Consider the following 71,925-nt stretch of genomic DNA (forward strand, 5'->3'; position numbering starts at 1 on the left):
TTGTGCAAGAACTGAAGCCGCTTGACATTCCCAAACCACATCGCTTCGCTCTATTGGTTCTTGAAAAGCTCAAAGATGATCCGATGTTTTTGAGCCAAATTTTTTTCAGCGGTGTGGCCTATTTCTTGCTCAATGGGTGTGTAAAAAAGCAAAATTGCCGTTTTTGGAACGAAGAGCAACCTGAAGAGATTTAAGAACTGCCATTTCTTATAGACAAAACAACGGTTTGGGGTGGTGGCTGAATCATCGGTCCATGATAACCATTTGATACCTGAAATTAAAGCTTGTTATCTCAGCGACAATTCCACACATCATATCAATCAACGGCTTTATTGAGAGAACACTTCGGTGAGCATATAATTTCACGTTTTGGGACGGTCGATTGACCATCAAGATCGTGTTAGACTTTTTCCTGGGGGGATATGTTAAGTCTTAAGTCTATGCTGACAATCCCGCTTCGGTTCAGGTCTTGGAGCATTACATCACGCGTATCATTCGCCAGTTATCAGTCGAACTGACTCAACGAAAATTGGACTCAACATATGGGCCATCTGAGTTGTAGCTGCGGCCAACATTTGAAAGAGATAATCCTAAAAAAATAAATGTCAAAGAATGTTCTTTCGAATGATAGTAAACCTTCCCCATTAGATTTGTAGGTTCTGTAGGGAAACTCGAAATGGATCCCCACTTATTATCGACGCATTCGCTGCCGCCAAAGCTCAAACAGCTCACTTCTAAGTTACAAATAATTGATGATTAGAGCATTTCAAACGGCATATTCAAAAACTTAATCCTTGGATTTTTCTCTTCAACCAACCACATTATTCACCAATGATATTCACCATGTGACTATTTGCTTTTTTCAACATATAATACCAACGTGGAAGGAGTATTTTATGTTGATATCTCAGCCAATTAGGTAAATGTAACCGTGGTGCTCAATAAATGTATTGTGTTTTGAGGTTAAAGAAACTTATTTTGAGTAAGTTATAACATTTGAAGATAATGTCACAAAATTCGTTTACTTTCAGTACACAACTTGTATAGTAGGGAGGAGGAGGATTAAACTGATTTACGACGACATTTCTTACAATTTGTGTACTATAAGTAATCTAAAAAAATTTTCACAACGATTGTTCCAGAAAGAAGTAAAATTTTGCCTTAATAAACTAAAAATTTACGTAAACGTCTTAATCATTTAACTTTAGTAACTGAACGTCATTTGGTAACGCAAAGGCCCAGTTTTGGGTTCATTGGCCTACCAGACTACCTAACCTAACATATTAAATGTTAAACATCGCTTTTTGACGCCATACAACATAGCCTGTTTTTTTGAAACGCCATTTTAGCTTACTCTTTGCTGTTGTACAGTGCATTTAAAAAGTAGTTGGACTCACTAAAAAGGTATTTTAAAAAAATATTTGCAACTTTTCTATAAGTTTTCTGTTATTTTTCTTTAAATTTTGTATATAAGTGTGTTTGAACGTGTTTTATGCATAAATGTAAATAAGAAAAGTGTTTTTATTTAGTAAATTTGTATACATAAAATGTTTTTCTCCTTGTAAATAATACTGTTTTGCTAATACTAAACATCAATTTATACACAGGTGATGTTTTTGTTGCGTGTTTACAATTAAAAAAGTAAGATAACGTCAACTGAAATGTAAAATAACGGAACATCACTTTACATCATCTCATAAGTTTACAAGCGAAGAAAAAACGATATAATAAAAACCACTCATATTAGAAAAAAATAGAGTTTTGGTTATAAAATGGTTATATATTGGTTATATATGAGAGAGAAAATGATTATATAGGTTATAACTGAGAGCGTAACCTTGAAATTTTACGTTATTACATATATAATATGATGTAGTAAATCGAAGCAATAAAAAACACAATTTCGACTTTTTTGATGCTACGTTATTTTGCATTTCAGGTGACGTTATGTAATATTTGTGTGTAATTCCAATAGTAATTTCTATAAACTAATACTTTTTCAACACACTTTATTTTTTTATTATTTCTTGCTGCACAGCAATTCCTAGCGTTTAATAAATTAAGGCTTTGAAGAAAATTTGCTATATGTCAACTTAACAACAACAAACAAATACTTTTTTATGTCAAAATTCACTTTAACGCTTGTACAGTTAGTTATATTCGTTTTTAACAGTTTTCTACTTATAACAAATATTATTAGTTGCATTTCTTTTAATTGCATTATAAATCATAGTAAATATATGTGACACTTGCCGATTTCTTCATTTGTATACATACACATACATACATCTATAGTTATAAGGACCACAAAGTTTGTGTGTGTATATAAAAAATCCTTATCAAATATGCCTACCAAATATTTTTTTTGCTACAAACATACATACATACATATGTGTTGGAAACTACACGTACACATACATATTTATGTTAATTATTTTATGTAAATTTGCATAATAATTTACTTGTACATCAAAAATCTATTTAACACTTTTTATCTAATTAATTTTACGTTTGTTTATTGTAATTTTATTCGCGCAACATTTTTTTGTTATTTATTTAATAATATTATCTTTCATTTCGTGTGTTTCATTTTTAACATATTACGCTTCATAATTAAAATATATCTATATAACTGTTTCTAGACGTAAATTTGTCATCGCTAATTTATGCAATTTTCCGCTTATTTTATTGATCTTAGCTATTTTGGGTACTTGGGTACTAAAAAATTAAGTTTTTGAATTTACTTAAGTCTTTTTAAATTTTTGCTAATCTCATTTTATTTATCTACATTATATATATACCTATATATATATATTATATAAGCTTAATTTTGTATATAAGTATACATATAATTAAATTCAATAACACTGCATTCATGCTTTCGATCTTTTTTTGTAAGATTTTTCCTAAATTTTGGTATCACTATAAAAATCAAAACTTTCAGTGGTAGTCAGTTTTATTTAAATTTACGGAAACTGGCGCAGAGTAATTTTTTTAATTTAGGTAAGAAAATATCAAAAATAAATTAAGTTCTCTTTTTAAGGGCCCCAGAATATAAATAATAAATATGTATTTACCGAATAAATGAAGCTGTTATGCTACAAACACATTCCTAAAACCCTTAAAGGGATCAAATAACCGAATTTCCAATCTTAAGACTTTCGAAGTTCAAATTTTGAAATTAAAATACACTGAGGAATACTTCATATTTCAGTTATGCTCTATCACATACGTTCTCCCCAACCATCACGCTGAGACCATAGTTTTAGAGGTTATATCCACTTCTGAATCTTAGAAAATCGATGTTTTTCTTTGCATACTGCTATGAGAAAAAAAATAGTAAGACCTTGTTTATAATTGTAAAATTTATAATTTATTCTTCAAAATCTATGACGTTTCCTCGAAGTAATGCTCTTTAGTCCCAATAACGTCTCGATAATATGAGAAAACTGTCATCAAAACCTTGATTTTTGTACTACTTTGATGTGTTTTTTTCGGCTTCGGCTCACCTTTACCACGATATTCGTCTATTTCCGTGTCATAAGCATGAATACCGGACTCAACGCCAGTAATAATACGACAACCTGGTAGTCGGCAAGCATTGTTTCACAGACATTAACGCGACGCTGTTTTTCGAAAAAATTTCATGATTTTGTAACCAATGCTGTTTTCACATTTCTTAGTGCCAAATGATCTTCCAAAGTGGTTTTCACTAATCCTAACGATATTCCGACGATGCCAGTAAGATCTCTGACGGTTAATCCTCGATCCTCAAGCACCAATTCCTTTATTTTATTGACGTGTTGATCATCAGTTGATGTTGATGGCCGTTCTGGGCGTGGTTCATCATCAACACGTTCTTGAACCTCTTTGAATATTTATACTAAACAAAAACACTTGTTCGCAACAAACAATTATCATCGAAGGCCCTTTTCCACAAGCTGAACGTTTCGGGACCTGAAATTTGATTCCGCACACAAAATTTGATGGAACTTCTTTGTTGAATAATTTCACTCATCGTAAAAATCACCGAATGAACTTTCTGTACTTTGGAAAGACAACCGTATACTAAGCCCTAATGAATATTTTGATGTGGCATTTGCCACAGATATCATTGATAGTCATACCAACCTAAAGAAAAAAATATTTCGACTAATTGGCTTTTTTTACACCTTGTATTTAATTCCAATCTTACGTTAATTTTGGGACACACTTTATACCCATATATCATCCTATATCACGATAAACCTGAAACGGGTTCCAGGACATAGTGTTATCCGTAATAACTGCGAAACAGACTAGCCATAGCAGACACCACCGTAAAACTAGAATCTGAATAAGAGGGAATTTATTAGACTCTGGCCGCTTGTAGATATTTAATCGGCGAACACGGTACAAATATAGTCATGACAAATGAGTCTCGTTGGAGTCAATCCCACCAAAAATAATATAATCGTAACCATTGGACGAGTGTTACATGACGATGTCTTGAAGGTAGCGCAAATAAAACTTTTTTTTACTATTGAACTTCATCAGGACCACAGAATGGTTCAGGGAACACTTTACGGAGTGAGAGTTAAGCAGACAAATCTTCCTCACAGACATATTTTTTCAGAGGCCCTTATAAAGGTTGACTACACATCCAGAGAATTTAAAATTTTTCAAAATGCATCACGGACTATTAAAGTAAATTAAATTTTGTAAATGGACATTATTTTAATTTATTTTTTAAATAAAATGCTTGTAAAAAAAATTAGAAAAAATCCAAATCCAATAACGCTCAATAACCGTCTAAAACCGAAAAGGTTAATGGACTTGTAATTGGCAACAACTCCAAGGCATGCGCCATGCCAAGTTGCTTATGGGTGGTTACAGCCTCTACAGGTTTAAATACATATGTAATCAACCTCTCAAAGGACAAATTCAGGCATTCTACACTGACCTGTTATCACATGGGCCTAGCAAGTTGCCGGTTCTGCCACAGCGAGCCTGAAACTCCAGAACACCTGCTGATAGACTACGTATCAGTCTGCAGATGCTGGATAAAGGCCCACATGGATCCATGTCTCCAAATAGGGATCACATCGCCTCATTAGCACCTGACAGTATATTGGAACTTATCAATATGCTGGAGCTAAGTGGGTTGCTAGATCGCGGTGCAATCCCTATCATTTATCTTATCTTATCTTATTGGACTTCTATGATCTTAAAAACGTACTGGCAATAGCCTTGACAGACGGCAGCGTTAATACGGATTAACTACGCACTTAAGCAGATTTAAATTTGTAGGTGACAGACGGCAGATATGCGAATTTGAAACTCGCGTAAACAGCTGATTGTCATTTTTATAATATTTTCAATGAAAATGGATAGAAGATAAACATTGCGGTTAGCCGACCAATTTTTACAAAACAATTTTTTACTACAAAAACTACATCATAACTTGTTTTATTATTGAAAATTTGAAAAACAGCTGTCAGTTTGTTTCATTCACAATAGATTAAAATTGACCATGTTTAACAATGTTGCCAAAGGCAATGCAGCTAAGTCTCTAAAAGTTTGAGGATTAAATGGGAGTTAGCAACGCAGTTATCTTCACTAACTCCTGAATTTATCCGGATTAACTAAATTAAATAATTAATGCATTAATGCCGTCTGTCAATGCTATAAGGTCTGCAGAGATCAGATGATCGATTCAGAACAATACATGCTAAACGAAATTTTAAGCAAGCAGTGCGTTCGACTGTAGCTAGTTTATCAAATAATATTGTTGATATAATTAAAGTTGCACCGAAGCTAACTACCCTTCACAGGTGCATTTCTGTTAGTAACTATGTGTTCAGTTTGTATGGAAGCTATATGCTATAATTAACCGATCTGAACAATTTCTTCGGAGATTACATTGTTGCCTTAGAAAAAAATATATATAAAAAAATTTCATGAATATATCTTGTCAAATGTGAAAGTTTTCCATACAAGCATTTAATTCCGATCGTTCAGTTTGTATGACAGCTATATGCTATAGTTAACTGAACTGATCAATTTCTTCGGAGATTACATTGTCGCCTCAGAAAATAATATATGCCAAATTTCGTTAATATATCTTGTCAAATGTGAAAGTTTTCCATACAAGCATTTGATTCCGATCGTTCAGTTTGTATGGCAGCTATATGCTATAGTTAACTGATCTGATCAATTTCTTCGGAGATTACATTGTTGCCTTAGAAAATAATATATACCAAATATCGTGAATATATGTATCTTGTCAAATGTGAAAGTTTTCCATACAAGCATTTGATCCCGATCGTTCAGTTTGTATGGCAGCTATATGTTATAGTAGTCCGATATCGGCCGTTCCGACAAATGAGCAGCTTCTTGAAGAGAAAATGACGTTTGCAAAATTTCAAAACGATATCTTAAAAACAGAGGGACTAGTTCGTATATATACAGACAGACAGACGGACAGACAGACGGACATGGCTAAATCGACTCAGCTCGACATACTGATCGTTTATATATATACTTTATAGGGTCTCCGACGATTCCTTCTGGGTGTTACAAACTTCGTGACAAACTTAATATACCCTGCTCAGGGTATAAAAAGGAGCATCGCTTCAAATCTGAAAATTTATGTTATAAACATGTTCTGCGCCAGTTCCACATTATTTCTGTCTATTGCTTAGTTTAAATGTATTACAAATATTTTCATTGTATCTACGCGTTCATACGAAAACTGAGAGTTCAAGTGAAACCACATTTGTGGGTGCTGGAGGCAGATCAAGGACAACCATAGTTAAAGCGTTGTAATACTACCAAGAAATAAAAAAAAAATTACAATAAAAACTTTTAGGCATTTACGAGTTTTTAGTACGGTCTATTACAGTGATAACAAGAACTTTTAAGTACAGTTAGTTTAAATTAAAACCGTTAAATATTTACATTTACGAGTGTGTTAGTAATAAATTCAATATAGGGAACAATTACGAAAACGCTTTAATGCCTATTGTTATGTTATACAAACATTAAACCGTTACAATTAAGTCGCATTTAATTACAGTTAACGCTAAACTAGCCTAACCTACAACAACGGCTGCATAAAAAATTAGCTTATTAACTATGTCTAAGTATTTAAGCAAAACGCACTTCATGTAGCTAATTTCATTTCGCATTTTCTTTTAAATTAGAAATTATAACTCATCACAAATATAAAGTTTGCGCCACTGATCGTTCAAGTTTTGCGCACGCGCCTGTAAACACACGTGTAGTATGTGTCGTACAAAACCGTTATATATGCTATATTGTTACTTCATACTTAAATAGATGTACATATGTATATTTTTTTACGATTTGAAGCCTCTAAATTTTCATTGCTGGCAAATTCGTTAATTTCTACTGCCTGTCTAAGATCCTTTGTTTTTTTTTTTATTTTGCTAAACTATTATTTGTGTGTGTAACGCCTTTATTGTAACGCTTAAGTGTACCTCTTTTAGAGTGCTTCAGTCGATGAACTACAGGGTCCAATATAGGCAGCAGCGCCAACCACATCCGATGGTGTACCCGGCGTCACCAAGCTGCCACCACCGCTGGCAGCCGAGCTCGTAGCCATTGTTGTTGCGCCCATGTTTGTCGTTAAGGCGATGCTGGTGCCGATTGCTGCTTGCTTTATCGCGGTAAGAGTAGAAGCAGCCACGCTTTCAGCGGCCATTTTGTGTATGGTTGTTGCTAGATCGTCACTTTTCGGTGGATACTGTGTGAAAAAATAAATTATTTTTCGGAAATAAGTTTGCTTTCACGAATTTGAACAGTTAAAAAGTAAATGTACAGCCTAAACCTGCCTTTCGAAGTTCGTAACCGAGGTGCTGTTCGAGGTAATGATTTTTATATGGCTTAAGCAATATTAACCTTAGGATTTAAACTTTTATAGTAACTAAACAAGGCCGGTACGATTGCTTTTCACCAACATAAGATGGAGTAAGCATTCAGTGCAACTAAGCCACTTGCCAACGAACTTTATAGAGTCCTGACTAGCTTAGAATCCATTGGATTTGCTAGGAATAAGAAGTCAGTGAAACGAATTGTTTACATCCGAACCTAACAAGAGTGCTGACTAGGTCAAATCTGACTGATCGTACAGCTGAACTTGGAATACGGAGTCATTGACTTAAATCACTTACATTCGAACCTAACTTTGCTTGGATTAAGGATCCTTTGAAACACTAAATCACTTACATTCGAACTTTACAGAGCCTTGACTGTCTCAGATCTGCCGGATATTTACAACTGAGCTTGGATCAAGGATCTATGAAAACTGCAACACACATTCATCCGAACTTTATAGAGCCTTGACTGTTTCAGATCTGCGAGATATTTACAAAATAACTGTAGCATGGATTAAGGATCCTTTGAAACTAAATCACTTACATTCGAACTTTACGGAACATTGATATGCCCAGATCTGCCGGATATTTACAACTGAGCTTGTATTAAGGATCCATTAAAACTGAAGCACTTTTATCTGAACATTACAGAGCCTTGACTGTCTCAGATCTGCCGGATGTTTACAAAATAACTGTAGCTTGGATTACTGAAGCACTTTCATATAAATTTTACAGAACCTTGACAGGCTCAGATTCTGATAGATGCATGCAGCGAGTTTGGAATATGGATCAATTGAAACTAAGCCACTTGAAATTGAACGTCACAAGGCCCTCACAATCTCAAATCTTGTGGAGCTTTGTATCTGAACTTTACTTTTGGAATATGGATCAATTGAAACTAAGCCACTTGAAATTGAACTTCACAAGGCCCTCACAATCTCAAATCTTGTGGAGCTTTGCATCTGAATTTGGAACAAAGCTCCATTGAAACTGAACCACTTGCATCGGAACCTAACAGAGCTCTCACTATGCCAGGTGTGCCTGAGTTCCCAGCTGAGCTTGGAATAAGTTGCTTTTGAAACTGAATCACTTGATCCGAATAGAGGGCTAACTAGCTCAGATCTGCCGGATCTTGTAAAAGTGCTTGGTGGAACACTTATATCCCAATCTAACTGAGCGCTGACTAGTACAGGCCTGCCGGATCTTTGCAGCTGAATTTGCAATAAGAATCCAATGAAACTAACTGAGCACTCATTATCTCACATCTTGCCGGGCATTTGCATCTGAACCTAACAAAGCGCTAAAAAGGTCAAATCTCCCTTATCCTCCAGCTGAGCTTGGAATAAGTTGCTTTTGAAACTGAACCACTTACATCAGAATCTAACATTAATTTGGGTAGATTATTAAAGTCCCGTTTGGTCGGTACTAGATGCATCCGTAAACTACTGCAGACCAAAATGCACTTAACACCATCAATTACCTCTTGCAACTCATCCACCGATGGTAGTAGTTCATCTGTAGAATTTGGAGTTAATGGACTCGGTGTTGGCATACCGCTCAAGCGACTTAGCGCCGACGCGGCGCTCATGTGATGTTGTAGCGTATCGCCAATTACAATTTGCGGTTTATTTTGATTTAGATGTTGTTGTTGTTGCAGACGTGCCAAACGTAATTTCATCTCCTGACGTATCTCCTTCTGTTGGACCTCCTTCTCGAAACGCATCATACTATAACTACGCACAGACGAACTAGTACTATGAACCGACGCTAGACTTGGTCTTCGAGAACCTGTATTTCAGCGTGTTAGTGTGTGTTTATGTGTATTTGTTGAAGAGAGGAATATTTACAGTGAGATTATTAACTTGTGAATAATTAAATTTATTAAATTGTGAATTCATTCATATAAGTTAATATATAATTATATAGATCGTTAGCAGCAGTTTTGTATCATTAGTTGGTATAACTTGTAAGAATTTTTTGGCCAATAAAAAAACAAACTATAAAAATATAAATTTTTAATTTATTCTAATACTCTTTCTCTGCGCGCTAATGATGCAAAACTAGTGCTGTGGTAAAAAATATATCAGGCTTGTAAGCTTGCTTTATTTTCGGGACGCTGCAGCTATATTTAGAAAGAGGGTGGAGAGTTTTAATACAAATTTAGGCATAGTTTTAGGCGTACAAGCGTAGCGTGCATATGTTGCTCATTAGCCCATTTTACACTTAAGATTCGCTAAAAAAGGTACAGGTACGAAGTAAGCCGAATAGTTGGTACGAATACTTTACAAGGGTATAGGGATAGAAGAAATTTTTACATTTCGTTCATATGGATAGAAAGCTTAATTTTATAATTTTTTTATGGGAAGTTATACAAGTTACATAGAACAAAGCGCAAAAGATAGAAATTTATATGAAAATTTAATTACAAATATTTTTGATATATGCACTAATTTTTCTAAAATTAAGTTAAAAAAAAATTTAGTTATTAAATGTTAGTTATTAAATTTAGTTATTAAATTTTTTTTCATAGGAATATTATTTTTATTTTTTTCCTCTACAAAAAAGAAACTTTTTTTAGGATAAATTTTCTTTTCCTTCAAATAATAAAAAAAAATAAATTTTTTTTCGATCGAAAATTGTTACGATTGTTTTCATAAAAAGTATTTTTTTATAACACAAGAAACAATTATTCTTTTATTCATGTGAAAGTTGGTAGAAAAATTAATTAATTTTAATAATTATTTGGAATAAAATATAATTAATAAAATTCTAGAGAGAAAAGTTTATTTTATTTAAATTTAAATTAAGTATTCAATTGAAAAAAAAAATATTCAAATTATATTTTTAGCTACGACATTGAAAAAAATAATTTTATTAAAAATATATTTTCTATTGTAAATAGTTTTTTGATGTTTCTAAGATGTTTCAAGAAAAAAAATTATTTTATTTTATTTTAATAAAAAAAATATTAAATTATTCAACTTATTTTTTTAGCTACGAAATTAAATAAATTAAAAAAATTTAAAATAAAATCTATTTTAGATTTATTAAGAAAAATTAAGTAAATTAAGTATTCAATTGAAAAAAAAATATTCAACTAATTTTTTTAGCTACGAAATTAACAAACAATTTATTTAATTAAAAAAAAATAGATTTTATTTAAATTTTTTTTTAATGCTCAATTCAAGAGACATTTTATTGTAATGAAAACATATTATCAATTATAAAAATTATTGAGTTAAAGAAATGTATTCATTAATTTTATTAAAAAAATATATTTTGTTATGAATATTTTTTATGTTTCGAAATTCAAAAGAAAATTTTATTTTAGTTTAGTCTAATTGAAAAAATTAATTCAATTAAAAAAATATTATTCAACTTATAAATTTTTTTGAGCTACGAAGATTTTCAAGAAAAAAAATAATTATATTAAAAAAAAATATTTTATTCAACTTATTTTTTTAACGAAATTAAATAAATTTAAAAAAATTAAATTAAAATAATCAATTCATTATTTTTATTAGAAAAAATAAGTAAATTAAGTATTCAATTGAAAAAAAAAATATAAATTTTTTTTTAGCTACGAAATTAACAAACAATTTATTTTAATATTTATAAAAAATAATATATTTTATTTAAATGTTTTTAAATGCTTCTCAATTCAAGAGACATTTTATTTTAATGAAAACAAATTATCAATTATAAAAATTATTGAATTAAAAAAATGTATTCATTAATTTTATTAAAAAAATATATTTTGTTTTGAATATTTTTTTATGTTTCGAAATTCAAAAGAAAATTTTATTTTAGTTTAGTCTAATTAATGAAATTATTCAATTAAAAAAATTTATTCAACTTATTTTTTTTTGAGCTACGAAATTAACAAAATATTAAATATATTAAAAAAATATATTTTGTTGTATTTTAATAAAAAAAAAATAAACAATTAAAAAAATATTCAACTTATTTTTATAGCTACGAAATTAAAAAAAAATAATAATTTTATTAAAAAATATATTTTATTCTAAATAATTTTATACATATATTTCATTTTATATATTTATAAAAAAATATAGTTTTTTAATGTTTTTAAATTCAAGAGAAAAATTGATTTTATTTTATTTTAAGTAAAAAAAAATTAATCAACTCATTTTTGAAGGTACGAAATTAACAAAAATTTAATTTTATTAGAAAAATATATTTTATTCTAAATAATTTTTTAATGCTTCTAAGTTGAAGAGAAACATTTAATTTATTTTATTTTAATTTAAAAAAAAGTATTCACTTAAAAAACTTTTTTTCAACTTATATTTTAAGCTACCAATTAACAAAATATTTATTTTATTTCAAATTTTTTTTAAGTTACGAAAATTAATTTTTATTTTTAATTTAATTTACATTTTTTTTAACTTTACTATTTTTTAGCAAAAATATTCTTTCATATAAATTTCTATTATTTGTAAGCGCTTTCGAGCATTAGCAACAGAGCACAGCGATAGTTTTTTACTTAGTTTCAGTTTGAAGAGTACACATAAATTTACAAAAACAAGTAAGTAGTAATAAAATTATTTTTTCGTATAAACAAATGCGTAGTATCGATAAAAGCAAGAAAAAATACACGCTTGATAATTTATAGGCAATATAAGCAAAAATTGCAAATAAATTGTGCCAGAGCGAAAAACTTAATTCACCGCCTGAAAGTACACAACAAATATAAAATAAATTAGTAAACACCTAAAAGTAGGCCACAAATATAAAATAAATTGATAAGCGGCTAAAAGTAGACCGCTAATATAAAATAAATTAATAGTTGCCTGAAAGTAGACTTCAAAGACAAAATTTATTATACATGAAGTAAGAGTTTCAAAAAACGTTTTTTTCAACCACAAACTTTAATATAAATGAAAAAAGAGTTTAAAAAAACTATTTTTTAAAGTATTAGATACTATTACAAAAATGTTGTTTAAATTTATTCAGAGTTTTCAAAATTTATTTATCTGTAATTTGCATAGATTTGATCTTTTTGAGAGTTATAAAACGGATTTCGTGCTATATTAACTCTCTCTTTCACTTTTATTCGTTACCTAGATCATTATACTACTAGTTTACTTTAGTAACTTAACCTCACTTTTTCAATGAAAATTTTAAATTAATATTAATATTGGGTTTTAAAATTTGAGAAAGCATACCCTACATTGTACGGTAAAGCATTTCATATGTAAAGTGTAAGCCAATGTTTTATGAAAACCTAGTCTATATTTCGGCACTTTTTACTACAAAATATAAAGTTTTGAAATTGTTTTGGAAAGAATTCTCTTTTTATTATTCCGTGAGTAACAAAAATATGAAATTATTTTACCACTAAATGACAAGAAAAAAAAATATTTTTATGAAAGATGGTCTACTTTTAGGCGATTTTTGTTCACAAAAATATTTGAAAAGAATTCTCCTTTAATTAGCCTGTGAGTGTCTAATATATGAAGTGATTTTACCACTAAATGACAGTAAAAAAATTATAGTCTACTTTTAGGCATTTTTTACTATAAAAATCTTTTAAAGTTTTTGGAAAAACTTCACCTTTTATTAGCCTGTGAGTATCATAAATATGTAACTATTTTACCACTAAATGGCAATAAAAAATTATTTTTGTGAAGATTAGTCTACTTTTAGGCCCTTTTTACTACAATATATTGAGTTTTGAAATTTTTCGGAAAGAATTCTGTTTTTATGATTCTGTAAGTATCAAAAATATGAAATTACTTTACCAACAAATGACAGTAAAAAAATATTTTTGTGAAAGGTAGTCTACTTTTAGGCAATTTTACTACAAAATATACAGTTTTGAAGTTTTTTGGAAAGAATTCTTTTATTAGCCTGTGAGCATCAAAGTTATGAACTTATTTATTATCATTAAATAACAGTAAAAAAATATTTTTGTAAAATATAGTCTACTTTTAGGCGATTTTTGTTCAAAAAAAATTAATTTTAATACATTTTCGAAATCATACGTCCTGGCACACTTAACGATATAAAAATGCAAAATTATTTTTACTACTTAGCGGCAAATTGAAAAGTTTTTGTGCTAATTTGTGAAAAAAGTGTTTTTGTAATTTCAAAAAATAAATATATTTCTTATAAATGCCAATTTGGGATAGAGAGCTTTGCCAATTATAGCATGTGCTTTAATTTTACACAACTTGCATATAAACTAGCGTTTATTTTTGTTAGAATTTCGCTCAATTTCGTCAGTTTGCGCAGAAATAATTAATTAACTGCCATTAAAACGAAAATATGCAAATTTAAAAAAGGTGTAAATATTTAAGAAAACAGTATGCTTTCATTCATTCATTGTTGCAGTGAAGAAATATAAATAAAATAATTAAAAAACGTAATTTGTTTCAAATACTTTGCTTGCTAGGAACATAGTCACCGCCATATTGCTTTTCTGTTTTAACACTTGCGCGATATATTTTTGCAACGTTGGTTGTACTTTGCTTAACATTTGAGTTTTCTATATAGAAAAAATATGCATAACGTCTGGTCACTTTATTATTGTTATTAACATTATTTAAATTTTTCTTTTACATCAGAAATGGAATATGACAAAGTATAAAACCTGAAGCGATGAACTTACGAGTAACGAGTACTTTGAAGTAACGAAAGGCATTTTTACACACAATTTGGCAGTCGAAATTAAGTACATACATACACATACATACATACATACACTAAAAGACATATGCACTAAAGAACTAGAAACGACAAAAAATTAAGAAAAAATATAAACAAATTTTCATATTTTTTTTTGTAATAATTATGAATTTTCAATACATCCCGGTATATTTTGTTAGTTTAGAGAAGTGATATTTTTATTTTTTGTTATGGCATATTTGTGTTTTTAAATTTTGTAAAATTTTACTATTCTTTTTTGAAATGATACTGAAAATAAAAAAAATTACAACACAACACATGTAACACCAATAAATTATCATACACCAGTAATTAACAATAAATGCATACTAACAATTAATATTATAAGATAATTAATTATTAAAATTTTTGTAAACATTTTTAATTGTTCGGCACGCAACCTGCAACCAATTGTTGTTGCAATTTGTATGGTGTTTTCAAATTGCTTTTGCTGTGTGATACAATATGCATGAATAATTTTGTTCTTGTTGTTTTTGTTGTCGAAAAGTGAATGTTAGTTCTCTCCTAAAATGTGTTTGTGTAATTTTTCTCAAATTTAATTTTTGGTACAAATTTCTACTTCTACAATAATTTCGTAATTTAACTAATTTAGAGGTTTTCCAATTTTACATGGGATCGCAGCTGCTAGGCAACTTGTCTAATTAAAACGCAAATTTTATACAATTTTATTTACAATATTTTACAGCAACAATGTAATTTTTTTTCAATTTGATATTTGAATTTTGAAATGTGTGCTATTTTTGTGCACATTAGTGTAGACTTTTGGGCAAATTGTTATTTTTTTAATGTCAGGAAATTTAGGGTTTGTTTTTAAAGGGATTTGTGTTTAAACTAGGAAAACTAGGGAATGCTAAACATAAAATATGTGCTAAATTTGTAATATACTTGCTGACAGATAATCAGTATGTCAAACTAAGCAGTAAAGTCGTTTGCCGTAAAAACATTTCCTATATAAAAAACATCCAGAGAACGAGAGTGAGAGAATCACCTAACAGCAACTATGGTTCAACAATACCATAGCTCAAACCTTGAGACATGAGGAAACATCAAAATAGGTTCTATTAGTATTAGGTGATCTAAAGGCGATTGTCTAGCAATACTTGTACAATCGCTGACATGCTGAAAACCGAAACAAAGAAAACAATTAACTGCTAAATAATGTTCGTGGACCGATACAAAGAAAGCTATTAACACATAAATAATATTTGTGGACTTTCAACGTTTTTCGTGTTTGGGTACTGAGGATTTGGAAAGAACACCATCAAGTACCACTTTTGAATTCAGGTTCATATTAAATGAGGATTTTTTATATCCTGAACAAGGAAACAGTGGAAATCCTATAAAGTATATATATACATGATCAGCTTTTCCGTGGCCGTATGTCAGATTTTCTGTATATACTAGAGTAGGTCTATTTTTATACACTTGGAACATGTTGCTACTAAGTATAATAGCTTTATTCACCTAACGGTTATACGTATCACCTTAAACTAAGCAAGATAGATAAAGGGTTGTATATATATAAATGATGGGATTGGATAGATACCGAGAGTTGAAGAGGAAAGCGTGACGCATTTGCAGAAAAAAGAGAGAGAGGCTGAAATCGGTGAGTACGAAGAGCTTGACAAGCTGACCGACAGGGAAACGAAAATTCTACGAAACGATGCGGCGACTAACAGAAGGTTTCACGACCGCAGCGTTGCCTTGTAAAACCCCTAAAGGTGATCAAGTGAGTGATGCCCAGAGCATTCTGTAATTATGGAGGAAACACTTCTCCAGCCTGCAGGATGGCAGTGAAAGCATAACACCAGGAGATGGTGAACCCGATTACCCATATATAGGGTTTTATCGAAAGTACTATGTGCAAGATTAAAGTCTACTGTCAACAAACTGATTGAACCTTATTAGTTCGGCTTCAGGCCTATAACATCAACAACTGAACACATATACACCATGTGCCAAATCTTGGAAAAGATCCATGAAAAGAGGATCGACACCCACCATCTCTTCGTCAATTTCAAAGTTGCTTTTGACAGCACGAAAAGGAGCTACCTTTATGCCGCTATGTCTGAATTTGGTATGCCCGCAAGAATAATACGGCTGTGTAAAGTAACTTTGAGCAATACCAAAGCTCCGTCAGAATCGGGACCTCTCCGAGCCGTTCGATACCAAACGAGGTTGCAGACAAGGCGACTACCTATCGTGCGACTTCTTCAGCTGCAGCACTGAATCGAGCAGGCACAATCTTTTTTAAGAGTGTACAGTTGCTGACGTATGCTGATGATATTAATATCATTGATCTCAACACACGCGCCGTTAGTTCTGCTCTTCCCCAGACTGGACAAGTAAGCAAAGCAAATGGGTCTGGCAGTGAACGAGGCCAAGACGAAATATCTCCTGTCATCAAACAAACAGTCGTCGACTTACGCCTTGGTCCCTCGTCACTGTTAACGGTCACAATTTCAAAGTCGTAGATAATTTCGTCTTTCTTGCAACCAGCATTACCAATATTTAACGTCACCATCAAAATCCAACGCAGAATAACTCTTTTCAACAGTTGCTACTTCGGACTGATTAGGCAATTGAGAAGTAAAGTACTCTCTCGACGAACAAAGACCAAATTTTACATGTCACACATCGTGCCGGCCTACAACAGGGTACTGAGTCATGAACGATGACAACATGTAAGCAGTCGTAACGTTATTAGTTTTAGACCCATAATCTCTTCAGCAAAGTTGTTCAGTATGATTCTTAGAACATTTTCCGCATAAGCGACTTTTTCGATTTTTTTGGCTTCCTTTAATTCCACCCGCCTTAATTTGCATATACTCCAACTAACTCCTTGCTTTTTGAGATAACTTTATGAAATTTTGCTTCCATACAAACTGATCGATCAAACTCAAGATATTTTATGGAAAACTCTTTTGACAAGATAACCTCACGGAAATCGGTTGCTTCGCTATATTTACCTAATTGGGTTTCTTTAGAATATTCCTGACGTTTGTCGAGTTATTTTGGACTTAGATGTTCTATAACTAAAATAATCAAATTTATTGAGAATGCCGATTTCGATGATCTCAGAAAACTTTAGATTTCATATAAAGTTATACAGGGGTTGAACCGTAGAAGTAATCTACTCAAAATCGCATTTATTAGGAATTAGTATATTCAGAACTTGCAATTTATTTAAAACCAATAAAAAGTTTATTTTTGCAAGTGGGTTTCGTCACAGACGTTGAGTACCTAGAGCCGGTGGGTCTGTGCGACGGAGCGAACATGGATTTGTATTCGGCTAGTACAGCATCCCTTACAAAGAACAATAATGGTTTTCGAATACGAACAATTTTGCAGTTTCTGTGTTTCAACCCAGAGTTAGTAGCTCTACCTTTTCTCAAATTCTACTGGATCTCTTAAAAAGTTTCCAGCTAAGGTTTTATGCGATATTAAATTATGCTATCCCCCCTACCGTGAACTAAGAGACTTAACAACACAGAACTAAAGAAACTAAAGGAACAACGACATGAAAAAAGCAGGGATTCTATGGGATTTGGGCACGTTAGGAACCTCTTAATATCACGTTTGAAAACGAGTGCGTAATTTGTGCGTTAAAATATAAAGACACGTGTATAAATTGTAGTAGAGTGCGAGAACTGCCATATATTGATCAGTAATGATCACCAATTCATAATAGACTCTCTTACATGACACCAATTGTATTGTATTAACGACGATTTGTGTTCAGGTGTATGCGGTGTGTGCCTGTATGTGTAGGTGTATGTTTGTATTTCATTTTGGAGAGAGAGAGAGAGAGTAAGAGTTTAATAGATATTGTGTGACCAATAGACAGAGAGAGAGAGAGTTAGACAGAGGTAGATAGAGAGAGTGACAGTGAATGTTTTGAGAGAGAGAGTTAGCGTATGTTTACCGCAAATCTAGGCGTTTCACTGGCCGGTGTCGGCAATGCACCAATTTGCAGGTGATTATGATCTAAACTATTTAACTCATCATCGTCATCGGTTCTATAATTATCAATTCCATTAATGCCCAACAATGTTCTAATTCTATCGTTATTTTTCGTTTTTGCCGGCGACAGCTCAAGACTTAATAAATGACGCTGATGGTTCAACTGCTTCTGCAGATGACGCGTCATTGACAATGTACTGTCGCAGCTGCGGCTACCACTGCCGCCAACTGTGCCGGCAGTTGTGACACCACCTGACCCATTCTCATCCAGATTGTCACGCGAATTCGCACTGCAGCCGGCGCCCGAAGTTTGACGGGACGTTGTGGTGCGTAAGGCCGCCTCTTTGGCGAGCTCCGTCAAATGACACGATATAAGCAATATGGCGGCCGATCTAGCCGCACCTGTACGTGATGTAGAGACGAGTATGCCTTTCGTACCGCTACTGCCGCCACCGCCACCACCACCCATACCATGCACACCAGCTGTAGCGCCACCGGATGAGGCGCGTCGATTGCCATAGGAACCGATTGAGCCACTCGAACGTAAACTGGAACGTGATGATGGTCGACCCGATTGTACTGTCAATGGTATACCTGGAATCGGTGAAGGCATATCAGATTCAATGATGGACATAAATGTGTTGTATAAACTAGTAAGGCGTAATATGCAATGGAAATAGGAGAGTCGAAGAAAATCGAGGAAGATTTGTGAAGGAAAGGGAAATTTGTAAATATGTCAAGTAATGTATTAAGAAAGTGGCTTGAATTTCGTTTGGTACTCGGATAATATATATTTGTACTTGTATATATATTTTTTTTTTTGAGTTGATTTCGCACTTACCTGTCTCGCTAGAATACATTATCGGTGGCGGTAGATTCGCATCGCCAAAGTTTCGGGGACGTGGATACTTCGTTTTGGTAAATAGATGTAATACCATACAGATAAGACCGGTAAGTACTGCTATGCCCGTTGCGACACCCAGTAGAGTAGGCAGATCAGAATTTAATTCCTTTAAGTCTATATTTAAAGAAGAGAATGAAAGATTGAACTTTTTATTAAGCTTATGAAAAATAATATGGAAGATGGCTAAAAATTGTAGCTTAAGTTATATAAAAACGAAACCTAAGCTGAAAATCGTCGTATTTTGGTGAAACCATATGGTCAACAATTTCTACTTTGCCCAATTCAAAAACAGTAATCTTGGAGGATGGAGCCATGATGTAGAAGTTCACGCAAGGAAAGTTCTATGAACGCCATTCACTCGGAAGTGGCGAGAAACGATTCTTTTACCTATGGCTCAAGCAGCTCACGGCTTCCGGTCTTAAACCAAGTATCCTTTGCGTACCCAAAAATCGTCCGTTTGAAGACGAGCTAAAGTGAGATAGCCAAGCATCCCTCTCAAAGGCTATGCGCTGGGTTTGGGACCCGCCAAACATCTCCAATCAAAAGAAGAAAACAGCTTCGGATGAGAGACCCCACTTTCTCGGCTATAACATAAGAATAAGCGGTATCTACGCCAATAAAGAATCTTGGCATCGAAGAGGAACGTGCTGATCGACAAATATTTGAAGATGAGCATCTGGAAGATGATGATTGCGGTCAAACAGAAGTAGAGATCGCAAAAGCCTTGAAACTCGCTGAAGCAGCCCGTTTAAAACCTTTAAAAGCAGTCGGCTACATTCAAAAGCAAGTAATTTGGGTGCTATATAAATTGAAGCCACGAGTCATTGAAGACGATTTCAAATACCAGGCTACAAAAAGAAGACTTTTTGTATCGGCTTGTGGATCCATTACTTGTTACTTGCTTGTGAAACTGGATCCATTACAATAACCCTAAACGCAAAACATCATATACGAACCCTGCCCAATAAGCCGAAGCCGAATATCCATAACGCTAAGGTAATGAGGCCTCTGTATTTGTTGGGATGAGTAGGCGTGCTGTATTATGAAGCGAGCGATTATCAAAAATACGCGCGGAATCTGCAACTGGGCACGAGGTACAAATTTTCCATCATGACAACGCCTAGCTTGTAGCCCAGATCTTGCCTCTTTTTACTACCATATGTGCCGATCGCTGCTGAACGCCTTCACTGAAATACGTTTTGCAACAGAACAGATTATCAAAAATTGTCTTGATTCATTCTTGGCCACCCAGCCGGCGCTGGACTCCGATCTTTCAATTTGTATGGCTATGCTATGTGGTGAAGTGAACCGATCTGCACAATTTTTTTTTGGATGTTGTCCTCTCTCGACGAACAAAGACCAAATTCTACAAGTCACTCATCATCCTCGTCCTGCTATATGGTGCAGAGACAGTAGACGCTACGAGTTTTCAAGAGAAAGGTTCTGCGGAAATTTTTTGGTCGTTTGCGCATTGGCAACGTCGAATAACGCATTCGATGGAACTATGGGCTGTGCGAGATATACGACGTTCAGCGAATTAAGAGACAGCGCCTACGCTGGCTAGGTCATGTCGTTCGAATGGACGAAAACACTCCAGCTATGAAAGTATTCGACGCAGTACCCGCCGGTGGAAGCAGAGGAAGAGGAAGACCTCCACTCCGTTGGAAAGACCAAGTGGAGAAGGACCTGGCTACACTTGGAATTTGCAATTGACGCAAAACAGCAAAAATTAAAAACGACTGGCGCGTTGTTGTAAACTCGGCTATAACCGCGTAAGCGGTGTCTACACTAATAAAGAAGAAGAATAAGCTTTGCGAAATTTCTTAAATATGTTTCGTCTACTGAAAAAGTTTGCATGGAAACACTTGATTCCAATCATTCAGTTTGTATGACAGCTATACGCTATAATGGTCCTTAAGCTGCGGTTCCGGCGAATGATTTTCGGAAATTCAGATCGATATCTCAAAAACTTAGAGAGTAGTTTCAGTATATGCAGACAGACAGACGTGGCTAAATCCGCTCAGCTCTTTTCTTCTGGAATATAGACCCAATATTAAAATAGTACTGAGTAGCGTTTCATAAGTTCAGAAACTGAACTTCAAAATAATTATGAACAACCTATATGCTGGTTTTTGAGATTTGAGTACTGTTTAACAACGAAATCATAATAGTTTGAAACTGGAAAGTAATAGTTACATACGTTTTGTAGGAACGGGGTTTCTTTTGACTTTTTTTATATAACATTCTCTCAATAAAAAACTATTACAAAAAATAATAGTTTCTCTTTTCTTACAATATATTAATAAAAAAAACAAAATTTTCGTATACAATCTCACCTTTCGTGCAAAAAACACGTCGTGTTGGCTTCGTGTGACTAACCGAGTGAAAACCATTCGCACATTGACACATGGCATTGTGTCGCACTTGAACACAAAGGGAATTTTCGTCGCTAAACATACAGGTTTCATCGTAGAAACACTGTTCGCCCAGTTTTTTCGCTGCAAACGTTTCAAAAAAAAGTTAGAAAATACCATAAATTAGGTGATGAGTGTGCACTTACGTTTATCGCAACCTTTTGTCAGTCCAAGCTGCACTGGGTAATTTCTTTCACAGCCGCAAATCTTTGTCTCCCTATCACAGGTGACATGAATTAATGAAGTTTCGCATGTCATGTTACTGAAGCAGGGAGCACCAATATATTTGCCCTTAGCTGTTATTGATAAATAATCAAATAATAAATATATATAGATATTTTGATATTAGTAGCGTCACAACAAACAACTACAGGGATGGATTATTTTAGTGGTCAACCATAAAATGTTAATCATTATGATTCCTTGTGAACATTTTTTGGATTCCTTTGATACCGTAGCCGATCCTAAAGAGGACCTCCGTAAAAAGGGTACTGGCAGTGAGAGAAACTTTCTTCAGTAAAATTAATAGGTTGTCAAAAAAGTCTTGCGGTATTTTCGCTAGTTGGCGATGAAAGCGCGTAGTTCTAGTTTGATTGATTGTCGTTTCTTTTAAGTCGTTCGTGAGTCGCAAACATGGAGCAATATAAAGAGAAAATCCGGCATATTTTACAGTACTACTACGATAAAGGCAAAAATGCATCTCAAGCCGCCAATAAAATTTGTGCAGTTTATGGACCCGATAAGTTTCCATTTCCACCGCACAACGATGGTTTCAACGCTTTCGTTCTGGTGTAGAGGTGGTCGAAGATGCGCCTCGCTCCGGAAGGCCTGTCGTCGAAAATTGCGATAAAATCGGTGAATTGGTCGAAAGAGACCGGCATAGTAGCAGCCGTAGTATCGGTCAAGAGCTGGGCATGAGTCATCAAAAATTCATTTCAATTTCAATGAAAAAAATCAATAAAAATACCGCAAGACTTTTTTGACAACCCATTATATCAAAGTAAAAATCAAAAAAATTATTGTTAGATGAATACAAGTAATGATCGAAAAATTAGTAAAAATTTCGATTTTTGACAAAATGCCAGCTTCTAAAAAAAATTCGTTTTTTCGGAAATTTTTACATATTAGAGTGGCTTAAAAAATCTAAATTCTTGTCGAAAAACGTATTGCTACGATCATTATTTGATAAATGAAATGCAGACGCGATTCGTATGAAAATATCAAGTCAATCGGTCCAATCCAATCGGATAATATTCGACCGAATATATAGCAACTGTTGCTTAGAGTATACACGAAGACCGTTAAGCATCGACGTTCGAGGCAACTCGGACTGAGGAATGGAACGACTTGGCGCTTTTTACGTCGAGATCGTAAATTGAAAGCAGACAAAATACAGCTTGTGCAAGAACTGAAGGCGCTCCTCCTTCCTATGCGATGAGGCCCATTTCTGGCTCAATTGGCATATAAATAAACGAAATTGCCGCATTTGAGATGAAGAGAAACCTGAAGAGATTCAAGAGCTGCAATTTCATACAGAAAAAACAACGGTTTGATGTGGTTTGTGGGCCGGTGGAATCATCGGTCCATATTTCTTTAAATATGATGTCGTTGAAAACAAAACCGTTAATGACCGCCGTTATCGCGCCAATATAACCGACTATTTAATGCCTGAAATGGAAGCTCAATTGAGCTCGTGATCTCGGCGACATTTGGTTTCAAAAAGACGGCGCCACATCCGACAGGTCGCATCAAGGAAGGGATTTATTGAGAGAACACTTCGGTGAGCAGATAATTTCACGTCTTGGGCTGGTCTATTGCCCACCGAAATCTTGTGATAACACACCCTTAGACTTTTCCTTGTGGGGATATGTAAAGTCTAAAGTCTACGCGGACAATCCCGCTTCGATTCAGGCCTTAGAGCAAAACATCACACATGACATTCGCCAGTTACCAGTTGAAATACTCGAAAGAGTAATTGGACTCAACGGATGGACCTTCTGAGACGTACTTGCGGACAACATTTGAAAGATATAATCTTAAAAAAATAAATGCCAAAGAACGTTCTTTCGAATAAAAAATAAACTTTCCTCATTAAATTTGTAGTTTATGTATTTTTTCTTTAAAAAAGTAGGGAAATTCGAAATGGATCCCCTTTAGTATACAAAATTTGGTTAAACAATAAAACAAAAACCAATCGGAATGGACATTTGGTCTACCAGCAAAAGGAAATAATTTCATGAATTAACTTTTTGCTTACTCACCAGATCTATTGTTAATTAAAGCCTCGTATTCATCAAATTCGTCATCATGATAGGCGGAATCATCCTCATCATCAGGCACATGAGCGGTATCGCGCTTTGTAACGCGCTGCACTTTCGCTAGGCTGGTGTCGTTCGCGTACACCACAAAGTCGACTGACGCCTTAGCTGTTGCTAACAATGAAGCATTCACAGTAGCAGTTGTCAAGTTAACGGCGACAGGTGATGGCTTTGTTATAGTATTGTGCATAGTTTTAGGCGATAGGACTGACGTTGTGTCTTGGGCACTGTTGTCAATCACTATTACATTGCTTTTCGTCACATTTTGCGCAGTAGGATCACCAGCAAACGGCGACAAAGCGACTGCCCCCGCAGAGAGCGCATCATTGGCAACGCTATTACTATTATTGTTATGCATTGTCGCATTGGCAATGGCTGTCGCCGCAGCGGAGGCGCGCATCATTACGGTACAATAGATGAAAAATACGAGCGTTAAATAGAAAATGCTACGCGTATCGAGGCCACTACCAGCATACGTGGTTCCGCTTCCGGTGGCAGTACCAAACGCACTGTAGAGACCACAACCGCTGACATCACCTGCGTCGGCATCATGTCGTACAACGCCACCGCTACCACTCCGGAGGCATGTGGTGCGCAAAAATTTGCTGAAGTGTGTTTGTGTAAGGCTTTTATGGCAACGTCTCGCATGCAGAATGCTGGCGTCGTGCACACAACGCTGTCGTGTATTATGGTTGTGTGGCATATAGTCATTAATATCAGCTACGACATCGGCATCTTCAGCGTACGCAGTCACGCACGCGTATGTTTCACGCATGTTGCACGCGGCTGCTGTAGCGGAAGTCGCTACAAGTGCATACAGAGCAGAGAAGCGAAAATAGTCGACAGTGGGCGTTAGCTGTGGTTGTTGTTTGTGTTGTTGTTGCATTTGTGTTGTTGCCACTGTCTCGCTCGCATGTCGTGCATAATACAATTGCTCTCGCCGAATTGGTCCTAGTCGTTGATTTGATTGTTGCTTTTGTTGTTGTCCAATATATTCGTTGTGTGTAGTGGTTGTGGTTCTGCTACAGTTGCTTTTGTGTATATTATTTTTGTTCTTGTTACACTGTAAGTTTTCTCTCGTACTCGTCGCTAGCGTTGCAAACTCTTTCTGAATCCTAGCATGGAAAAGTTGTCGTTTGTTGTTGTAACTGCTGTGAATTTCCACAATATTTTCCATCGCTGGTTTTGTGGACATGTGAGCAGAAATTGGTTTTTGTTGGTTTTGTGTTAGTTTCTTGGAAGACTATAACGATATTTGGGTTGTTGTTACATTTTTACTGTTCGCTTTTGTATAATTAAAGTACGGGTTTCCGTTGTCACTTGTGTGTATTTTTTATTAAATTCCTTATTTATCCTTTTGTTTATGTTTGGAACATTCTACATACATACATATATCTGCATACATAATATTAGCTACTCCAGCGTTTATTAGAAACCAGTTTGGCTTATTATACCTGTATTTTATATATATTTCGAAACTCTGATAAGGATATTTCTGCTGTAAATACACATAATAATAAGAAAGCAAATATTATATTTAATAAATCAGTTACTTGATATTCGTTACATTTTACAATTTAGGTACAAAGTGGCAACACAGTTATTAATTTATATTCAAAGCACTGTGTAAATTGTGGATGCAAGGTTTTGGAAAACTTATTTCGATAATAAATTTGAGGAAATATAAATGATAAATAAATCTATTTTTTATTAAATTTTTAACTACTCATTCATAAATAAGCAATAAATATTTCTTTACATAAATGAAATATAATTTAGTGTGACGTTCTGCTATCGATAAAACTGCACTATCTATCGATATTATGTCAACACTTTGTTGGCAGCTGTTTACATTTAAATATACTGGCAGCATACAGCAACAAAATGCATTTGTACTATTTTCAACCAATTTTAAACGAACATTTTTATTTTAAATAAAAAGTATTTGCATGTGTTGTTTGCTAAAGAAATGGTTAGAATAAGAGGCGTGAAGTGTGCCATATCAACGGATGGACATTTACTGAAAGGCGATGGCGTTCTTATCACCAATCCAAAGCATGTTGAATTCGCGCGCAAACGTAGGAAGGACTTTCGTCCAGAAAATCGTGTCTGTGCAGATTGTGCAAAAGTCTTTACACATATGTATAATATGAAACTAAAGAGCGCTATAGAGAAAAAACAACGTCACTCACTAACTGTGTCCTCTTCGTCGTCAGTGGACGACTTTGATCGTATTGTATATAAAACGCCGCGTACAAAGCATTTGCGAGATTTTGTAAAACAAAGTGCACCGTACAATTTGGGAGGACGCTCTCAGGAGTTAAGGGAAAGTGTTGAAAAAGAAAATCAAGCTGATAACGAAAATGTTGGTAACACCAGCTACGAATCATCAACGCATTCGCTAATGGTTAGTGATGATAGCAGTATAAATTCCACAACTAATATTGGTTTCGAAAGGGTGCCATCTCCCGCTGCTCATGAGGTTGTATCAGACATTAGCGTTAATTCACAGCATTTGTCACAAAAAGTAATACCATTAGCCAATGCTTCAACAACTGCGACAATTGATATCAGGAGTTTAGAAAATAATGTAGGACCAGATGCTCATGAAGTTGCTGAGGAAGTTCCGTCAATCGATAGTGACAACTCACAAAATTCATCACAAACTGTAAGACCATTAGCCAACGCTTCAACAACTGCCACAAACAACGCCAGCAGAACAGAAAGTAATATAGGACGAGATGAGAATATCACGAAGGATTCCACATTATGGCGTAAACCGTTGCAGCCAGCAAAACGTAAAAGAGTGCACATTGTGACAGAACCGCCAAGAAATCATATATCTGTAAATTCACCAGCGCCAACTGTAAACAATCGGGCTGCACCAGTTTCAGCAAATTCATCTACAAGCAGCGATGACGACTTCGATTTCCTACCAAGTTTGAATGCAGTTAATGGCACGCGTTTACCGCATATACAACCAATACCGAAACGCCGGCAGTTCCAGCACGCCATACCAACGGTGCAGGATATCTATATGCAAGGAATCACCGGCGGTTAGATTCGATAAGGGAGATCTGTTGCAAAATTTATATATAATATTTTAGGCCAATTGCTTGTATTTATACTGATGCTCGAAATTAAAAATTTTATAGATATTTAAGTTAAAAAGTTGTTAATGTGAATCATATAGTATATTATAATTAGACTTCTATTTATATAGCATAAGATATATTTTGTGTACTAGTAAAACTATTATTGATTGTATATGTATTTTTAAAGCATGTTCGCTTATTTCAATAAAAATTGTAACAATAAAAATGAAAATATAGTGAAAAGCGCTTTTTTATGCTTCACAATAGTTTTCGCCAGTCCATTGTTCAACGTTTAAGTTGGCAGCAACACATACAAAGAACGACAATCTATATTTTTTATGTTTCTTGTTGTTTGGTATTCACTCGATAAGCTCTATTTTTTGTCATTTAAGTTAATTTATTGCAACAAGTCAACAAGTTTAGTAAGAACAGAATAGTCAACTGACACTGAACTTTGCTGAAGGATGTTGACATGTATATAAGTCTAGTTGGCTAGGATGCAGTAACTTTTCTTAAGTTTTAATGGAAAAAAAACAGTTTTTCAACAAACTTAAAAATTTGTTATAGTCTAACTTTTCTTCGAATTTCTATATAATTGTTTAAATTGCAAAATAAATGTTTACTATTGCTAAAATTTTAAAGAGAATTTAGAAGAGTAACCCGCTTATTATGCTAAATATTGTTTCTCTTAATTTGTTATAAAAACAAAACTTTGAATGCCAACAGATGTCCGATCTGACCGATGTGTTCTGCGATTGTTGCACTGTGAAATAAAAAAGTTTTCCATGCAAGGATGTGATTTTGAGCGATCAGTTTATATGACAGATATATGCTATAGTGGTTCTTTCTCAACCTTTTGTTCGGAGTTTACGTTGGACTAATTCATTACAAATGTCTTGAATATAGGTTTTCCACGACAGTCGGGTCCACGTAACCGGAACGTAACCGGATTAGTTACTCTGTCAACTCGACAGAATTCTGCCGCTACGACAACAACAACAACAAAATCTTGAAGAAAATGTTGTATGCAAAAAGGACTTGAAATTTATCGTTTGGTTTGCATGGTAGCTATATGCTATAGTGTTCCGTTCCCAACAATTTGTTCGGAGATTGTAGCGCTCTTTTGGACAATAACCTACGCTCGTACCCACGACAGTCGGGTCTACGTAACCGGAACAGATCCGGACAAGGACTGTTCACTCTGCAGAATTCAACAACAACAATAATCTATGCCAAATTTTGTTGAGATAACTCGTAAAAAAAGTTGTTCATACCTGGACTTGATTTTAATCGATCAGTGTGTAGGGCAGTTATAACCTATTGTGGTCCGATATCGGCCTTTCCGACAAATCAGCAGTTTCTTGGAGGAAAAGGAACCCGAGAAAATTTTCAGATCGATATCTCCAAAACTGAGTGACTAAATACTAAATATACCTTGTTTAGGGTATAAACAAATTATTAGAACGCTTAAAATTTCTTTATATCCACATGTATGTACATATGTATGTATGTAAATTCGTATATAAAGTGTATTTTTCAGCACAATGGGTTTTTATTGTTACTGATTTCATCATTAATAGCTGCCGTGGAAGCATCCTCCAACATAATAACCACTTCATCACAACCAAACGTGATAATAGTTGACTCAGTAAGCAAGCTGTGTATATAAGCAAGCGTGAAAATGTCGCCGGGAGGTAGTTGCGGGCACTGCTGAATCAGTTGGTCTTTATAAATTGCTTATGTCTATTATGCACATTAGTAAACAGAAGAAAAAAAATATAAAGAAAGTGATAATGATATGCGGAAAAACACTTGCTGTTGACAGCCCGCAAAAGTATGCTTCATATTTGTACATGTTGGTATGCAGGTCTTTTCGAAAGTGTCTATTGCATCAATAGCCATATATGATGTCATGCACTAAAAACCCGATAGAGAAATTTGCGCACAGCACATAGAAGAGCTCATACTGCTAGTGAATAGATGGGATTTCATTGAGGAAAAAATAAGGGTATATAAATTTATATATTAATTTTCGGAAATGTCGTCTATTCATGGGACATATTTATATGTACATATGTATGTATGTACTTAAGTATATAATTCATAGCTTTAATTCATACTTATATCCATAGCTTCTTCCCGTGTAGAGGTTACATAGCATTCAAGGGCATACCCAGTATGACAGTTTAAAAAGGCGATTGTAACAAAAAAGTACCCGGAAATTGTAAATAAAACGAAAAATATTTAATTAATCATAAATTTTAGTTTTGCCGCCTTCAAAGTAATCTATGCCAACGATTTTTCCGGTGCTTAAAATACTTTTCATAAGCACTTTTTGAGTTGTGCTTCAGCTCCTTCAGTGAATTTTGTTGTATTTCTTCGATCGACTGAAAACGGGTTCCACGGGGCTGCAATTTCAGTTTGTGGAACAAGAACAAATCACACGGAGGCAAATCTGTTGAATACGGTGGTTGATCGATGATATTCATTGCATTTTTGGCTTTAAATTTTAAAGATGAACTGATGGAGCTGATTGAACTGAGCGACTATGTTCACTTTAGAAGGCTATAACTCAAAAAATATTTGAGCTATTGATTTTAAATTGTGTATATTAATAAATATTTTATTATTAACTTTTTTTTTCACTACTTAAACTTTTTTTTTACAAGCTTTAACTAAATTCACTTCAACTTGTTACCATTCAGCCAATGGAGAAAAACGAAAGGCCTGTTGCGTCTTTAAATTTTTCTTGCAGCACCCATTTACAACGTGTAGTTGTCACTCCATATAGCCGCGTATTTGCCTTGAGGGTTTATAGTGTGCAGTGATAGTTGTCGCGTTGCAGTTTGTGACAGGCTGTGTGCATGCGTGTCGCTGACTGCCTGATGATAGTGGTTTATTTAAAGTAATGCGCTTAACGTGTAGATAATATAGAGATGTATGTATGTATGTGTGGGTGTATAGTATGTATCAGCTAGTATGTAGTTATTTACTTGTTTCACTTAAATATTTAATCGATTCTATTATATAATCTCATTAGTGTCGGCAAATTGCGGTTGACTGAGGCGTCATTCCATCCTTCTTGTTGATTTCATTTTGACTTTTCACTGTAAGCCCGTGGACTTGAGTTGACATTTAATTTAAACAAGGTAACTGGAAGAGCGCTAGGGATAAGAAGATATTGCAGTTATTTTACTACAATGATTTGTGTGGTGAAATGAAAAATGTATGAATTCCCTGAATACCTTTAAGAACATTTAACAATTGCTTCCATTTATTTACCTGTATTACTATATTTCTTCGCAGTATTAAGTAATCGCCGAAATATTACAGACATATTCTTAATCAGTTACTGTTGTTGTACAGAACACATGCATGCAATAATTTCGAGAAATGGTGCCGAGTTAACCGTACCTCGCCAGATAAAAATATGATCTCTCCTGTTACTTAGACCCGACTGGCGTGGCAACGGATTCTTAATCAGTGACGGGCCTCGGTTATTTTCCAAGTACATATATACAGCAATAATTTTGAATAAAGAATCCCCATGATCATGGCTTTTAGAGAAACTTGCTAGATTTGTTTACTATAGGCACACCAAGAGGCAACCTTTCACTATCAGAAGTAACATATTCTACGAGAATTTGTACTGATTTAAAGACCGGAAATTAACGGAGTCTCACAAACCTTATTTTACTACTGGGTGAAGGAGCGGGTTTGGCTATTATTTCTATCATATTTTTATCTATGGGTGCTTGACGAGTTAACGCAAAAAACTTTATGGATCGAATTTACACCTGTGAATCGCTAATGGATCGCAACAAAATCGAACCTTTTCTGAGGGGATGGTTACGGGTGGTGAAAAGTGGCTCACTTACGACAGCGTCAAGCAAAAAAGGTCGTAGTGAAATCGCAGTGAGCCGGGGCAAACGTTGACCAAGACAGGATTGACCGTTAGCAAGGTTTTGCTATGTGTTTGGTGGTATTGGCAGGGTATCGTCTACTGCGCACTTGCCGTCAAACTCTTAATTCGGACTTGTACTGCCAACAAATAGACCGTCTGATGGAAGCAACCGCTCAGAAGCGGTTTAGTCCGCCTAAATGAGAGGAACTATATTTATTGTTGTTGTTGTGTTCGCGGCCGAAATCTGCCGAGTTGACAGTCCTTGGCCAGACAAAATCCGGCTTCGTTCCGTTTACGTAGACCCGACTGTCGTGGAACGGTCTCTCAGTGTGCTAGGCCACACACATTGATAACTACTAGCCAAAAACTGCAAGAGCTTGGTTGTGATATTCTTAGGCATCCACCTTATAGTTTGAACCCAGCAATAAGGAATTGCTATCTGTTCCTGTGTATGGCAAAAGTTTTCGCTGGTGAAAAATCCATCTCAATAAAAGCTTATGAAAATTGTTTGCCAATACCGACTAGGGTTTCTATGAAAGCGGCCTTATGAAATTGCCTTCGAAATGCCAACAATTTATCGAACAAAACAGTGCTTATTTCATCTATATCGAATAGTTCTAAATATGATAAATAAAACATTCGATTTAATGTAAAAATAATATGTTCTTTAACTTGACCTTACATATAAGTACATATTGGGACGGGCCGACAATTTAGGTTAAAATTTCTCGAATACTTGTTCGCTTTCGGCATGATCTTTCTGTGATCCACTCATTACCTTTAAGTTCAAAGCAGATTTTAAAATGGAATGTGGTATTCACCATTCACTACACCCTTAACAGAATGAGTACTCCGGACCGGGGTTGCTTTTGATAACAGTCTCTAGATAATGGTTCATTGCATACAAATTAACCTAATCAAACCAAAGAGGAGTTTAATAACTGAGGAACCAGCTCTGAAAGTCTTTATTTGAATGAGAATTCCAAAGTCAGTCAAATCGCAAACTCTGTTATTTAAACTGGTATAAAACAAGAAGAGGAGTGTGTAAATTTTTCAGCTAGAAATGCCCAATTTAGTAAGGCATATTTCTTTAAAAATACACTGTGCAAATCGCAGAAGTCCATAAAGACCTTTCCCAATAGAGACGGGACTATTCACCGAATAAGTCCGGCCTTTGCCGACTAAGGACTGTCAACTTAACTAAAATTTATGGTGTATGGAAATGTTTTCAGTCGCAACAACGGAAATCCAGAAATTCATTTATACATGTAACGTGTTGTCCAAATAGAGGTACTTTTTTCAACACATGAAGACCGTGGAGAGCCTTTTCGGCGCCATTCGCCGCAACTTGAACTGACGTATGGAACGGCTTGGCGAATTTTACGTCGAGATCTTAAATTGAAAGCGTGCAAAATATAGCTCGTGCAAAAACTGAAGCCGCTTGACTTTCCCAAGCGACATTGCTTCGCTATATGGGCTCTTACAAACTTCCAAGAAGATATGATGTTTTCGAGCCAAATTTTGTTCCACGATGAGGCCCATTTCTGGCTCAATGGGTATGTAAACAAGCAAAATTGCCGCATTTGAGACGAAGAGCGACCCAAAGAGATTCAAGAGCCGCCATTTCATCCAGAAAACCAACGGCTTGGTATGGTTTGTGAGCCGAAGGAATCGTCGGTCATGCTAAAAATCACAGTTCCACAGCTGAACTTCGAGAATGACCATGGTTAAACTCGAGTTCTGCCATATAAAACAATCTTAAATCAGCTTAAATCATGCTTAGCTGCGCTCTATCATTGAACCACATTCGTTTATGGCAAAACAACATTTAAGAATCGATATAATCCATCTGCTCGCTCGGAACCGTAAGCAAAAGCCGAAAAGTGGATACAGGACATATTAGGTATGGTCCAACTACCCAACATCGTCCAGTTATACCGTTACAACAACGCTAACGGTAACATTTATGTGCACTGTGTGTGTGTGGATCCTTGCTTTGTTGTGCTGCTTTTATTTACGTGCCTACCTTTCATTTTCGCTATTTTCTCTTTGTTGCAAGCACTTCGAGCCATTGTATCATGCACATTGTCACCGGCATTTTTTATTTATTGATGAATTGTTTTGTTTTCTGCTGCTGTCAAGGCAGAGTGTGAAGCAAACAAACAAACGTTGCCAATGTTTTTACTTCTGTTTTTGTTTTTGCTTTTTACCGAAATACCCAGCCAAGTATGTGTAATATGCATATAACGGTTAACATTTATCATCGTGTAACGACAACCTACCAAAAAGCCAAAAAAAAATGGATTGCTGGAAAAGCGAGAAACCTGCACGATCGAGATTATCTGTGATTTTGCGAATGCATATGCGAAACACGTAGCCTCGAACCGCTCGGATTTGGTTTAACACAAAAACAAGGACGTCCCTGTATTAATCCTCAAATACACACTTAGTAGCACCGACAGCAGAGTTGCGGTCTAGTATGTTTTGCTTGTGGTTGGACACACATGATGTTATTACTGGCTCGATTCCATTGAATGGCACTTTTTAATATTCAATTTCTGTGCAGCAAAGTCGTTTCGGTATGCAAATCTTTATTGTTAAGTATGATTGTATGGAAATTTCATTGTTTTTCCTCTTCTAGCGTGGATATAAGGAGGCTATAGTGTAGGTTTCACTTCAACTTGAAGCTTAACGACAAAGGATTTAGTGGATTTTCAGTTTCGGTTTTAATAAGTAATTAAAATTTAGTCCATTGGTGATGCACTCAAAGTGCTTACGTCTTTCCAAAACTGCTTTGAGCTTCCGTTTCTATTTATAGAATTGTACTTGATTAAATTCTTAAGCTTTCACGAAGAGATAATGGGTGTTTGTGAGCTCACTTCTTCTTCTTCTTTATTGGCGTAGTTACGGCTTACGCGGTTATAGCCGAGTGCACAAGAGCGCGCCAGTCGTTCCTCTTATTTTCACTATTTACCGCCAATTCGGGATACCAAATGCAGCCAAATCCTTCTCCATCTGATCTCTTTAACGAAGTAGAGGTCTTCCTCAGCTTCCACCGGCGGATACGAATCGAAAACATGCAAAGCTGAGGTATTCTCTACCATTCGAACAACATGACCCAGCCAGCGCATCCGAGGTCTCCTACTTCGCTGAACTATGTCAATGTCGCCGTATATTGCATATGCGATGGCTGTTTGTTTGATGACAGGAGATATTTCGTCTTATCCTCGTTCACAACCAGACCCATACGCTTCGCTTCCTTATCCAGTCTAGAGAAAGCAGAACTAACGGCGCGTCTCTATATAGCTCTTCAGCTCGTATTATTTTCTCCAGCAATAGATGAAAGCAGTCACACGATAGAAAGTCTTCTTGTCTGAAATCTCGCTTGGTATCGAACGGCTCGCAGAGGTCATTTCTCATTTGATGTTGCTCGACGTCAGCTTAAACAGCCGCATTAACTTTGGTGGGTTACCAAGCTCAAACTATGCCATCCGCCGAAAAGGGATTCACAAGATGTGGTCGTTCTTTATTTTGCCCATAAACTCCTAAAGGTAGATCGCCAGATCGACGAAGCGTTTTGAGTTTACCGCAAATGTAGTAAGGCGATTAATATCAATTCCTGCAATTTTGCTAGGTTCGCCAAAGGTGTGTCTACCGAGATAATTCAATCTCAGTCTGGCAAAGAGAAGGCAGTGACAAGATGTTTATACCTCGCCTTTCTCTATTCAGCTTTGAGAGGGCGGACAATGCCAAGTTAAAATACCTATAATTGCGACGAGATTGCTGATTCACTCTGGGCCAGAAGGATCTCGCAGTGAAGTGAAAAAACGCTTATACCTCCTTTGTTGCCAAAGTCTATTTGGTAGAATGAGGATACGAAGTTCTGCTCTGTCTACCGTAATGCTCCCGTGAGTCTTCGCATTGCTTTCTAAGCTAAAAAGCCACTCGCCGGCCAGATATTTAATCCCTATAGGGTTATCGCCGCCACGGAGGCCTACTTTGTAGACTTCCGGAATATCTATTTTTTAAACAATTTAAATAAGTTTGAGCAGTTCTGGTTTATTTTATTATTTTAGCGCGTATTCTCGGTCACTGGTTGGTAACCCGAAAGGCGTATTATAGTTAACTCCATTCATAATTTTCATTGCCAATTTAATCGCACACATATTTGGCTTGCCAACTTATTTGCTATCCATTGCCAGATGCCAGGCTTTCAAGCAAACGCGCGATGCCGTATAACCTCAATGGCACCTGCGGTATTATTTCTGCTGCTGAGCTCATAAATTTTCTGCTTATTTAGATTGCAATTGTTTGAGAATATGTTTGCCTTGTCTTCTTAGGTACAATAAGTTGCAAGCGCTTACTAGTTACATTATTGTTTATTGCATACTACAAGTATAAGTGGTTTATATGTATGGGAAATTTTGTATATAAAAGGTGAACCATTTCGAGGTTCTCTACATTTTTAAAGAAATTAAACAGAAACTTCAAATTTAATGAGGAATGTTTATTATAACTCGAAAGAACATTCTTTAGCATTTATTTTATTGAAGGTTATCTCTTTCAAATGTTGGCCGCATCTACGTCTCAGATGGTCCTTTGTTGAGTCCAATTTTCGATGACTCATTTGAGCATTTAGACTGGACTGTCGAATGACTTCGCTCCAAGGCCTGAATCGAAGCGGGTTTGTTCGCATAAACTTTCGTCTTTACATATCGCACAGGAAAGGACAAACTGTGCGATATCACACGATCTTGGTGACCAATCGACCGGGTCAAAACGTGAAATTTTCTGCTGATCGAAGTATTCTCTCAATAAATCTATTGTTTTATGCGATGTTTGGGAAGTGCCGCCGTCTTGTTGTAACCAAATGCCACCGAAATCTCGAGCTTCAATTTCAGGCATCAAATAGTCGTTTATCATGGCGCTATAACGGTCGCCATTGAGGGTTACGTTCTTAACGGCATCAATTTCGAAGAAATATGGGCCGATGATTCCACCGGCACATAAACTACACCAATAAAATGGCAGCTCTTGAATCTTTTCAGTTTGCTCTTTGTCCGTATGGCGGTAATTTTGCTCGTGGCAGCCATGTTTGTTTACGGACTTGTGTCAAATTTTCTCAGCATGTTCAGTAATGTTTGCCATTTCATTATGCCACGTTTCACATTTGAAAATTGTCCAAGATTACTACGCAAATTCATGTTCTTCGGTGGCTACTTTAAGAGCTCTTTGCGCAAAATACGATCGTCTCAGATGAGACGATTTTTGGCTTAATGGTTTCGTCAACAAACAAATTTGTCGCTATTGGGGCGAGCCGCATACTCGTTTGGTTCAGGAAATGCAATTGCATTTGGTGAGGATTGTGTTATGTCGGCATCATCAAGCCTTATTTCTTTTAAAATGTGACAGGAACTGCCGTTACTAACAATAGCGAGCGTTGTAACATAATGTTGACCGACTTTTTTCCCGCAATTTGTTGCGATCGACGTGGACGATTTCTATTCCTAAGAAGACAAAGCGCCGCTTCAAGCTTAGCGTCTAAACATGAACACATTGCGTGAGAAGTTTGGCGACACGTTAATTTTGAGAAATAAATGCATGAGCATGAGCTTAATTCATAAATTCGATAAGCTAGTTTTTGACTCACCCTTATGTACAAGCATATATACTACTACAACAAATCACAGCAGCAAGCCAACGGCTTTATTTATTGTATGCGGAACTCTCACCGGATTAATGGGATGCATTTTAAAATCTCTACTTAATTGTCGGTTAGTAAAGCTCCGAGAATTATTTCCGATATGCTGGCATTATAATTACTTTACACAACGCATACTGCGCCAACTATTTCTGGGAAAATCCCATACTGGTATGGGTGGTGTTGTTGCCCGAAAGTGACACAGCTAAGCGGTGTCATCATCCAATAATCACGTGGCGCTTTTGGGCAGCTGTGCACATGCTTATAAATATATGTATGTATGTATGTAATAAACGCACACGTATAATATGCGGATAATGCCCTTCCAATTATGCAGTAATTTTCACACACGAAAAGGATGCCAAAATCGCACGAAAAAGTGCTCACGCTCGTCATATGGCACAGAATCGATTAGAAGTGCGCATATATACAGAAGTAAATATGTATGTGTTTATTTCAAGCACAGCATGTTTTCAACAAAATAACTGTGTCAGTATAAAATCACCCTGCACCCGCCGCCCACACGTCGCCATCAAATCACAATTGCCCATAAATATTTTACGGCTACTAATATAAGCTGTATTTTTAAAAATGCATGTATTCGTGCATGTGTGCGGGGAGAAAATGGTCCACAAGGCTCAACCAACCACTAAGCGGACGTCCTTGGAAAATTGTATGCTCAGTTTCGGCCAAATGTCAAAGTACTTAACACCAAATGCTGGCTCACACTGTACTCGGCCGTAAATGCCTCTATTGGCTATTAATGGTGAGCTCGGACATGCTACAAACATACACATGCACGACTACATACCGACATATGTTTGTAAATGCGCTGGTGTGATTATCGAATTTTTCAAAAGCACTAATTAAAAGAGTGCCAGAAAATGCAAAACAACATTCGCTTATAGCAGTGCTTAAGCTTAGTATTTCGTGCCGCAGTATTTGTTACAATGCAACGAAATAAACGGTATTTAACTAGGCATTAAGTGGTTTATGGTGCATGCGAGAAAATTGTACAATAGCGAAACCGAGACTTCTGCTAAATCATTAAACAGCATGAGATGGTTTTAAAAATGCGCAAGCAACTAGAAAGCTTCGGCTCAGCGCGCTAAAAGTCATCGGTTTTAATGGGAAGCAAGAAAAAAATTGTAAAGTCGGTTGCACCGAAGCTATATTAACGAACTACAATATATATGCATTTCTTATTTAACGGGTGTTCCAGTAGAGGCACTTTTTCAATAGCCTTTTTTGACAGATCACGCGTTGGTCGTGTCAAGCTGTCATTTTGTTTTTGTTCAATATTGTTTGGCATTTCAGCATGGAAAAACTGAACAACGTTTGCAAATCGTTCAACAAAGTTGAAAGATCAAAGTTTCAAGAAGACCCGACGTTTCGAGCCAAATGTTATTCAGCGATGAGGCCCATTTCTGGCTCAATGGGTATGTAAACAAGCAAAATTGCCGCATTTGGCACGAAGAGCAACCTGAAAAGTTTCAAGAACTGCCATTTCATCCAGAAAAAAAAACGGTTTGGTGTGGCTTGTGGACCGGTGGAATCATCGGTCAATATGTCTTCCAAAAAGATGCCGGTGAGAACGTAACCATCATTGGTGACCGTTATCGCGTTATGATAACCGACAATTTGATGCCTGAAATTGGTGCTAGTGATTTCGGAGAGATTTGGTTACAACAAGACGGCGCAACTTTCCACACATTGCATCAATCAGTGGGTTTATTGAGAAAACACTTCGGTAAGCAGATATTTTAACGTTTAGGGCCGGTCGATTGGCCACCAAGATCGTGTGATATCACACCGTTAGACTTTTCCCTGTGGGGATATGTAAAATCCAAAGTCTATGCGCATAATCCCGCTTCGATTCAAATGCTATTGTATTCCGATTCAAACAATATATTCGGAGCTTGTACCGTTGGCTTGGTCAATAATTTGTGTCAAATTTCGTGAAAATATCTCTTCGAGCAGAAAAGTTTTCTTTACCAGGACATGATTTTTATCGGTTAGTTTGTATGGTAGCTTTATGATATAGTGATCCGATGTCGGCGGTTTTGACAAATAAGCAACGACTTGGGGAGAAAAGAACGTGTACATAATTACAGGTTGATATATTCAAAGGTGAGAAACTAATTCGCGGAGCTACAGACGGTAAGACAGATGGATGTAGTTTGACTGACTCAGTTCGTCACGCTGATCATTTATATATACTTACTATATACTATATGTACTTTACTGGGCTCTGACGTTTTATTAATGCTCAGTGTGATAGAGTAGCTCTCTAAAGCCCCGGAGGCATTCGAAGAAACGTCCTATAATTTCCAAATTACCTGATTTAGTAAGAATTTGGTTTCAAACAGTACTTGCTCTGTGTTCGGTTAGTTTTACGAAACATCTCCTCGAATTCACAATCTGATCGGGTCAGTACTCGGGTACGAATAAAAAAGTATGACTTTCGTAAGTGAACCATAAAAAGTAGGTTAAGATGACCGTCCGTGCCTAGACCTAAAATGTGCATACTCTTCAAGGGATTCATACCTACAGTGCGATCTCTAACAAAAACTAAAAACGAAAAAGAAAAAATGATCAGCAGAGACTAATTTGAATGATCTCTTAAATTGAACCACGCTTATTCCCTTAATTAAATGGATATCTTGAAGGGTTTATTTTCTTTATTTTGAGAGTTCTGTGGGTTGACCCATTGCTAAGGATCGATGAAGCTTTTCCATAGCAGCAATATATGCAGCAGTTTGCTATTGCATTAGAAAAGATCGGGTTCGTTTTCTTATCTCCCAAAAATGTGCTGGACTCCATATCCACCTTATTCATCACACTTCTATACTTTAATTAAGAAATTGTGCTTGCCTGGATTTCTTCTGTTTTCTGGATCCAAAAATGGTTAGCGCTTTCTGAGCTCAATGGATTAACAGAAGATCTATACACTTTGCATACGTTTAACCCCATTTTCGAAGCAGTTTTGTCACTCTGATTGAGGGATCTCCAAAACATGCGTTCTGAAACCAACGAACTGTCTCTTCAGCTTGAAAAAAGTTCTCATCTTGAATTCACCATGCCATTGATAAATACTGGTCTTTGATGGAGTTTCATCGCCAAAAATTGAGTTAAGTACATCGATGAACTCATGCTGAGTTATTCGACGTCAAAAGTTGTAAATGCAATCGCGCGAAGACGTTTGCGATTTAATACCATTTTTTGGGCGAGCTGAATATTTTAAGTTACTGTACATAACACAAATTCCGCGCATATGTCAAAACGTTCGGTACAACATCAAAAATGTCAAGCCTTACGATAAAAATCCCGAAATATAAAACAAAACCTACGTATAAACGACACGCTGACTTTCCGAGTTAAATAAGAGGGATCTTCGGTTCAAACCCTAACCGTGTCACAAACAAAAAATATTTGACATTTTTTCTTTAACGCTTTTCGATAGTCATTTCCATGTTTCTAAGCGGATTTCGAATTGAAAACGTTTCTGTCTCAAATCCATCCAACATTCGGAGACAACGTAAAATCCGCCTAAGCATTTCCATACGTTTTTATGTTAACCACAAATAAGGGATTTTCAAAGTAAATGAGCTTAAGCAAAGTCTATGCAGCAACGGCTGCCAAAGCTGATAGCTAAACCCGAGGAAAGCAACAATTTCGGCTAAGGTAAAAGTCTAAAGGAACCGCTGAAAATAGCAAATGTAAGAAGGTAGGTCGGTTGTAGGTCGCTGACGGTGGGTGGGTGGATGTGCGCATGGGCGATTCATTGGGCTGACGTGAGATTGCAACAAAGCAATAAAATACACTGTGTTTAGATTTGCCCATATCGCAGATGCAGATGGCTTGAGCTACTTTGTGTCGTTGCCGCTGCCGCTGCCGCTGTTGTTGTCGCAGCTGTATGAGTGGCACATTGTTGGACGTACTCGTACTAGAATGCGCACGTTTAGATTTAGCAAGTGGCGGCAATGTGCTGGTGCGCTAAGTAAGCGTGTTTCTTGCTCGGCTGTTTGGGTGGTTAGGGGCCGGTTTGCTTGTCCGGATGTTCAGCAACGTTGGATAACTGTCGGTGTGGTGTGAGACTACACTCAGTTGTAGATTTGCACATATTTACATGCAAGTGTAAGGATGTACTTGTATATATGTATGCCTTTATGTGTGAGCGCGGATGTTTTGTGCGCTTCCTTTTACTTTGTTGATGTGCGCTCGTGTCGGTATGCGTACTATTCTGTGCATTTATGTTCATTTGTAGGTATGTATGTTTGTCAGTCTTTGTGGGTGGGCGCGGGTGTGTGTGGACTCGTTTTCAATTTATTGCTTGCCCGTCTAACAATAAGTAAATTCTTGACAATGTCATATTTATGTAACTTACGCACATACATGTAAGTATTGATGTATGTGTGTCGTCTACAAGACATTTAATAGAATTTATGTATGTATTAAAGTTATGGTGTGTTCAGAGGTGGCAAGGAAAATACTTTACGAAAATCAATTTAATTGCGAAACAACAGAAAACATTTTTATAACCTTGTGCGTTCACATTATTGTTAAAAGAACGTTAGTTGTTTATTCAATTTTTGTTGTTATTATACTATGCACATGATACATTAGGTTTGCCACGAGGTTTGTAACACCAATTGGTGATTCCAAGTGTAGCCAAGTCCTTTTCCACCCAGTCATTCCAACGAAATGTAGGTCCTACTCTTCTTCTGCTTCCCACGGCGGGTACAGCGTTGCATACTCTCAGCGCTAAAGCGTTTTCATTCATTCAGACGGCATGACTTAGCCAGCATAGCCGCTGTCTCTTAATTCACTGAATTATATCAATGTCGTCGTCTCTCGTACAGCACATCGTTCCGTCAACTGCGGTATTCGCCAATGCCAATGCGCAAAGGATCATAAATCTACCGCAGAACCTTTCCCCCGAAAACTCGTAACGTCGACTCATCAAATGTTGTCATCGCCCATATCTCTTAACCATATAGTGGGACGGGAATAACGAGGGACTTATAGAGTTTGGTCTTTGTTCATCGAGAGAGTACTTTACTCAATCCGAAATAGCACTTGTTGGTAAAAGTTATTCTGCGTTGTATTTTGAGGCTGACATTGTTGTTGTACTGGTTTCAAGATAAATTAACTTATCTACGACGTCAAAGTTATGACTGTCAAGAGTCCCATAGGAGCCAAATCGCGAGTCCGACGACTGTTTGTTTGCTGACAGGAGGTATTTCCTGTAGCCCTCGCTCACTACCAAACTCATTTGCTTCGCTTCCTTATCCAGCCTGAAGAAAGCAGAACTAACGGCGCGGTTGCTGAAGCCAATGATATCAATATCATCGGTGTATGTCAGCAGCTGTATACTCTTATAGAAGATACCTTCTCTATTCACATCTACAGCTCGAATTACAATATTTTCTCAAAGGTTAGAGCGAAGAAGTTGCACGAAAGGAAGTCGCCTTGTCTGAAACGTCGTTTGATATCGAACGGCTCGGAGAGGTCCTTTCCGTTCCTGAGAGAGCTTTTGGTATTGCATAACGTCGGGGATTACAAATTCAGCCATAGCGGCATAAAGGCAGCTCCTTTTCGTGCTCTCAAAGGCAACTTTGAAATCGACGAAGAGCTGGTATGTGTCGATTCTCTTTTCACGGGTGGTATAGGTTACACAGTTGGTACTTAAGATACAGTCTTCTTAGTAACACGTGTGAACGAAGTTTTTTGCAAAGCGACAAATTTCCATGAGTAGTTCCATTGCATGGAAATCTCTAAACACCGTTACATAATGGCCTTATCAATATTTTTTGACTTGAAAGAGACTTAACTACTATCTTTTTATGTTCTACGAGTATTGACTATACCTAAATCTGACCTATTGTAGCACACAAAAACAATTCTCACAATAACCAGCTCAACGTTACCGGAATTACACGGATTTTCTGCGACTAAGCGGTGTTATTTCGGCGATCTAACTTTGTTTGAATCGGCAAAAAGTAGTAAGGGTCCAAAAAAACTATGTACGTACATACGTCCGAAAAAGACTGCATTGCTTGAAAAACTATACTTTGGTAATATCAAGAAGTGTTTATCATTTACTGCTTTGGAAGGCGCATATTAGATCTGTAGGGTAATCTCTTTTCAAAAAAAAACTTTTTTTTTGCATTTTCAGTTCCCTTATACACTTAGAATTAATGTAGAAATCCACTTTACCATTGGAAGGTTTCGCAAAAAGCCCAAAATAATAATACCGCTCGACGTTTGGAGCGCTCGGAGTGCACAGCTCAAACTTTAAACGCGTTTTTCTCAAAACACACTTTTTTAAACTGGCGGACATGCTGACATAATTCCGATCGAACTACTCAACCGGTTTGCTTAGTTTTTTTTAATGTTCACAAAACGCCTGGCTATCGCCCCTACTAGATTCATAATTTTTTATAATTTATTGGCAATGTTATGACAAATTTTATGTAAAAAAAAAACATGAGAAAAATTTAAAAAACAAAAAACGTTAATTACTTTTCTATTTATCAACATTTTTTCATGTTTCTATTAGGGACGATAACCATTCATTCACGTACTTTTTAAGAATAAATTGGGTTTTTGTGTTTCAGATGATCCAAACATGAGAAATCGTGTCCGCCAGTGAAAAACGCATTTCATTCACCCAGCCAATTCTCCGACAATTGTCATCAAAATATTCCGAAAAAATTTGTTTATACACTCCACAATATACCTCATGATATGTGAAAAAAGTTCTATTGTAGAATAAAAATTTCTATAAAAAGTGTCAAAAACAGCCCAGTTTACCCTACTGACCCCTTAAAAGAGAAGAACGGAAAGTTAATATTGATGAATAAAAAACGGACATTGATAAAAATAAAAAGTCTTACCCAAAAAGTAACACATATCTTATGAATTATACATATAAATATATTCGATAACTAAATTTTTTTTAGAGTCCATCACTTTGTAAACTATAACTGTTGGTAATTCGATAAAGGCATTTTTATTTCAGAAATTAAATTTTTACAGGAGAAAGTTAAAGACAATTCTAAAACAACTTTTGGGCTGATCGCACGTGCAAATAGGTTCTTGTTAAAGTTACTAACAGTTAATTGGCAATAAAAATAGCTTTTATTGCGATTTCGTATACCAAGCTCAAACACATTTGCCAGCGTAAATGTATTAGTACAGTACACCATGTCGTATGAGCAACACAGAATGTATTAGGCACTGGTATGAAGGCTTAGTATTTTTGTTGTATAAATTAAACTCCGTATAACTTTTAAAGAAACGTTTTTTTAAGGAAAAAAATTAATGAGAAATTTTTGTACAAGAATATCATTTTTTGAAAGTTTTAAAAGTAAACCTATAGAACTAAGCTGATAACTTTGAAAAAGCGCCATTCTCGTACAAAAATTTTCGCTCTACAAAAAAGTTCTTATTAAGCTATAACTTTGAAAAAGTCATATTATTAATCCAAATGATCAAAAAATCCATTGTTATAAACATGTGAAGAGAAATATGATTTGAACGCGTCTTAAAATAAAAATAAAGAGGTTTTTTTCGTTGGATCTTTTTTTAAGAAGTTGCTTGGGTTTTGTTTGAACGAAAAATGGCATATTTTCTATAATAGTCTTTTTTTATCATAAAACAATTTTTTTTTTAGTTTTTTATTATTCCAAAGAGACATATTTTAAAAAGATTTTGAGAAATTTTCAAAAGAAACTATTCAAAAAGTCATTTCCGGCAGTAACTCGGAAAAGAGGTGTCTGCGTGTTGAAAGCAGAACTTCTTAAAGGATCATTAAAAGTAAAAAGGAACAAGAAAAAACGTTAACTTCGCCTGCACCGAAGCAAATATACCCTTCACAGGTGCATTTCTTTTAGTAACTATGTGTCCAGTTTGTATGGCAGCTATATGCTATAGTAATCCGATCTGAACAATTTCTTCGGAGATTACATTGTTGCCTTAGAAAATAATCTATACCAAATTTCGTGAATATATCTTTTCAAATGTGAAAGTTTTCCATACAAGAACTTTTTTCCGATCGTTCGGTTTGTATGGCAGCTATATGCTATAGTGAGCCGATCTGAACAATTTCTTCGGATATTACATTATTTCTATAAACAATAACTTGTACCAAATTTCGTGAAGATATATCGTCAAATGAGGAAGTTTTCCATACAAGCCCTTGATTCTGAACGTTCAGTTTGTATGGCAGCTATATGTTATAGTGGTCCGATATCGGCAGTTCCGACAAATGAGCAGCTTCTTGAAGTAAATGTCGTTTGCAAAATTTCAAAACGATATCTTAAAAACTGAGGGACTAGTTCATATATATACAGACAGACAGACGGACATGGCTAAATCGACTCAGCTCAACATACTGATCATTTATATACATATATACTTTATAGGGTCTCCGACGCTTCCTTCTGGGTGTTACAAACTTCGTGACAAACTTAATATACCCTGTTCAGGGTATAATAACTTAGGAAATAACGGACTTATACCCTGTTCAGGGTATAATAACTTGGGAAATATTGGACTTCCTAATACCCGCTTGTCACTACATACAAATGCACATAACGGCCGTGTATCCTGTTTTTTTGCACTTACTCACGTTTGAATACAAAATCTACATATTCTATATGTGCAAGCAACATGAAATCGGCCATACTATATACTATATACACATATGTATATGTATGCTTTATGTGTACGCATTTATTTCATACAAAAATCACTTTTATTTGTGCTATTTCTAATATTTCTGCCAGCACTTACACGCCACAATGTAACAAAATCAATTCTTCGCTTATCATCAATCATGCGAATTCACGCGCAGCAATGCAGCATATCAATCAAACGGTATATAACAATTTTCGGCATATTTTGCCAATAACTGTAGTTATATTTCATGCATTTTACGGTATTTTTTCTATTTTTCTTTTTGCACAGCGCGTCACTATTGCAGCTTTTTATTATTTCTTCCAACGAATTGCTTGCAATAATTTTTTTTAATATTTTTTTCTATAACAAATAACTTGCTTTTCCATATATTATTGCACTCTGCACATAATTGAATAACCAACGTAACATCGTCCACGCTTTGCAGCAGTTCGCAAAGGACAAGCGGAGAAGAAGAAGCAGCAACGGCACTGGAATAAGGGGGTGCGGGGAAAAAACAAATTTTTAGCCGTCGTGTGGAGTGGGTGTGTTTGCGTTTCGTGTGACAAGCACGTATTGGCGAGGCGAGACGAAGCGCAGCGAAAGCGCTGCTTGCGCTAAAGGTGGTGGGTGCGTTTTACTGCAGCGAGTTCGAAAATGGGGAGTAAAATGAAGGAAAAAAACTTTTCTCGATAGCCACTACTGCCCTTATTTCCACATTTCACACAATATCGTATTGCAAGCACTTAAGAAATTCGCAATTTTTATTTTTTTTTTAGTTTACACTTACATAGCAGCACACGCTGCGTGTTTGTGGCAAATTTTTCACAACGAACTTTTTGCCAAACTCAACTCATTGCACGGTAAAATGTACTTTAAGCGCATAAGTAACGCGCACACATACACACACACACGCATATATAGATGATTACTTCTTTTTCCCTAATTTTCTTTGCGCTTTGACCAAATTGATTTACATAATTTTGCATTTTCTTAATCAATACTGCTTAATCATTTTTACTTCGTTTTCACTCGACTTTTGCGCCACTTCACTTCAATAAGACAGCGTAATTGGTCGCAACGCGTTGTTAATGTCACAAAAAAGCAGAAAAATACACAACTTTTAAAGTATATTGCAACGCAAAGTTAACATTTTCACAAGCGTTGCGTTTTACGCGTTCACTTCACACGACTGCCACATTGCGATTGACGACGATTCGGCGCTGGCGCTGGCGATGGCGATGGCGATGGCGAGGAATCAAGTCAAGTACTCCCTGCAACCAACTACTCGCATGCAGCATGTTCTTGCTACACTTGCTTGTTGTTGTCGTCTTTTAATGTTATTGTGTGCTGTTGTCATTCGTTTTGGTGTAAGCTGTGTGCGTGTAGTGCCATTCGCGCCCATTGGAAATGAACGAGTTATTTGACTTGGCGGTATTTGTAGCAAACGTGCGCTTATTATGTGTGTTGTTATTGTTGGTGGTGGGTGTTAATTTCGGCAGGCCAGGCGCTCCATTATTAGTTCCGGCTTTCGCTCGTGTGGCGCGTTCAGTGACGTCTTCCGCCGATTGCCTGTGCATTCGTGTGTGTGTGTGTGAGTGTGTTTATGCCGAATGCGAAAAATTGCTGAAGCTTTTAAAGTGTTAAAAAGTTGCTGGCGGTGCAATAAGCTTTTCGTTTGAAACAGTGCTGATATTTGCTGGCGCAAAGTGGGACAAAATTAACGTTATTTATGAAAGTAGAAATTTGTACGTTACCCCAAAAAGTACGGAATGAGATAGATACCGAGAGTTGAAGAGGGAAGCGCGACGTATTTGCAGACAAAAACAGAAAGAGACCGAAATGCGTGAGTACAAAGAGCTTGACAAGCTGGCCGACAGGGCTACGCTCGAAAATTCTGCGAAAAAATGTGCCGATTACCCTTGTAGAACCCCCAGAGGTGATCTAGTGACTGATGCCCTGAGCATACTAAAATGATGGAGGGAACACTTATTCAGCCTGCTGAACGGCACTGAAAGCAAAACATCAGCAGATATTGAACCCGATTCCACAAGCGATGACAATAAAGTGGACCTTCCACTGTCCGACTATGTAGAAGTTCGAATAGCCATTATCCGTCTGAAGAACAACAAAGCGGCGGCCGATGGATTGCCGACCGAGCTATTCAAATACGGCGGCGAAAAACTGATAAGGAGCATGCATCAGCTTCTTTTTCGAATATGGTCTTACGAAAACATGCCCTACGATTGGAACGTAAGTGTGCTCTATCCAATCCATAAAAAGGGAGACACCAACTACCATTGGATAAGCCTCCTCAACATTGCATCTAAGGTTCTATCGAGCGTATTGTATGAAAGATTAAAGTTCAAGGTCAACAAACTGATTGGAGCAATGCCAAAAGCTCCGCCGAGAACGGGAAGAACATCTCAGAGCCATTCGATACCAAACGAGGTTTCAGACAAGGCAACTCCCTATCGTGTGATTTCTTCAATCTACTAAATATATACATATATATATAATTCGAGCTGCAGAGCTAAAGAGTGAAGGTGCAATCTTCTATACGAGTGTTCATTGGATCAACAACCGCGTCGTTAGTTCTGCTTGCCTCAGACGAGTGTAAGACGAAATATCTCTTGTCATCTCATCAAATAAATAGTCGCCGCACTAGTGAATTGGCCCCCACGTCACTGTTGAGAGTGATAACTTCGAAGTCGTAGATAATTTCATTTATCCTCGAATCAGCATTAACACCAGCAACAACGTCAGCCTCGAAATCTAAAACTCTTGCCAACAGGTGCTACTACGGTCTGAGTAGCCAATTGAGAAGTGAAGTCCTCTCTCGACGAACAAAAACCAAACTCTACAAATTACTCTTCTTCCCCGTCCTGCTATATGGTGCAGATGCACGGACAACGGCAATATCTGATGAGTCGGCGTTACGAGTTTTCGAGAAAAAGGTTCTGCGGCCTTTGCGCATTGGCAACGGCGAATACCGCAGTCGATGAAACGATGAGCTGTACGATATATACGTATAAGACGACATTGATATAGTTCAGCGAATTAAGAGACAACGGCTACGCTGGCGAGGTCATATCATCGTATATGGATGGAAACACTCCAGCCCTAGGAGTAATCCACGCAGTACCCGCCGGGGAAGCAAGAAAGAGGAGGGCCTTCACTCCGTTGGAAAGACCAGGTGGAGAAGAACCTGTCTACACTTGGAATCTCCAATTGGGACCAAACAGCGAAAAGGAAGAACGAGTGGCACGCTGTTGTAAACTCGGCTATATTCTTCGAAAATTTTAAGTGAATACCACAACCAGTTTTGAAGATGATGAGATTATTTGTAAGAACTTTTTCACATAATATTAAATTTTTCACAAAAATTACTTTTTGTTGGGAAGCAGCCATTTTGTCCGAAATAAAAATTTATACTAGTCCTTCTATCATTATCTGTATTGATTTATTCTAACAAAAAAGTTTTTTTGGGTTTTTGGGTTTTAGATGATTTTAAACAGAAAATTTTTCCCAAACACTTCTTTTCAAAGTTCCTCGTGGTGGTCGGCGACGGAGCCAAGGTAATTCAAAAATATAAAAAGAAAACAACAAACACAAGTATTTATGTTTAAAATGTTCTTTTTCTTTTATTTTAGTATTTTTTTTAGGATTTTTCTTCGATTTTTTTCTCATTAGTAAGAATTATGCTTATAATAACTTATAATACTTTTTAATGATTTATATATGTGTGTACTATAATGTATTATACAACTTAGATTATAAATCAACAGACAGCAATCGCTTGCATGTGTTGTGTGTGTGTGTGTGTGTGTTAATGTCAGCTACATACGACGGCTAGGACTACAATTTTTAGGTTATGTCTGCACTTATCAAGATAATCAATTCTGCTGTTCATATGAACTTATGTAATCAGCTTATTTTTTAGATTTATAATTAAATGAACTTTAAAAAACTTATGCTGTGGCAAATATTTGTTTATATTAATATAATTTTTTGTATACTAAATATTTTATGAAATTCTTTACTTTTTGCGATTGATGTTTGTTGCCAATGGTTTTGTTTGTTGTTCTTATTTTTAATAAAATTTTAAAAATTTTAATTTATGTGTCTTTTTTAAAACACACATTTTTCCGGCATAATAAAACTGTTTTTATTTTTTCGTTTATTTGGATTTCGTAATTCATTTACTTTTAAACATTAAAATTTGATTTGATTTTGTTGCAAGGGCTGACTAAGTTATTTTCCCATTTTTGTTTATTTTTTGTGTTTCTTTTCACATTTTTTAATAATCCGGTTTTTATAATTTTTCTTCTAGATATTTGTTGTTTTTTTAGTTTGTATTTTTGCAATTTAGTATTTATTTGCAACAAAAATTTAATTATTTTTACAATGAAAGTGGAAAAAAATTAAGTATTTAATTATCTACAGAAAAAAAATAATTTTGGCGTTTGGAATTAAAATTGAATTTTTAAACATATTTTTTGTGGTTTTCAGGATTTTCTGAATATGTGTATGTATTTTGTAACTAGAACATTATATTTTTAATGAATTTTATGGAATTTACAGGAATATAATTATGCAGTGCTGCCATATTACGATAAGAATGCAGGATATTTCAAATGTAAAAATAATAAAAAAATTAAAAAAAAAATAAAATATTGAAAAAATAATAAAAAAAATTAAAAAAAAAAAAATATTGAAAAAATAACAATGGAAAATTAAAAATAATATTTAAAAAGTAAATAATTTTAAAAATATGTTAATAAAACAAACTAAACAATTAATAAAAAATAAATATGAAAAAATTAAAAAAACATAGAAAAAAAATTATAATTAAAAAAATTTGAAATTAAAAAAAGTAAATAAAACATAAAAATTTAAATTATGATAAAAAAATTTAAAGAGCAAAAATAATACAAAATAAATTAAAGATAATTATTGTTCTAACAAAACAAATTAATAATACATTATATTAAATAATTCGAAGATTATTTTCAAAAAAATTAAAATATAAGTTTTTTGAATTAAATAATAAAAAGACAATAAAAAACAATAAAAAATTATAAAGATAATAAAACACTAAAAAATAACAAAAAAATATAAAAAATAAAAATAACAAAACAAAAATTGAAAAATGTAAATTAAGACTAAAAAATTTAAACGAAAAAAATAATAAAACATAAATTTAATTACATACATAAATAATAAATGATTCAAATATTATTTTCTCAATTTTTTTATTTCATAGAATGAATTTTCAATTTTTGTTAATAAGATTTTTGACTCATACACATACATATGTACATATGTACATATGTATGTATATTAATAATTTTAAAAATTTAATTTTCATTAAAAATATTTTTTAGGCTACTAAAATAAACTTTCGTTAATTAGATAACGTAATTAATTATTAAAGAATATTTAAGATATAAAAAAACAGATTTCTTTAAAAACTTAAAATTTTCTTTTTCGTTAAATTTTTGTAAGAATTTTCAATATTGCTATAAAAATAAGTGTTATGGGAAATGGAAAGAAGAATTAAAAAAAATATACATACACACACTCGTATAAAAAACATATTATTCTAAATATATTTTATAAACACTATTTTGTCTCAAAAAAAAAAATTACTTATTTTCGTCAACATTCAGTTTTTAATTTTTTTTATTTGAAAAAATTAAAGCATCATTTATTTTTTTTAATTTATAATAAAAAAAATATTCAGTTTTATTTCTAAAAGTTGTTTGTTTTAAAAAATTTATAATATTTTAAGATTTTTTAGTATTAAAAATAAATTGTATATTTTCTTGGTTTTAATAAAATTTGGAGTTTTGAAAAAAATTGACGTTTAAATAAAATGAGTTTTCGAAAAAATTAAGTTTTGAAAAAACTCTAGGTTTTGAAAAATTTTTATGGGTTTTGAAAAAATACAATATCCAAAATAAAAAAAAATAACAGTTAATAAAATTTTGAGTTTTGAATAAAATTGATTTTTTTAAATAAAATTTGAGTTTTTAAAAAAATTTAGGTTTGAAAAAAATTTTTACGATTTAAAAAAAATACTATTCGAAAATAAAAAAAATATAACGCACCAGTAAAATTATTTATTCTCCAAAAATTTGATTTTTTCCGACTTCAATTTAAAAAAATATGACACTAGTTAAGAAATTTTATGTACATAGTTGTTCAATATTTGATGCACTAAAATTTATTTCGAAGCACTAAGCAATATGTATATACATACCTATAATTTTTCAAGACAATATAAATATGGTAAATTATAAAAAATTTTAATAAAAAAATTTTAATAAAAAATTATATAAAAATTATTATTAAAAAAAATTATATTAAAAATTATATAAAAAAAAAAATTGTTTATAAAAAATTTTATTAAAAAAAAATTATATTATAAAAAATTTTATTAAAAATAAATTTAAAAAAATTATAAAAAATTATAAAAAAAAAAAATTATATAAAAATTTTAAAAAAATATTATAATAAAAAAAAATTATATAACAATTTTAATAAAAAAATTATATAAAAATTTTAATAAAAAAATTTTATAAAAAATTTTATTAAAAAAATTATAAAAATTTTATTAAAAAAAATTATATTAAAAATTGTATTAAAAAAAAATTACATAAAAATTTTAATGAAAAAATATTTGAAGAAAATTCTAAAATAAGAATGGCACTAATAACCCAATAATAATATAAGATAAAGATATTTTTACGAATCCGTTTCGAACGAAAAATGTAAAAACAAATCATGACACCAATAATAAGATTTAAAGCAAAGGAGCTGCATGCATATTAGAGCAGGTCGATTACAGTGAGCTAAAAGAAAAAGAAAAAAATCGCATATCAGGGAAATATTCTACGCATCATCCTTAGAGTTCGAAGAGACTAGGAGTCTAAAACCGGTTTCAAGCCAGCGATGTTTAAGGCGAAATTTTTTAGGGATTATAAAGATTTTTCGTCAGTTTTTGAAATATTTCTTCAGCTTATGACATTCTATTGATCATTTGTCGGAATCAGCCAGATCGGACAATTATATCACATATCTCCCGTACCACCGATAATTCAGATTTTTTAAACCTCGCGATTTAATAGTAAAAAAAATCAACCTGCACTAATGCATATACCTACATACATACATACATATGTATGTGTATAAGTTCTTGATTTCTTCAAGAAGTATTATTGTTTTGGCATTCAGCAGTCTCTTGACGTTGTAAATGACAGATTTTGCTAACAGGCGTTTCAGACAGCCGTCTAATTGAGTCAATTAGCATTTTACATACATATGCATAACAGTATAAACAATTGACTAAATAAACGGTACAGTTTCAATACGCTAAACATTTAAAATTGTCCATAAATGTTGTCAATATATATAAAATAGTGCCGTTATAAGCCAAAATTTTATACAAAAATCCACCAAATAATGCAAAAATGTCACAGAGAAGTATGCAACGTAATAGAAACAAGGAAAAAACTACAAAAAAAGTAAAATTCTGCATATGCCCATGCAAGAAGAAGCTAAAAATAGAAATATTCACAAAAAACTTAAAAGAAATAATGCAAAACCACAAATTATGAATTTTTTTTTTCAAGTATAAAAATTTTTTATTTTCACATTGGTTTGGATTGGGTGTATGTGTACGAGTGTGTAAGTGTATGTGTTTGTGTGTATTTTTATTTTAGGGTCACAGGCCAATTAAATTCTCTCATTAGCGATAAATTAAAAGTAAACAATTAAAGTAAATGTAATAAAAATCAAATAAAATGTATTAATGATGAAAAATAATTTTAAGTATACATATCTACGCATTTTTTACAGATTATACTATACATAGTTGTTGCAAATATATATAATTATTTTATATAAGTTTTTAATTAAAATTAAAATTTAGCTGAGCGCAGTTGCACAACGCGTTGCTTATTTCAAATTTTCATTTTTGTTTATATTTTCTTTTTGTTTGTTTGTTTTTCTCTCTTCATTTTCATTTACTATGTATGTATATAATAATAAAATATATTTATAGGCATATTTACAAGTGTTAAAAGTACAATATTTTATAACAAAACGCACACCACACACCAGCACTTGCGTCTCAGCGAGCAGCTTCCAACAAGAAACATAGCAGCAACAAGTGTATGCATGTATTTGGATGTATATATAATATATACAATATGAATGCGTGTGCGTGCGCATCGCGCTCATTCATTAATTATAACTTTAATTACAAGTATGTATGGGTGTGTTTATGATTTTTTTTTATTTCATTGGGCTTTTTTTTCATATCTATATTTATATACATATGTATATACATATATATTGTTTTGTATGCATTATTTTGCTTTGAAACTTACTGTACTAACAATAAAAATCGTATAAACTACATATTTACAAAATCTACGCGTGTACGTGCTTCCGTGCAGGTGTCAAATGCTGCGAGGCACAAAATTTTTATCTCATTTCCGAACAGCCACAGGAGCAGCAGCAACTAACTGTGGCGAGAAAGAAAATGTTGTAAATTTAATATTTTACTTCTGCACACTGTTTTTTTTTAATTGTGCCTTTTGCCAGTTTTTGTTGTTGTTTATATTCATAATTTCTGTAATTTTTACTGAACTGTATGTATTTTTGGAAATTTTTGTTATATTTATATTTTTTTATTTTGAAAAATTTATTATCTTTTTATTTTGAAAAATTTATTATTTTTATTTTGAAAATTTATTATTTTTTATTTTGAAAAATTTATTATTTTTTATTTTGAAAATTTTTATTTTTATTTTGAAAATTTATTATTTTTTTATTTTGGAATATTTATTTATTTTTATTTTGGAATAGTTTTTGATTTTTGAAAATATGTTTTTTAAATTAATTTTTGAAACTTTTTTTTGAGAAATTTTTGAATTTGCATTATTTTTAAAGTATTTTTCATAATTTTATAAAAAAAAAATATTTTTTACTTTTATTTTTCATAAAAAAAATTTTAAATTTATTATTATTTTTTAGTATAGTTTTGAAATTTTCATTAATACTAGAAAAAAATTATTGATTCTGCAGTTTATTAATTTTTAATACTTTTTTAAGTAATTTTCATTTTTATTTTTTAAGAAATGTTTGCAATTTTCATTACTTTATATAAAAAAATTGTATTTCGCTGTTATTCTTTATAAAATTTTTAAAATTTTCTTTAATACTAAAAAAAATTTCTTTGATTTCGTATTTTTATTAATTTATAATAATTTCTTTTAGTTTTTATAATTTTCGTTATTATTTTTTTAAGAAATTTAGTACCTTCATAACTATTTAAAAGAAATTGTTCTTTTTTAATAAATTTTTGTAGTTTTAAACATTTTGTAACAAATTTTTGAATTATTTTTAAATAATTTTTTGAATTTTTCATAATTATTTTTAGTAATTTTTTTGGTAATTTTCATAATAATTATTTTCATTAAATTATTTTTTTTATTTAACGAAAGATACAAAATTTGTTTAAAGTGATAATAATGAAAAAAAATTTTACAGTTTTTTAATAGCTATGTATGTATTTCTTCATTATTATTTCTTAAAAAACAAAATATTTTTCATTAAATAAAAAAATTTTATATTGAGAATTAAAAAAAAAAATAATAATTTTCAGGATATGTAATTTTCATTAAAGCATAAAAAATGTAATATTATTTATAAAAAAAATCAATTGTAATTGTCATTGCTATTAAAAAAAAACTGTGAAAGCAACTATCATTACTATTTCCTTAAAAAAAATTTTAAAATTTTCATTAAAGTTTTCATTATTATTTTTTAGTTTTCATTATTAATTTTTATATTTTTGCATAGTTTGCTATTGATTTTTACGTTTTTGTATATTTTATAATAATTTGTTTTCTCTTATTTTGTTATTTTTTTACAGTCTTGCATATTTAATTATAATTTTTTAAAACATTTTTTTTTGTAATGTTCATTATTATTTAAAATAAATTGTATTTTTCATTATTTTTTTTTCTATTTAATTATTTTTTTATATTTTAATATAATTTTTCATATTTTATTATATTTATTATTTTAAATTTTCAAAATTACATTTTATATTATTGCATTTTTTGTTATTGACTACGACATTTTTGTATATTTTCATTATTACTTAATACAAATTGTATTTTTCATTATTTTTTTATATTTTATTATCATTTTTTATATTATGTTATTATTATTTTTAGTTTTTCATATTTTATTATAATTTTTGAATTTTTTTTGTAATTTTTATTACTATTTAAAATAAATTGTATTTGTTGTTCATTATTTTTTTAATTTTTTATTTTTACTTTATTACTTTTTTATTTTATTTTATTCTTATTTTTTTATATTTTTTTACTTTATTACTTTTTATTTTATTTTGTTCTTATTTCATTTGCCATTTTATATATTTTATTATTATTATTTTATATCTTATTACATTTTTATTTTTTATTACTACTATTTTTTTGTTTTCAATTCGCTTACACCAATTAACATTTTCTATGCCTGCATAGAAAACGCGTGCAATAAAATTAAAAAAAGTACATTTATAGAAAAAATATTTTTAGTGCCAATGCAACAAAAAACGCCTGCACTTGCGCCTTGCTGACGCCAACACCGCCACACGCTTACTCGCTAACGCTACAACTACGACGCGGCCACAACACGCACTAGCGCACTAGCACTACCTACTGCTTTCTTCACATATTTACACATTTTATATTATTTATTAACTATATTAACTGTTTAATTGGATATTATCTACATGTAGTTTAATTAAATTACTAAATTAATTACAATTATGTTTAGTTTTTTATTTTTATTTTTATAATGTACATTTTTTATAAATATAGCGACGTAATTTTATAATTTCAATATTTAGTGGTTTTTTATTTTATATTTTTTTTTGTTTGTTTGTTTAGTTTGATTGTGTATAACAATATTTATGAACTAGTTGTTTTAAAACTACTTTTTAATTAACTTTTAAATTTAATTTTACTTTCAATACGTTTTTGAAAATGAAAAAGGTAAGCATATATATAACAGTTTTTTAATTTACACATTTTATTTTTTATTAAATTACTATTATTTTGTACTTTTTTTTTAGAAATTTTACAACTTTTATTGTTTTTTATTTTAATTTTACTTTTTTTGTTGTAGTTTTCTTCATAACTTCATATTTAAATTTCAATTTTGCTGCTGCGCTCACTTAGTAACTTAACTAGGCTAGTTGTGTTATTTTTGAAATAATTTCGTTTTGCGTTTCGTTTATAGAAACATTAAATATGTATTTACGAGTAGTAGTAGTTTTATAAGTAGTTAAATTGTTGTTGTTAATTTTTCACGTTTGCTTTCTGCTATATTTGTTGCTTTTGTTTGTTGTAATGCACTTAATTGCACACAAAACGCAAATAATTACGCAAAGAAAATAAAAGTAAAGTGAGTAAATAAAATATGTATTGAGTACACGTAGCAATGTTAGATAATGTGCAGAAAAATGTTTGAAAAGTAAAAAAAATGTTGAAACTGGGCTAAAAATAAGTTCGCTTAAAAACATTAATTCAAGTATAAACGCTAAAGAGGAGTGCAGCAAGTCATTTCTTCCCAGCTGATTTCAGTTTTTTATATGCAATTTGCTGCACTAAAATAACGCCAATGAGAAAAATACAAAACAAAATATATTTCAGAATTTTCCACAAGCAAGCGCTGGAATTCAGCACTTTACGCTGCATTAAAGTGTAATTAGCGTCTAATAGAATATTATTTAAAGTAAATAAGTAGAAAAGGAGACAAAACTAATGCCTAAAGGCAGCTTAGCGCTGCGCTCTTACGTTTTTATAACTAAAAGATAGTAATAAAATCAGGTAGTAATTAGTTAGTGTAGGCTGCAAGCGCACTAAGCGGTTTGGCACACTTTAAAAAATCGATAAATTGGGAGTAAAGCGCAAAATGTCAAGCAGAGTTTAAACGAGAAACGCGCAAAATAAGTTATATTTGCATTGAGTAACAACTTTATGCTTTGCGGCGGCCTTTTGTATAACAACACAAGATATTTTTCGATTTTTTTCTGTTTGAAAAATTATCAATTTTTTTTGGAAAATCAATGCTTTGTTTTATATTTTAAAACTTATTATTTTTATTAATTTTTTAAATTACTTTTATTAATTTTTTAAATTATTTTTATTAATTTTATAATTATTTTTATTAATTTTTTAAATTAATTTTCTTAATTTTTGATAATTTTTTTTTCTGAGTTCTTATTCTCTTTTTGTCTTATTTTTTCGCTTTTGATTTCAAACTCTTTAACCGCATTAAACTTTCATTTCCATATACCCCACACGCCAGTGCATATACACCACACCATATTAAATTATAAGATATTATTCTTACACCTAAGCATTGCAGTCAGTAACTAAAAAACAAGTAATTATTTGTATTTATATTAAAAAATTATTATTTACATTGACTTGTTCTTCGAGTTTTGCGCATTTGATTTTTTATTGCTTTTATTGTATAGTTTTAATTGCTATATAATACAAAAACAGCAGAAAATTAATTTAAAAAAATTAGCAAGTTTGATACGGTATTATATATGTTATATATAAATAATGGCTTATCAACAGATAATTAAGAAACGAATGTTAAAAGAGAAAGTGAAATAGAGAAATTTTTGCAAACAGTAAATTATAACGCGCATGTAACGGTGTGTCGCAAGAAAGTGTTTGCTTTTTTGTTAAGAAAGTATTGTATCTACATGTACATACGTCTGTAGTAATGTCAACTGTTATTAGAAAATTCGGTGCTTTTAAGGAAACTATTATTTTTTTCATTAATATTTTTCAACACAGCAATGCGTAGCTTTCAAAATTTTTCAACATTTTTATAGGTTTCAAAATTTAAGTGCAGTAATTAAGTAGCTAATGTAGCTCTACAGTTTTTCTGAATAAAATATAAGTATTTTGAATTTAATGTAAAGTTAGGTTATGTTATGCGCTCAGCAGTGACAAACTTTCTGTTTCCGACAATGTTAAAGAAGCTGGAAAATTGAAAAGCATTTATTTTAACATTTATGGTTTTTCGAAACTTTTGTAGCATATTTTTGAAGTCTTTTGAATATTTATAATTAATTTTCAAAAAAATTGTGACTTAGTTTAATTTTTTATAATACACTTTTTTAATTTTTTTAAATTATTTTGCAAGAAATATATTTATGTATTTCATGAAAAATAATTTAATTCGAAGAATTAGAATATAATAGGAAAGTTTAATTTTTTTTTAATGAAAATGTTTAATTTTTAAAACAAATTGTTTAATTATTTTGCAAGTTTTTAATTTTATGAATATAATAGGGAAAACTTTAAATTTTTTGAAAGATTATTATTTTTTTGCAAGAAATATTCTTAATTTCTGAAAAAAAAAACATTTAATTTGAAGATTAGGAAAGGAAAAAGTTTAAATTTTTTACACATTTTTTACAAAAAAATTTTTAATTTTTCCAAATAATTTTTTTTTAATTTTTTTGCAAAAAAAAAAAATATTTAATTATGAATTGGAAAAATTTAAAATTTTTTTGCAGGAAAAAATATTTACTTTTTGCAAGAAATTTTGAAAATCATTAAAATAAATTTTTTAATTTGCGAAATAACTGTCTTAATTTTGAAAATTTAATTTAATAAATTTTAATTTTGAAATTTGAAAATTTTTCATATTTGAAGAGAAATATTTAATTTTGAAGAATTAGAATATAATGGAAAATTTTAAATTTTTAAAAGAAAATTTTTTTATAATCTTTTAAAAAACGTTAAACTCTTAAAAAAATTTAAAATTTGATAAATTATAATAAAATTAGAAAAGTGTCAAAAACAACAAAAACAACAAAAAAAAGAAAAAAAAGATTAGCTGCCGCTTTTTGCAGTTACAGCCAATTTCAATATCCATTTGCAATTTTAAAGAAATTTTTTTGAAATTACTAGCATTTTTAAAGCAAAAGTTAAAAAATTAAAACAATTAAAATAATAAAAATAATAAAAAAATAAAAAAAATATTTCGTAATTAATTTTTATCAAATAGTTTTTTTATTTAAATTTTCAATAAATTTTTGGTTTAAGTATTTTTATTTATTTTGTTTTGGTTTAAGTCTCAAAGCAAGAAAATTACACTTTTATACAGTTTTAGTATTGAAAAATATACAATTCAGAAATTTCCATTGAAATACTAATTTATAAATTAACTTTTTTATGGCAAATTGAACTCATAATTTATATTAAAAAGTTTGGATAATTATGATATTAAAAAATAATTGTGTTAAAAAAAAAAGTTTTTGAACATTTCGCAAATATTAAAAAATTTTAAAATTAAAACGCTAAACCAAAATTATGCTACAAAAATTTGTTTAAAACATTTCCAACGTTATTGCTTTTGTTGTAATACATGCCAGTGCTTGACCAGATATAAAACTGGCAGCATGCCAGATATAAAATTGATAACATACCAGATATAAAACCGGCAACATTTCGGCTAGATAGAAATGGCTTTCGACGTTGTGTGTTTCAAAATATCCACTGTTAACAATAGTTATTCAAAAGTGGCTACAAAATGTATGAAAATTAAATATTTCCTGGGCTTTATTTGCTACAAACACTTCAAATACTGTTTTTATTTGTTGTTGGTTGCAAAAATAATGCTTTAAGCTTTCTTGTAATTAACTAATATATTGATTTCTATCAATTATTCACACGCACGCGGTAATTAACATTAATTAGGTATTATTTACATTTGCATTGAACTTCATTATTAATATTAGTTACCGTTAAACTAAAAACTTACGCTAATTCAAGGTTTCATTGTGTGTGAGTGTATGGGTGTGTATACGTAGCTAGAGGGGTGTAGTGGGGCGTTTTGGGAAATTGATTGATTTAACATTAAGGTGTTTTTGTTGCGCACTGTTACACAGCAACATAGCTCATACATATGTATATTTACTATATATAAAACGCTTCATCAACAGAATTTGTTATTATTGCTTTTCGATTCGTTAAGTTTACTTGTTTTACGCACTTTTTTTGGTACTCTTTCTATTTTGTCTGTGCAATAAGCCAGTATATATACATATACATACATACACACATATATGTACATGTGTGTATGCATTATTGAAGAATGCAACAGCAAACGAATTTTACAAAAACAATTCACAGTAGTCATAAAAAAGTTGTAGGTTAGGAATAACAGAACCTTGTATTGCATTGAAACGAAATCAATTGTATATTGCATTTGTTTGCTCATGCGCCTCCGGTACGTGTACTTTAGTAGAAGAACTCTAGTTTTCGTTCTTGCTTGACTTATTAGCAACCTTACCAACACGTCTACGCTGTACTGTGTCTCACTACAACATATTAGCTGCCGCCGCGGCATACTTTTCCACCACATTAACATCGTACATGTCGTCATTTATGCCTGTTACGCCTTTGTTCCCTCACGTCGCCGACTCACTGCCACATCGCGCCGCTACCAACACATCGTCTCTGGTCGGTGTGTCACCACGCGCTGCGTTGACATTCACACTTTTTGTCGCAGTTGTTGTTGTTTCTGGCTCATGCAGCCACTTATGGTTAGAGCTAGTCGTGCTGGTGGCACGTTTGCAGATGCTTGCACTGCTGCTGCTGCTGACAACACCACTGCGTTCGGGACTTGCCTCACGCGAAGAGGCGCGCGAAGTGGACGAGGATGATGAGGAGGAAGAAGAAATTTCCTCTAGACAATTGTCCAAATTGTCCGTGGACGAGATGCTGTTCGTACGGTTCACATAGAGATCACAGTCTGTAACGGTTGTTGGAATGAGGTGAGTAATTTGTATAGCATTAAACACCAGAATTGTGTAAATTGAGCGGAAAGCACTTTTTGAGTTATGTTTTGATGACTTATACTAGTTATATAATATCGGTTATATCAATGGTATGTATGTATTATTTTGGAGTGTATGAATGAATAGAATGTTGTGGAAATGTTCACTCACCTTTTTTGAGGTTCGCAAACTCACTTGCGGCGCTGCTCAGCGTTGCCACACTCTTTTTCATATTGCGCAATAGTTTTAAACGTTCGCAAAGCTTCTCTTGCTGTTTCTCAAGTAATGTGGGTGCTGCGCTAAATTGACCTAGTTAAAAATAAAATTGTATGCTATAATTATCTTCTTTTTTTATGACAATTAATGTAAATAAGAATTGGGTAGCCATATTACAAAAAATTAATAAATTATTTTTATATTTAAATTTTATTTATTGCGAAAATTTTAATTAAAAAAATAAAATTTGCTTTAATTTATAATAATTATTGCTATTATTTTTTATTTTCTAATATTTTATTTTATTTTTCCATTGTTTTTTATTTTCTATTTTTTGATTTAAATTTCCTATTTTTTATTATTTCGGAAGTAGCACATCTTTATTTTCATTTAATTTAAATTTTATTTATTTCAAACTTTTAATTAAAAAAAAATAAATTTATTTTAATTTAATTATTCTATTATTTTTTATAATAATGTTTTTCTATTAATTTTTTATTTTCCATTATTTCTTATTTTCTAATATTTTTTTATTCTATATTATTACTTTTTATTTTGTATTGTTTTTTAATTGTCTAATATTTTATATTTGTTTCTATTAATTATTTGTTTTTTATTATTATTATTTTTTTAATTTTTTCACAATCATTATTTATTTCATATAGTTTTTTATAATGTTCTATAATTTTTTTATTCTCTACTTTTTAATTGAAATTTCATATTTTTGTTAGTAATATCTTTTATTTATTTTTATTTTATTTAAAAACTTTTAAACAAAAAAACATAAAAAATAAAATAAAAAGCCTTTAATATAATAACTATTTATTATAGTTTTTTCTATTAGTTTTTTTCTTTTTCTTTTTTTATTTTCTAATATTTTATTTCTCCACTCTGTTTTATTCTCTTTGCTTTTTTATCCCCTATTATTTTTATTTTCTCTTGGATTTTTTTCTAGTTTTTTTTTTTTTTTTATTTTTTTTTTATTTTTTATTATTTTTTTATTTTTTTTTTTTTTTATTTTTTTTTTTTTTATTTTTATTTTTATTATTTTTTTTTTTTTATTATTTTTTATTTTTTATTTTTTTTATTTTTATTATTTATTTTTTTATTTTTATTTTTTATTTTATTATTTTTATTTTTTATTTTTTTTATTTTTTATTTTTTCTATTACTTTTTTTTATTCATAATCATTTTTTATTTTATATTTTCTAATTGAAATTTTATTCTTTATTATTTTTTTGAATAAAATCTATTATTTTTTTTAACTTTATTAATTATTTTATATCAAATTTTTTTTGTTTTATAACTTTTTTTTCTGTTTTTTAGTCCTTATTTTTGCGCCTGTTCTTTTTGTACTTTTTTATCAATATTCTAATTACTCCCTTAATAAATTTTATTATTTTTAAACTTTTATTATACTTTTTCAATTAAGTATTATATTTGTTTACTTATTTTTTTTAATTTATTAATTTATTGTTCGTTTAATTTTTAACAAGATTAATAACAAATGACAAAAAAATGTTTAATTAAATATTTTATATATTTTATCACTTTATTATATTTCAAATTATTATTTAAATATGTTTAACCATTTGCTATAATTATTTACACATATTTTTGTTTAATTTTTTTTTAAATATTTTTCTATAAAATATTTATTTCATTTTATCACTTCATTATATTTTCAAATAATTATATTTTTATTTTAATGTCTCTTATGGCTTTCCCATAATTTCTACTATAATTTGCATATTTTTACTCACCTTTTCTGCCATCGTCTTCGTGGTTAACATTCGTCAACGAGTTATCGCTCACATTGCCACAACTGCTGCTGCTGCCTGTGCTACTGTTCAACACTCCCGACACCTCATCATAAGACACGCTATGCCGCTGCTCTTTGTCGGAGCCGCTATGTCGACGCTTGCGTTCCGGCGAATTGAGTGTATACTTGTTGAGTGTTAGTGTTGTTGGCGATGCTGACAATTGTCGCGCCATCTCCTCGGGCGAAGCATTTACAATGCTATTGTAAGCTTGCACGAAGCTGTTGTTCAACGAAGTGGGCGTCATATGTGCCGTTGGCGTCGTGGCCGTGCTACTAACCGCCGGTGGTTCGGGTGTTGATGGCGTTGTGCTGTCCGTTGATAATTGCATACGCTTACGATACTCATTGATGGAGAGCTTACGTTTTGGCGCCGGCGGCGGTTCGGGTGCATTTAGCTGCGGATTGAGACGTGGATCGTGGCTAGCGGTTCTTGTGAGCGGCAATTTTAATGGTGTTGGCAATTTGTTGGCAACTGGCGACTCTAGTGGTGTTGCCACAGCAGTTATACTTTCAGCGGTGGACGCGCTATTGCTCGATGTGTTGTTGTTCGTTGTTTTGCTGACCGCCCCTGTAGGACCACTGCCACCAATATAGGTGTGGGCTGGTGTTACATAGCCGCCCAATGTGGTGCTGTAGCTCTTCACTTTAGTGTCCAAATATTCAGATAGGCTGATATTCGCTGAAGTACTGGCTGTTGCCGCGGTCATGGCTGTTTTGCCGACGCTACCGCTCGGAGTCACTGACGGACCACCTGCTAACGCGGATGTTACGGCGCTCAATGTCGGCGGCACTATGGCCGAAGGGTTATCACGCAATTTGCCATAAATACTATTGTAGGTGGACGCTGCAGAATTGACGCCTGCGCTGTTACCAGGTAGTAAGACACCAGCGGCGCCGGGAGAATGCATTGCGGTTGGCGCCACTGTAGCCGAGGATGGCGGCAAAACCGTTACGTTGCCGCCGTTGGCCGAAGACAACGTTGGCAGTGTTGACTGCATATGCACTGCTGCGCTCAAATGACTAAGCACTGGCTGCATGGGAAGTGTCTTTAAGAGGTTATGATTGTGTGTCGGTAGCGACGCTGTGCCTGCAGAGGGCGGCATGGCTGGCGTTGGCACATAGGTGGCGATGGGCGTACCCATGGAGGCGTCCACATTACCGCCAGGCACCGCACCAATGCCACTGAAGTAAGCGGCCATGAGCGGTGGTGGTGGACCGCTGACGACGACATTATTGAAGTGCGGTATGGCGACATGTTCACGCACATAAGTTGGTGGTGGCAGCGGCGACACGTGTGTGCTGGCTAATATGCCGTTATGTTCAGCGACCGCAGATTTGTGTGCGGCTAAAGCATCTTTTTCCGCACCGCCACAACTGCCACCGCTGTTATGTCGATGCCGACTGCCGCCACCCGAAGAGGACGAAGACTCACGTCTCTTACGCGCCGCCAGACTACTGCTGCTGCTACTGGAGCAAGATGAGGTCAACATATCCTCGCGACTGTCTCGGCTGCCGCTGTCTTTGCGATGCCGATTGCTGTTGCTGGTGACGGCATTCACCAATGGCAAATCTTTCGTAAGTTCCTGCTCGAAATTCAGCTGACGCTTCTTGCTGATGGGCGGCGGTGGCGTGGGTGTTGTTGAGTTGGCCGCAGCGGGTGTTTGTGATTGTGACACTGCAGTGCTGGCATTCGATGATGACGACGTGGTGCGATGACGATGATGATGGCGCTCTTTATCGAAGCGATTATTGTCGCGTTCGCGGCGTTCATCAGCGCGATCTTTGGCATCGCCACCAGCAGACGCACTGTTGCTATTGGTCGAGTTGTTGTAGTTCGTTGCACTGCTATGTGTTTGTTGTTTGGCGCTCGGCACCGGTGTGGAGCTGCCGCTACTTTTGCCGCTGACATAATCCTTTTTGTGCGATGATGATGAGGACACCTTTTTGGAACTAGAACTGGACAACTTGCCACTGTGCGCCGAAGAAGAACGACTGCTACTGCTGCTACGCTCCTTGCCGTTGCGCTCCTTCTTATGCAATTTCTTAGTCGAAGACGAGCCACTGCTGCTCGAATTGGTCAACGACTTGGAAGCGCTGCTGTGTTTGCTGCTGCTGCCCGCACTTTTCGCGGTGTCGTTATGCGCATGCGTAGAATGATGACTGTGATGCGACGAATAATTCGTTGTGGCTGAGGATTTGTTTTCCGTTAACTTGGCACTTTTACCCACCAACTCGTTGGCGCTACCGCCAATCGCTGCTGTTGTGGTGGAATTCGTTTTCGACTTTTTGTTGTTGCGTGACTGTAGAATCAGTATATTCTCCTTGTGGAAGGAATGCAGACAGGCTTGTATGTCATCATCGGTTAGCGGTACTTTGCGTTCATTGCTATTATTGTTGTTAGCGGCATTCTGTTTGCGTGGCGCGAGCGCCGTCGATACGCTACCGCTATTCGGCAATGGCGTTGCCACATTATTGACACTAACAGTACCAGCTTCCGAGTTCGTCGCGTTGACGGCAGGCGCTGCTGGTGTGGCGCTGTTGGTGTTTGTAGTTATTGACCCAATTGTTGTTGTAGACTGTGTAGTAATTGGCGCCTGCGCTGCTGCCGTTGTAACTGGTGGCGGTGGTGGTGGTTTGCGCTCAATAGCAGCAGCTGCGGCTGCCGCTAAAAATGTCATACAATTCGGTTGTATGGCCGCGGTTGAAGGCGTGTTCGGCGCGCAGTTCTCAACTTTAAACGTCGCTGTCGGTTTGGTTAATGCGGCTGGTGAAGCAGTTGCAACTGTTGTTGTTGGCACAATGTCCTTATCGTCACTGTGCTTTGACATTTCGTGCATGCGCGCTGATAACGGTTTTAGCAACGAAGTTTGTTGCACCTCCGTCGCTGTAGCTGAGATCTCCACTGTTGAGGTTTCCAACTTGAGACGTTTCTTGAGCGGCTCATCGGACGAAATCATGCTGCTGCCATCGAGTGTGAGCAATTTTAATGGCGATGTTTTGGTGGGTGTGGTGGATATGCGTTCCTGAGCGTCCACAGGCGCAGTGCTGTATATAGACTCCAAGGCTTGCGAAGTTTCCACTTTATGGTTAATTGCTGTAAACGTCTGTAATTGCTCTTCCTTCTTTGGTTGCTTGTATGGTTTTTCATCCGCCACAAGAGCATTTTCTTCAGTCGGCGCAGATTTTATGGGCTTTTCATTCTCCGCTGCATTGACTTTAGCTCCGTCTGCTGCTTCAGTTGTAATTGAGCGTTCAGCAACTTCATTTGCGGCCTCTTCCTTCTTCACTTGCATTAATACCATCTCCTCGAACTTATCACCCGCCATGCTTTCTTCGCGCTCCACATCAATTTTAACATCATCGCCGCCACTTGTGTCTTCCGGTTCAATTTTGACCAGATTATCTTCGGGGGCGAGCATTTGCTGATGTCCTGGACTAGGCGAACGCAAGATATCCACATCATCGTCTTGATCAATAAGCATAGCGTCGGACTTTAGCTCTTCCGCTGCTGTCTCCAGCTGTTGCGGCGCTTCCAACAAGCGTTCTACCTTTGTAGTTACTTCCTGCTTAAACCTTGTATCTGTCACATGTGCTATTGTTGTTGTTGCACTTGTTTGCAGCTCATGTACGCCAACGCCACCTACGACATCGACATCATCGCGCTCCTCCTCTGCATCATCCTCCTCATCATCGACTTCCTCCTCATCGCTCGTCTCAGCCTCATGCTTTATACACGCACCTGACGTTACGCCAGCGTTTACATTCATCACATCCACTTCGGCATCGCTACCCGCTGCCCTTGTCAGCATACCGGCGGTGGGTGCCGTTGCTGTTGGTTCTGCCTTGACTAGTCCAATTACTGGCGACTCGAAAACGTTGCTAACGCCAGCTGCCGGTGAAGCTACACTGCTGCCGCCCACATCTTCCTCCTCCTTCACGTCGCCACTGATGATAAGTCGACGCTTCTTCAGCGGCGTCGTAAAGCCATTGGGCACATTCATCACCGCGTTCAAATGAGCGGCCGCCGCCGCGGTTGTGGGTGAAGCATGTTGCAAGCCTGCGGACATGGCTGCAGCGGTAGGTGTTGGCGTCATCGACTCATCTGTGGTGGTCTCCTCGCTGATCGCTTGGCGCAACCAACGTTTCTTGACCGAGGAATTGTTGCTGCAAGTGCTCACCTGCAGCGGCAGATGCAGTAGACTGCGTGGTGTACCGCCAGCACCAGCGATTGTGGCCGGATTATAGACACCGCTGTTGCCGCGCTCTGTTTGCTGTATGAACTCTTCCACTTTCTGCGCTACCATGCTCAGATTCTCTGGTTCATCTACGCTCATGGGCGCGCCACAATGCGCATCGTTGGGCATATAGCTGGCATCCGGCTCGTTGTGCTGCTTTCTATAGTCACACATTGTCGCCGCTTGTACCAAAGAGTCCAAGCCAAGCATTGCGCCAGTTGGCAAGGCTGTTGGTTGTGGCACTAATGCGTCAGCGCCGTTACTATTCGTCGCTGGTGGTGGTGTTGGCGCAGTCGGCGGCGGTGAGTCACTACCGCTGGTGTCGGCATCTACTTGATTCAGCAGCCAATTGGACATGAGTACTTTCTTCGTTTTCGTTTTATTGGGGTATTTGAACTCACCACTTGGACTGGCGCCGTCCATGTGCTCTTGCAGCGGTCCAACTGCCGCTTCGATTAGCAAGCAGGCCGAACTCACTGGCGTGGCGGGCGGTGAGGCGCCATTGCCACCACTGCTTGCCGTGCGATGTTGCGGCGATTTCAATTGCTCCAGCGCGTAGTGCGCCGCGTACTGTTGCTGCTGTTGTGCGGTTGGTGATGGCACTGCTTGCGGTGATTGTTGTGGCGTCGGCGACATTTTCAGATTGGGATTGGCGAAAGCGAGCAGCAGCCCCGCGGCCTGATCTTCGTTAGTGGTCGCGAGCGTATCGCTGTGCTCCGCTTGCGTATGCTGATAATTGGGTGCTGTGGTTGCTAATGGCGCCGCTGGCGATAACAATGATGTGGACTCTGCCTCCGAATGCACATTGGCATTGCCAGCGCTATTGCCTGTGTCGTCAACGGATTCGTTGCTGCTGTTCATGCGACTTTTGCGGCGTTTGCGCGCCTGTGCGCTGTGGCCGCTGTACGATTTGTGTGCTTTGCGTTTTTTCTTGCGCGCATTAGCCGCCGATACGCGTCCGCTGCTGCTGCTCAGCTCGCCCATGCTACGTTTGGTGGGCGTGGTTGGCGAATTACTGTTGCTATTGCGTCGCTTGGTGGCGCCGGAGGACGCACTGCCACCAGATTTGGTTTGATTTTTACGTTGCTGGTTGCGTTCCATTTTCTCAATCGCACGCAATATGGCCTCCATTTTACGATCTTCGCGTGAAAGCTTTGGCTTGTCTTTGGAGTTTGGTGTCACGACTGTTGAGTCATCATTGACGCTACCGCTGCTCGTGTTGTGTTGCTGCTGTTGATGATCGTCCTCGGAGAAACTGGTGGAACGCGAGCTCGACGACTTGGTGGCAGGAGTTTTATGGCTACGCGCGCTATTCGGTGGTACGTACGCGGCGTGCGCTGCGTTGTTGCTGTGCTTCTGTGGCGACTTCGGGCCAGCATTAGGCGAGGCGGCGCCAATTGCAACGTGGGTCTGCGTCGGTGGTGGTAGATCAACTGTGGTTAAACTTTGTGGTGGTTGCTGTTGTTGTTGTTGCTGTTGCTGATGCGCAGCCTCTTGCATGTTGCCATCTACGATATCCTGCTGAGCTGGCGGCATGGGGGTGGCCACAAAGTATTGTGTCTGTTGCTGCTGCTGTTCGGCCTCACTCGCCTCAACTCCGCGAGACGTTATGGTTTCAGGCGTGATAACAACAACACTACTGTTATTGCTTATTGCGGCGCTTGGCGCTAACGTTGCGCAGCTGCTGGTTAGCGTTACAGCAGTGTTGAGCGATTGCAGCGCTGCCGCCGCGGCCAAAGACGCATCACTTATTGTCGGACCAGTGAGTTCGCTGTGGTGCAGTTGTTGCTCTTGCGACTGTTGAATGAGTAAAGTTGTCTGCGGCTGCGTCGGGCCGCTCGCTGGTGCCAATGCGGTAGGCGTTGTTGTTTCAGCGCTGGTCACCTCTTGCAACAAGGGTGCGCTTACGTTGTTGGTTATAGCTGGTACTTGTTGCTGTGGCGGTTGCGTTGGCAGCTGCACCAATTGCTGTGACGGCGACAAGAGCAACGGTGTTGGCAAAGCGCCTAAGATCTGCTGGTGTTGTTGCTGTTGCTGCGGACTGTGTTGCACAAAGAGCGCGCCGGTGCTGCCGCGCTGTGCGCCCGTTGCTGCTGGTACGGACTGCTGCTGCTGAGCTTGTTGTTGTGGTTGCGACTGCGCCTGTGGCGTCGGTGAGTGCATGTGTAAGGTTGTAGGTGACGGTATCGACACGGATGGCGACGATGACGAGGTACAAATACCCGAATCATGCATTACGCTCGAAACCGAGGAGGTGGCGCTCATATTGCCATTGTTATTGGGCACTGCAGCCGACGCGGCAAGCGCATGCGCCGACAAAATGTTAAGACCACCATTACTTTTGTACGAGCTATTGCTCAGACTGGCGTTCATATTCAGCGGCGCTGTAGGCAAAGCAACGCTCGGGCTATTCATGCCAGGTGCGACGGTTGTGCCGATGCTGCTGTCACCACTGGACGAAGTCGAACGATTGCGATTGATGTTTTGCGCGGCGCCTTTCTTCTTATTGCTGCCGGCTGGCAACCCACCCATGGTCAGTTGCATTGCCGCCGCGCTGCTGTTGAGCTGTACGCCACCATTTAGGGTGGTGGCGAGTGATGACTTGCGACTGCTGGATTTCGTTGCGCCGCCCGCGCCCAAAGACTGTTGCGTCGGCGGTGGACCGAAGAGACAATCCTTGAGTAGACCGCATGCGCATGCTGTGCTCGTCGGCTGCACAATGCAATTGCTGGCGTTCGCTTTTTTGTTATCAATCGCCAGCAAATCGTGTGGCTCATGCTTGATGGTGATCTCGGTGCTGGCGCGTATGCGCATTGTTGCCACAATGAAGAGGTGTATTGTGCCCTTCTCGAAGAGATGCTGTATTTCGGCATTGGGGCGACACGAGCGACGCACGAAACGCGCTTCATTGCCGTAGGTACGTGTATCGACGCATATCTCCGGACCCTTGAGATAAGCTGGTTGTGGCGGCAGCGGCGGATATGAGCCATCTTGGTTCATCGTTTGCATGGGCGCCTCTGCGTCCGGTAACTGGTAGAAGAAAATGAAGGGACCTGGCGTTTTATGCGCTTTTAACGTAGCTGCTAGAAAATTGCTGGGCGGCGGCGAATTCATATTCACCGACGCGTTTTGTGTTTTATACTGCGGACTAAGCATGTATTTGCCGCGCAATTCGAAGATGGGGCAACTCGGCGCAATATCCATGTTGCTAATAAGTATTTTACCGCCTGCATGTGGCACAGTGGTGGCACGATTCTCCAAACCATTATTGCAGCACTCTTTCAGCGCGCGATTCTCCGTATTTAGAATGCTTTGCAGCAGACTCGGTTGCTTGGTGATGGCATGTAGACGCGCACGCAACTCGGGCGAATAGTGATTGGTTACGGCCAATTCGTAATTCTCAATCCATTGCCGCAAATTGGCTGCATGCTTTTCAGCAGCTGTTGCGGTGGCGCTCAGGCCATCGCTACTCTTTGACTTGCGTTTCGTTGTCTTCTTGGTGGCGCCCGAGTCTTTGCGCGGCGGTTTGCCACCTAAAGCAGCCAGCTTCTCGGCTTTTTTGGATTTCTTACCAGCAGCTGCATCTTTGGCGGTTTTCTTCAGTACCTTACCTTTCTTGGTCGTGCCGAGCGTCGTGGTAGTTGGCATCCCATGCATGTTGCCGTCAGCACCACTACCCAACATAAACGCATTTGAGTTACTGCCGCCCAGATGCCTTTGTTGTCCATCTTGCAACTGATAATTGCCACTTAGGTTGCCTGCTCCGCTAGCGCCACTTAAGTACGCGCCAGTAGAACCGGTCGCATGTGCTGACTGTGCCGAAAGTAAAAGCTGAGTTTGCTCTTTGCGTTTCATTAGTTGCAGTGCACGTGCTCGCGCCTTATCCACCGGTCGCGGCTGGCATACTTCACACTGGTATTCATCGGGTATATTCTGACGATCGATGCCCATACAGTCGACATGCTGCCACACGCTGAAAGTGTCAAATATGTATTTCAGTATTATTTCCCATGCAAACTAATATCAGAAAATGATGGAAATTTATATACAAAAAAATGCACACATAAAAATAAATTTAATATACAAAAATTAAGTAAAATAAAAAATAATAATTATAAGCAAATAATGTTATTTTAAAACACAAAAAATTTTAAATTTCATGAAATAAAAAAAAATAAAAAAATATAT

At 35.0% G+C, this 71,925-nt stretch overlaps 3 protein-coding genes across 5 annotated transcripts in view; 1 reads left to right on the top strand and 2 right to left on the bottom strand.

Moving 5' to 3' along the window:
- Positions 1–6,600: 6,600 nt before the first annotated feature.
- Positions 6,601–46,447, bottom strand: LOC120778220. Its single transcript, XM_040109978.1, has 8 exons — positions 46,360–46,447; positions 24,131–25,685; positions 22,016–22,165; positions 21,792–21,953; positions 19,393–19,569; positions 18,954–19,130; positions 9,358–9,665; positions 6,601–7,747 (listed from the first exon to the last, which is right to left on the bottom strand). The coding sequence occupies exons 2-8, from the start codon at positions 25,380–25,382 to the stop codon at positions 7,487–7,489; spliced, it is 2,487 nt and encodes an 828-aa protein (XP_039965912.1). The 5' UTR covers positions 25,383–25,685; positions 46,360–46,447; the 3' UTR covers positions 6,601–7,486.
- Positions 26,050–27,441, top strand: LOC120778221. The gene has a single exon (XM_040109979.1). It carries the CDS (start codon positions 26,157–26,159, stop codon positions 27,246–27,248), a length of 1,092 nt encoding a protein of 363 aa, XP_039965913.1. The 5' UTR covers positions 26,050–26,156; the 3' UTR covers positions 27,249–27,441.
- A 13,539-nt stretch (positions 46,448–59,986) lies between the features above and the next one.
- The window catches only part of LOC120777255 (serine-rich adhesin for platelets), a 27,528-nt gene continuing 15,589 nt past the window's right edge, over positions 59,987–71,925 (bottom strand). For all 3 annotated transcript variants that reach the window (XM_040108452.1, XM_040108451.1, XM_040108453.1), the window contains 3 exons: positions 63,444–71,710; positions 61,636–61,773; positions 59,987–61,439 (listed from right to left, as the gene is read on the bottom strand). In XM_040108452.1, the coding sequence (XP_039964386.1) occupies positions 61,096–61,439; positions 61,636–61,773; positions 63,444–71,710 (8,749 nt within the window). In that variant the 3' untranslated portion in view covers positions 59,987–61,095. The remainder of the gene's footprint in view (positions 61,440–61,635; positions 61,774–63,443; positions 71,711–71,925) is intronic.

Source organism: Bactrocera tryoni, chromosome 5 (genome assembly GCF_016617805.1).
Source record: "Bactrocera tryoni isolate S06 chromosome 5, CSIRO_BtryS06_freeze2, whole genome shotgun sequence".
Taxonomy (NCBI): Eukaryota; Metazoa; Arthropoda; class Insecta; order Diptera; family Tephritidae; genus Bactrocera; species Bactrocera tryoni.

Bases quoted from the DNA above. Each gene is read 5' to 3' on its own strand.
- LOC120778221 (XM_040109979.1), top strand. From the start codon at position 26,157: ATGGTTAGAATAAGAGGCGTGAAGTGTGCCATATCAACGGATGGACAT.
- LOC120778220 (XM_040109978.1), bottom strand. From the start codon at position 25,382: ATGTCCACAAAACCAGCGATGGAAAATATTGTGGAAATTCACAGCAGT. The intron at 22,166-24,130 runs GTGAGTAAGCAA...TATCAATAACAG, and splicing joins TTTAATTAACAATAGATCTG to CTAAGGGCAAATATATTGGT. The intron at 19,131-19,392 runs GTAAGTGCGAAA...TACCATTGACAG, and splicing joins AATGTATTCTAGCGAGACAG to TACAATCGGGTCGACCATCA.